The 72,089-nt window shown below is 37.2% G+C and overlaps 1 protein-coding gene across 1 annotated transcript; it reads left to right on the top strand.

Annotated features, from left to right (window-relative positions):
• The first annotated feature begins 26,753 nt into the window (after positions 1–26,753).
• Positions 26,754–28,189, top strand: LOC131041679 (uncharacterized). Its single transcript, XM_057974833.2, has one exon. The coding sequence runs from the start codon at positions 27,053–27,055 to the stop codon at positions 27,914–27,916; it is 864 nt and encodes a 287-aa protein (XP_057830816.2). The 5' UTR covers positions 26,754–27,052; the 3' UTR covers positions 27,917–28,189.
• Positions 28,190–72,089: the final 43,900 nt, after the last annotated feature.

The raw sequence follows: 72,089 nt of genomic DNA, 5'->3' as shown, positions 1-72,089 counted from the left end.
ACTCGTGTCCGTTAGATGATGCAGGATATATTTGGCCAATGAGATCAAACGCCCATTGTTGAAAAAGCCAATGTGTAATGAAGGGTATGAGATCCCTTGTTGGAGCATGTATAAGGTTCCCATGTAGCTGACACTTCTCACAAGTTTTAGCAAATTTTATAGCCTCTTTCTCCATGTCTAGCCAGTAGTAGCCAACCCTTAGTAGTTTTCGTGCTAAAGTTAGACCGTTTGAATGGGATTCACAAATACCTTCATGGATTTTAGATAATGTGCATTGGAACTCTTCAGTTTCTAGACATCTAAGAAAAGTACTATCCAAACCTCACCTAAATAGGTCATTAGCGATGATGACGTACCATGAAGCATTTCAGATTAGGTTCCTTTTCTCATTACGGGAAAGATTAGTAGGGATAACTTGGTCGCACAGGTAAGAGTAGATGTGGCTGTAGCTAGATGAGTCATGTCCAATAATAGAATAGACCATCTGGGACTCGAGAGAATCATAGGAAGGATAATGTAACTCTTCCACCAGAAATTCAAAGAGAAAATTAGATTCTTGTAGCTATGGTATAGACGCCAAGGTGACCATTACATCCGCTGCTCTATTTACTGATCTAGGGATCTGCTGAAATGATACAAAGATAAAGTATTTCTTGAGATCATCCACCATTCTCTTATAAGGCATATGTTTCTCATCTCTAGTCTGATATATATCATTGATCTGGTTGATGATGAGTTGATAATCTCCATAGATGTAATTCAACAATCTTCCATTCGATGGCCAACTTGATCCCATTTACCAAAGCTTCATATTCTGCAATGTTGTTTGTGCAAGGGAAGAGAATCTTGTAAGCTTTTGGGATTGAATATTTTTGAGGAGTAATAAAAAGTATACCAGCACCAGAACCATGTTGAGTGAAAGACCCATCAAAGAACATCTTCCATGATTGTTGAGTAAGGTGCATGATTGATTCATCTGAAAATTATATGTGCAAAGGTTGACTGTCTTCAAGTGGAGCATCAACAAGTTGATCTGCAATAATCTGTCCTTTGATGGCTTTACGTTCTACATATTCAATATCAAATTCCATAAGAACCATGACCCATTTAGCCAATCTTCCTGTAAGTGTCGCTTTGCTGAGAAGATATTTGAGCAGATCAATCTTAGCCACCAGCTTAATAGAGTGTGCTAACATGTAGTGTCTTAATTTCTGTGATGCAAAGACTAATGCCAAACAAGCTTTATCTATGATAGTATAGTTCATTTCATAGGACACCAAGGTTCTGCTGATATAATATATAACTCTTTCTTTTTTATTTTCATCCTGTTGTGCCAGAAGTGCCCCCAGTGATGTATATGTAGCTAATATGTATAGAATCAATGGTTTACCTTGAATTGGTGGCATCAATATGGGTGGATTAGAAAGATAATCTTTGATTTGTTTTAGATGTTCACAATCTTCATCCCAGTTGTATTGGACTCCTTTCCTTAATACGTTTGTGAAGGGTTGAGCTTTGTCTGCTAGCTGAGATATAAAGCGCCTTATTGATTGGAGACATCCTTGTAAAATTCTCATTTGACTGATATTCTTGGGTAGAGGCATTTCTATTATGGCTTGGACCTTTTCAGGATCAACCTTAATTCCTTTCTTTGAAATTATGTAACCAAGCAACTTCCCTGATGTTACTCTGAATGCACACTTTTTAGGATTTAGTCGGAGCTTGAATCTTTCCATTCTATTCAATATGAGGCCTAGTTCTTGGATATGTGTGGATCTCTTCATGGTTTTTACTAGGGTGTCATCAACATAATCTTCCATGTTTTCGTGCATCATATCGTGGAAGATAGTGGTTACTGCTCTTTGGTAAGTCACTCCTACATTCTTTAGTCCAAATGGCATGACGTTCTAGTAGAAGGTTCCCCATGCACATGTGAAGGCTATCTTTTCTTGATCCTCAAGAGCTATCTTGATCTAATTATAACCAAAGAATCCATCCATTAATGAGTACATCTCATATCCAATAGTCATATCTACTATCATATCAATGTTGGGCAATGGAAAATCGTCTTTCGGACATGCTTTGTTGAGATCCCTGAAGTTTGTGCAAACCCTAATAGATTTGTCTACCTTTGATACAGGTACTATGTTTGATATCCATTCTGCATAGTCTAAGCTCTGATAAATCCAGCTTTTAGCAATTTTTTTAGCTCAGCTTTGACTAGCAGTGCCACATGAGGGTGCATCTTATGGAGTTTTTGCTTGACTGGTTTAGCTCCCAGTGTAATAGAGAGATGATGCATGATGAGATCAGGATCTAGTCCTGGCATATCAGAGTATGTCCATGCAAAGTTGATCTTCTTTTCTGAAAAGAGGTTGCTGAAATCTTTTAACTCTTCTGCTGATAGTGATTGAGCTCAATGAATGATATGTGGCATCTCTTGACTTCCAATATTGACTGGTTGAGCTGGTTCAATCAATATTGAAGACCTTTTTGGAAGTGACTTGGCAACATATCAAGTATCTCACCCTCAGGTGCCTTAGAGAGGTTTTCACCCTTAGGTACGTCCTTTATTTTTACTTTTCTTTGTTTTGACACCGCCACAGTGTGGTTTTTGTCATCAGAACTTTTATTTTTATTTTTATTTATTTTTGGGACTGAGATACTTGATGTCTATCTCAGTCATGTTCTCACTTTGCTCACTAGTTGAAGAGTTCATTGGTTCAACTGCATTAAGATAGCAGGATAATGTGTAATCATTGGCGAAGGTAGGTATATTTAAAGGTTGGTTGTAAAGAGTACAATCAATCAGTTCAGGATGTATCAAGGATAAAGTTTGAACATGTTCGAGGGAGTTCACGGTATTATCATCATAACTTCAGATCGACAAGTAAAGTTCTAGAAAACTACCTTGCGTAGGTGTCTCAAGACCAGGAAGAGTTACAACATGATTATCGAAGTGTATGTTAATATTTAGTGGACCTAACCCAACCAACCTACTCCTAGCATCGTCCCCTACTTCAGACTGGACTACATATCGTGGTGTGACAGTAACAGAGGCAACAGGCAACATCTCAACATTCATGACAAAGTAGTCATAATATTTTATCGAATAGTTGTTGTTATAAATAGAGCTTCTGTCAGAGTTATCAGAGTCATAAGATGAATTTTTTGACTCTTCTTCAAGTGATTTAGTAAAAGTGTGTATAGTATCAATACCTACATCTTTGATGTTGCAAGTTCCTTCGTGATTTGGTTCATCGATCACTTGTATTTGACATACTTGTTGACATAACCTTGATGGTTCTGTTAGTCCCTGTTGTCTTTTCCATTCAACTTCCTCTGAACTGATTAATGGTCCTGCTTCTGTAGCTTCTAATTCTACTTTTGTAGTTCCATATCTAATTTATTCTATCTCATTAGAGGGAGAATTTGCTTGTGCTCTTCCTTCTTTAGCTATTGTTCATAGTCTTCTTGTCTTTTTAGTCTGATTTCCTCTATTTCCTTTTGCAACTTTAAGAGGATTTCCTCTTGTGCTTCATCTATGATATCACTAGATTCTTTAGGAGTTTTTGTAGTAGGTGTATCTAAGAGATGATCTAGACCCCATTCATACTCATTCGAGTCAATTTCTGAATCATCTACTTGTTGTCTACCAGTGTATGTAACCGAAATATTCACTGGTGCAAACAATCCTTTAATTCTTTCTGCCTCTTCTCTCATATCCTCTATGACTTCTACTCCTTGTAGTGTTATTGCTGATACATTTGGAACTTGTATACCAACTGCTTCTTCTCTCCTAATTGTCGATTCTTCTTGTTCATTTTCATACTCTTCTTGAGTTTGTTGAGTATTGATTTCCTGTGATGTTGAAGGTAGTATCTTTTTCCTCCACTTAGGTTGATGGTGAGAAGTATGTTTATGATCTGATGACTTTCTTGGATTGTATCCAAGTCCAGCTTTATCATTTGTAGACTTAGTTTGTAGCTGAATAGGTTCAACAATACCTTCTTGACACTTGCCCAAAGGACCAGTACCTGAATATCCCATGCGTTGAATCATCTTATAGCCTGGACCATATTGTGTCAGGGAAATTTCACAATGTCGTATTTCTTTGTTTGTACTATCTTCTTTGAAAAGCCATTTGAGAACAACATCCTCTTCTATTTCATCTACAAGGGAAGTAGAGGATTTTATAAAGATATCATCATAAATAATATTTGTAGTTGAAGTTTGTTTCTTCATAACCTCTGATGGTTTTCCTGACTGTCTTGGTGACAAAGGAAGAGACATTAGTGAAAGTACAGGTTCTATTTTGTATCCATCCATGCCAGTATTTGTGATTTTCAATTTCTTTTCTAAATCTTTCAACAAAGTTTCTAAACTTTCAGTCGTAGAGGTTGATCTATTATGACGAACAAAAGCATCAACACTCTATGTTAATGCATTACAGGTATAGCTTGTATCAACAGGAACACTAACTTCAACTTCATTGTAAGGGAATTTCAAGCATCGGTGATATGTAGATGCTACTGCTTTCATTTCGTGAATCCATGGCCTACCCAGGAAGATGTTGTATGAAAGAGGAAGGTCGAGCACCTGAAAAATAACATCTCTTTCCACAGGTCCTACCCTGATTGGTAATAGTACCAGACCTTCAGAGGTTATTTCTTCTTCATCATAAGATTTGATCGTTATTTTCTTTGTTGGATCAATGACATTTTCAGAAAATCCCAACTGTGTCAGTAGCTTATAGGTATAAATATTCAACCCAGTGCCTCCATCTATCAAAACATGTTTAACTCGGTGTTTATGGATCATAGATTTGATGTGTAATGGCTGGTTATGTCGGTGATTTAGTTAGTTATCATCTTCTTCAGAGAAAGTGAGGTAATGAGGCGAAGTTAGGTGACCCACCATAGATTGAAAACAATCTATATCTAAATCTTTAGGGACATTAGTAGCGAGCAAAGCTTTGTCCAGGATCTCTTTATGAGCAAAAGAGATCTTAAGCAGTTCTAAAATGGAGATTTGAGCATTAGTTCTTTTGAATTGTTCGACGATGCTATAACCAGGAGAGGATGATGAAGCCAGCTGCTTAGATTTAGTTGTGATTGTATATGTTTGTCTATTTAAAGAAGTTGGTAGATTTGATGTTGTGTGAGCAGAAGTCGAGGAACTAGCTCCTTGGAGAGTAACCTTCTTTTGAGCGCGGGTCACAACATTGGCAGTTTGTTCTTGATTTTGTTTATCTTTGATTATGATCACATTGCAATATTCAGGTTGGGAAGATTCAATCATGTTGATCACGTTGTCATTGTTAGTGTAGGTGTAATTGACTTTAGCACCTCCCTTGGATTTTGAGGAATCACCTTGTTCATAAGAATGTAAAGGATATTTAAAAGCCTTGTGATCAACATTAGTTGTGTGATGTCCAACAACGATTTTGCCAGCATCGATGAGATCTTGAATTTCATGTCTGAGCTTCATGCAGTTGTTTGTGGTATGACCCTTGTTTTGATGGTATTCACAGTATTCGTTTTCTCTCCACCATTTGGGTTTATCTTCTAGATCATATGGTCTAGAATTGTTTAGCAATGTTAGCAGGTCATTTGCCACTAAAGTTTTAGAAGTTGATTCATATGATTCGTCTAGAGGAGTAAAATCACGTTTAGGCTTTGAAAGCCAAGGTTTCTCTTTAAACCATTCTTTTGATTTTTTTGGAGGATTTTCCGCTGCAGTTTCAACTGCTTTGAGTGCTTGTGTGTCACTAGCCAGGTTAAATATTGTGGATTTTGATTTTGCTTGAACAATGTTTACCACTCCATCATTAACAACGTTTTTGTTGTTATCTTTGTTGTATTTCCAGTATTTGTTCTTTTCTTTAGTACTATAACCTTGCGATGTTTCTTTCCAAAGTGATATATCTTCTTTCTTTATGAGCACATCTTCCATTTTGAGGGAACTATCTACCATTTTGTTGAATGAAGGATACACTTGCATTTGGATACTATATTTCAATTCAAGGATCAGGTTAATGACAAAGATATCCATCTTCTCAGAATCTGGAATAGGTCGTGAATATCTAGAGAACATCTTTCTCCAACGTTGAAGAAAGGTGAGAAAAGGTTCTCCTGTTTTCTGTTTAGTGTTGCAAAGCTCAATCATAGTGACTGGATGACGAATGTTATAGGAGTATTTTTGTAGAAACAATTGGATTAATTACTCAAAAGTTTTTATTCCCATAGGTAGGATTGAAAACCATTCCATAGCTTGTCCTCCTAAACTTCTCAGGAAGAGGCGCATGAGGTATGTTTGTTCGTGCATGAATTCCATACATAAAGCACAAAATTATCTGACATGGTCCTGAGGATTTCCATTCCCATCATATTTGTCAAACTTTGGAATCTCCACTCTTGAAGGAAATGGAGGCATGTAGAGGTTTTTGTCAAATGGAAATGGGCATATCATGTCCAGAGAATATTTCTTTGATGTTTTATCCTTGTTTTTTAGTTCTGTGATTTCTGTCTGTAACGCTTGTAATTCCAGAGAATATTGCTTTGATGTTTTATCCTTGTCTTTCAGTTCTGTGATTCTATCTGTAATGCTTGTAATTGTTTGTTTACCAGCACTAAAGGTGTCTCTTCCTCTTTAGTGATGAGGGTTTCAATGTCATAATTAATAGGAAGTTTAGTGCCTTGCTTTGCTATCTCTAGAAAATGCTCTTCCTTTTCTCTAGACATGATGATCTTCATCATTTTTCGAAAATGTTTATCATTTAGACATTTATTTATAATAGTTTCTGTAGGTTCAGAGACTACAGATTCGTCTGATGAGGAATCACTATCAGTAGCATGGTTGCCGAGGTTGTCATAAGTATCGCGTTTAGTAGCTTGTCTTTCTTGCCTTTCTCTGGACATGGTGGGAGATAGGGGTTGATAAAAAATTGGTAGTTGTGATGATGAAGGTTTATTTGGGATGATTTATTCTACAAAGAATGAATTGTCGTTTGATGAAAAGGATACTCCTTTACCTTTGTCAGCTTTCTTGTGAGAACTTCTGGTTTGAGCAGGCATTTACAATCGACGGGACTGAGAGCTAGATGTGATGCAAAAGTCAAGATCAAATTGAAGCTAGTCATTCGTTTAACGTAGTGATTTGAGAGAAGTAACTAAGATCTGGTCTGGTTTCAGGAACGATCTATCATGTGTAAGACGTTATCTAAGTTAACTTAGGTTTGATAAGATGTTGATTGAACTAGATGGAAGATGATCGACAAAATAGTGCAACACAATGGCAGGGGTACACTATCGAGATTGTTTATGCTCAGAATTATGATAACCAGTTTTATGCTTGTTGTAGATTGATCTGGGCAATTTTGATTGTTTTGACTGACAAGATCAAGAATTCGTACGATAGAGTTTTCAGACCCAGATGATAGTTTAGCTATTTATAGATGATAAAGACTGTTTTTCGTATGAGTTGCTGCCTAATTTCGTACGAAAATTGGGCAGACTCTAGATGATAATCTATTGACTGTGATGTATATTCATATGATAGACTATTAGAGACCAGACGATAGTTTTTCAGATTCGTATGACAGGTTTTACAGAGGCATACGACAAACAGTTTAGATCAATGAAGATTAGTACGACAAGAGGTATGTATCAGGACAAAAATTTAGAAGACTCATACAATAGAGGACTGGACAGAAATGAAATTTTGATAGGCAAAGTTTTTTAACGACTGACGAAGACCAGTTTTTGGACATAGACTGATGTTTCGATGACTGACAAAGACTAGTTTTGGACACAGACATAGTTTTATCACTGAGTTGTTGATTTGTTTTCTTCAGTTTCAATATTTCAGTTTTAGTTTCAGGGATGGAAACACAGAAAACATGCAAGATATATATAATAATTCCAAGCACAACACACTAACCCTACGAAAGTTGGCTTAGAGAAGAAAATCTTTGTTTGTTGACTTATGTACACACCGACTAGCTAATCAAAATACGATTGCTGAGTCTCACGCAATAGATTCTCAACACCGTATTAGTCGACTCCAAATGCTAATGGGGGCACAATATGGCAAGTGTCTTGGGAGAGTTACTATCTCTCTTGCACAAAGATTATCCCCCTTTCGGAGGTGAATCGGGTAGATTCTATCTTATAGTTCTTAGTTAGGAATTTTGTTCGAAATTACCCCTTGAAGTCATGCAAGCATGATTGAGGCCTATAGCCCAACAAGGTACTGAAACAAGTTGTAGTCACGTAAACGTGATTGAGACCGCGAGGCCCTACAAAATGCTCGATATGACTCAAAGAGAAAACTCAAATAATCTCGTCATCTGAGACTTTAATCACCAGAGGCCTATTTATTATAGTGAGTTGGAATGCTCAGGTTTAGCTATACTCACTTGGGTCGTTCTCACAGGGTGATTACTTTTTCCCACTGTGACAGGCCCGCTAAAGGTATACAAATCTCAAAATTTAGAAAAAGCTTCAAGGGTCTAGATTTCTGATTGTCTGTAAAAGACAAGAGCATACTCTCCTACCTCTCTAATTTTTTTGAAAACACAAAAGACAGATTTGTTCTTTAACCAGATAGTAATTTAAGTGCCTAAAAATTGAACTTTAAAGAATACACAAAGTTTGGTCGATTTTGTTTAGGCAACCTGCAAAACCAATGCATCAGTAATCATTTTGTTTTCGATTCTTTGATAGGCGTATGTTTGATTGATAAATTCTCTAACAAGCATTCTGCAAGAAAATCAGTTAGGCTGTAAAGATCTTTGGCAAATAGAAGACAGACCAAGGTTAGCGTCAGCATTAGCAAAATCAAAATTCAATTTATGAAAAACCTTGAAAAGTATACTGTTTTTGAAATGATAAAACATAAATTCGTACGATAGATTATACCTTTTCACACGAGTATTCTCATAGGCCCGAACGATAAAACACAGAGTCAAATAATCAGAGCAGAAACTCGTATGAGCTCCTTCTCTAATCCGCACAATAAAACACAGATCTCGATAGAACGTCATACAATGAAGGAAGTAAACTCGTACGATATTTAGCAGAGGTTGTACAGACGAGACCTGAAAGATTAAAAAAAAAAAAAGTGATTTTGAGGCCGAAGGATTGAATTCCGAGCCCCACGGTGGGCACCAAAAATGTGTGTGAAAAGTGGACATGTATCTATATCTGTATCTAAATGCACAACACTTCAATTAAGTCATTAGATGCATGGTTAGTAAATCAATAATCAATAATGAACAATAAACCATTACAAAGCGACCTATTGCCTTCTAGTAGATGCGAGTTTAGTCTTGTTCTCAGATTTTATATGCTATACCAGTGACCAGACAACACCTAAACGAAGGATTTAATCTATATGAGCATGAATTTGAGCTAAATGAATGCAATATTTATGCTAGATATGCATATTAATCTAACACGATTTAAGCAATATTAAGCTAGATGATTTAGTAAGGATGCAATAACTAATATGTAATATCTCAATGTGAAATCTTAGTGAACCTAGAGCAAAAACAACATAATAACAATATATTCTCCAGGATCCTTGAATGAGAGATGAGAGCCTAAATTTATAGAAAATTCAGAAAGAAACCAACGGCTGAGATCAAATGATGATGAGCGGTCAAGATTTTCCAAGAGGAAGCACAATCCAGGTGAATTGATGTGATTGGATGCTTTTCACAATTTTAAAGGAAATTGAACTAAAATTAAGATAAAATCTAAAAAAACTGATTTATTCTCTATTTCATTCAATTTTGATATTTAATTGTTTTAATTGCTTTCTTTGAGATTATTTTTCAATTTTTAATTTGATTTTCAGGATTATCTCCAATTGATTTCTTTTCTCAAATTTTAATTCTTTTTTGTCAATTAATTCCTTTTTTGATGATTTAATGGCAAATTGATTTATTTAATTAAACATGCTAGGATATTTAATAAAATAAATAGGATAATTGTTTAAAAATGATTTACTTGAAATGATTAATTAATTAAATAAATATTTAATTAATATTGGTTGATTAATTTGCCATGTGACATTGGTGATTTAAGAAATTAATTGTGTGTTCAAGATTAATTTAAATGCCTTTGGTTAGGACCTTGGTGACGTTGTCGAGATTAGGGGCTCATGGTTTAGATGACCATTTTTAGGGTATTACAATACATACTAATTTAAGACTGTTTTTTTGTCCTTTTAGTTATTTTAAATATTATATCATAATATGTTTTAATATCAATTTTGAAACTTATTTTTAAAATGATCCAACTTTAATATGGATATATAGATTCTTTTTATTAAAATTTAATAGTAAATTAAGATTTTTGTTTTGTTTTTGCAGTTTTTTTTATATCATTTTATCAGATTTATTATAAAAATACATACTAAATTACAATATTTTAAAGAAAGTTTATAATGTTTTTTTCTTTTATAATATTTTAAAGATTAGATCTTCAATATTTTTTGATGTCAATTTAGAATTTTATTGAAATGATCCAATGGCTTTAAACATTGCAATCATCTTGCAAGTCTCTCCATAAACATGGACCATCGATCACATAAGTTAGAAGATTTAGTTCATATAATTTGGAATTTTATTGAAATGATCCAATGGCTCTAAACATTGCAATTGTCTTGCAAGTCTCTCCATAAACATGGACCATCGATCACATAAGTTAGAGGATTTAGTTCATATAGGGAATGCCTTCGGCATACAAATCGCATCAACCCTCTAATAAGGGTGCATTAAAATATATCTAATCAACTTCGCCAAGTGGCTTAATCCCTAGATATAGTTGAGTCAAAATTACTCTTTCCTTCTATTTTTTGTTCTTTCTTTGCTGATATTAAAATCATCTAGTGTCTAACTCTTGTTTGTGCATATTTCTTTCTTTTTACTTCAGTCCAATCTTGCTTCGACTATGGAGAAGAACTAAAATAAACAAAAGGAATTGCCTTAGAATGTGAAACAAATGAAGATGCTCATGGCTTGGTGTGAATATTAGAGTTTGAAGAAATTGTGACCATAGGAGCAATGGGAACACCTCCAGTTGAGATGTCTATTGCAACCAAAAGACTAGACAACTGTGAACAATTCAAAGGGGGTAGATTTAGATATGAGCTATCCATTAGAGCTTTGTGAGTGTTATACAATGAAACCATATAATCTTGAGGGAAGTTCATCTTCTTTTGAGAGCAAGGTGGGATAACATAGTATTTGGGTTCTACCCAGTCCACCGGGTAGGCCAAGGTCCACCAGAATTGTGCTTAGGTGTGCATTGCTTTTGACAATGGAGAATGACGTGGTCATTGAGAATCACTTTTCATAATCCACGGGTTGCATCCAACAATGATCACCAATCGTCAATGCAATCTCAATTGGAAGAACATTAGAGTGGTCCATTTCCACACAAATGTATGCGCAAGTGAATCTTTGGTAATCCAAAGTTTTATCTAAATTGTAGTTCAACTTTACTAAACCATTGGCTATGACTTGTAAACAATCTAATTCCCATAATTGAAATGGAAGATGAGGTAGATGTAAATAGAAAAATCAAAGGAGAATGTCTTAGTTCGTGGATCAAATGTAGGATACCATGGTTTCATGCACATAAAGCCACATTGGAAAACCCAAGGACCATTCTTTAGCATCCATTATTTGTTGGCATAAGATTCAAATTCAATAATAAAAAGCCTCCAGCGAAATAAACAAATTTCTTCCTCGAATGAATTTTTCCTCCAATCTTAGGAAATCGCGAATGCAAATCACTCACTTATGGCCATACCTTAGTAAATCTGCAAATCAAGGCATTTTGTTGTAGAAAATATTCCCTATCTCTAACAATCCATCCATTTAGATCTTAGGAACAAAGGGTGAATGAGAGATCCAAATCACAAGTTGATTGTACACAAAGGCGATGGTCCCAACAACAACACTTGGTGGTGAAGAAAAAATGCCCATTCATCTCAAAGAAAACCCCAAAAATATTTGTGAGAGTCTTATCAAGATATCCTTGAGCATCTACACACTGCCTCGACAAAATGTTGCATGCTTGAACAAGGAACCTTGTAGGTGATGGCCTTTGAAAATTCTTCATCTGTTGAACCATCTTGCATACCAAAGAAGCCATCAACATTGGGAACATGGAGCGAATTAGTAGGCACATGAGCAAAATGAAGCATATCGAAAGAGAGAATTTTTGAACTATAACTTCTATTATTTTGTACACACACACACACACACAGGGAACATGGAGCAAATTCGTAGGTGTAGGAGCAAAACGAAGCATATCGAAAGAGATAATTTTAGAACTATAACTTCTATTCTTTTGTACACACACACACACACATGTATATTATGTTCAATTAACAAATGTTAATGATATACATGTTTTTAACTATTAGCATGTATATCTTTAGCATTGGCTCTAGTTGAGCATAATGATCATTATTTGCAACATCAAGTGATAAAACAAATAATCACTATCATTAAGAAAGAGATCACAAAGTACCTCAGTAAAAAATTACTAAGAAGTAAAGAGGAAACATCATTATCATTCGAAATCCATGGTGAATGATTTAGCAATAATGTACAAAGAAAGAAAGGTTGAAGGGTAGTGGTTCAAGAGGTAATGCAATGTGAAAGCCCAAACCCTAATTAATGCAAATTATATTTGAAAAAAAAAAAAAAAGTGATAAAAATATTAAATTTGAAACAAGGTTAAAGGATAAAGCCCTAAGGATAAACACTAGAGGGTGTCAGTTCAAATAGGTTCAACAAAATGAAAAGAAATAAAACACTTATTTTCAAGCTATCTAGCTTCGTTGATTATTTTATTACCAATGAATACAATGACTAACCTACATAAAAGATATAATTTTTAAATGTGTACTCTGACTATTTTTTAAACATGCCATAAAAATAAAAAATTGAAATGCATGCTTTGATATCAAAGATGACATTAGATTAAACTCATGATAGATGTTTAGCACCTAAAATTAAAGATTATGTATGGGTTGATCAAACTATGACAACTTTGCTTTGTAATATTTGGAATTGTGTGTGAACTTAGATCAATCTCACTCTCTAGCCTTGATTTGGGTGCAACTTCAACTTTGAACCAAAAATTACAACCCTAAATCTTTTGTATAGCCTTAAATCCAAGATTTTCAAAGCTTTAACATCTATTTGTTTACATATGCACTTGTAAATGAAAATATTGGTGGTGCTAAAAAAATATTGCTATAGCTTGCTTATCTAGAATGTAGAAGTGTATTAACTTGCACTAACTTCCTCATTCTTTATATATGCACTTGCAAGTGAAAAAACTAGCGATGCTTGTTGTCACAAAAGTTTGCACCCTTGTTGAACACTAATGTTCAACAACCTTTGTAATGTTCCCAGACTATTCAACAACTGGTCGTACAGTGGTGCACCAACAAGGTCGTACGGTGGTGTGAGGTTGAGTGATTGTATGGCGAAGGTGAGTCATACGGTGGTGTGGGGTGAAGGGTCATACGATGGAGAGGAAGGAGTGTTTGTATGGTGTATGTGTCATACGTGGGAGTGAGGGAGGGGCCGTACGATGAGGTCAAACACGCTGTACGGTGGAGCACAAGGAGGTCGTATGATGGTGGGGAAGGTGTACGGTGTGGCCAAAGGAGGCCGTATGGTGGTGACAATAAGGTCGTATGGTGGTGAGAAGAGGAGGGGTGGTAGTACGGTGTGTGACTGTAAAGATGCAATGGTACGGTGAGCTTTAGCGGTTGTGTGGTAATCTTCCGGAGTAATGGATTCTGAATAATTGGAGTCCTCCTTATGGATGTAAACTAGATTAATAGAGACACAACAAGGTAAACAATGATAAAATTCAAGATTTGCCAGATCCAGAATGAGTACAATGACAGAATAGGGTGAGGGGTGAACCTCACCAAAACTGCAAAATACCAAATAGGGAGGGTCTTTCACCTCCGAAATGGCGGATAACTGAACTCCAACAGGAATTCACACAATAGAGAAAAGATACCAAAAATTCGCATACCTACAAAAATGACTAACACGACCATATATATGGGCTCCAGGAAACTTCCCAAAGGGTTACAAATGGGCCAACACGACCAGCCAAAACTTGTCAAATCTAATTAAATAAAATGGCCCGAAAGATTTGTTATTGAATTTGGGGCCTTACAACAAAATAATTAGATTTATTATTTAATTATATCGGGGACATCACAGTCCTCCCTGGCCAAACAATTGCTTTCCCTCAAGCAATTGCAAACTTGGATATTCAAGAATTTGCTCGCCTTCCCAGGTGGCATCCTCGATGGGAAGATTCTTCCAGCATATGAGGAACTCTTTGACTGTGCATGTTCTCAACCTCTTTTCTCTGACATCGACGATCTCCGTAGGCTCCAGAATTAGTTTCCCTTCTTCGTCGATGGGTGGCAGATCCCTGGACACTATGACGCACTGTCTGACGACCTTCTTCAAACATGATACCTGAAAAACATTGTGAATCTGACTCCCCTCAGGAAGCTCCAATTCATAGGCAACTTCACCCACTCTTCGAACCACCCTGTAGGGTCCATAGAAATGCGGCTTCAACTTCTCCTTACCACTTGTCTTCAAGGAGGATTGTCTGTATAGTTGAAGTCGGAGGTAAACCAGATCACCAACCTCAAAATTCCGCTCAATCCCATGTCAGTCAGCATACATCTTTTGCTGGTTCTAAGCCCTCTGTAGGTTGTCTTTGAGAGACGTCAGGATGTCTAAACTCTCCTGAAGCCAATATTTGGCCATCGGTGCATGACTGTCGCCCAATGCCAGGTCAACAAATAAAGATGGTTCATAACCGTACAATGCTTTGAAAGGTGGCATACCTATCGACATGTGATAAGTGGTGTTGTAACAATGTTTACCCAAATGTAACTAGCGAACCCAAGCCTTCTATTGTGCTGAGACGTAGTTCCTGAGATAACCCTCCAACCATTTGTTCACAATCTCGGTCTGTTCGTCTATCTACGGATGGTAGCTCGTGCTAGGCGACAGCTCAGTTTCGGCCAACCGAAATAACTCCATCCAGAAGGTACTCAAAAAATGACTATCCCTGTCACTGACTATGTTTCGCGGTAAACCATCTAGGCGGAATACCTCACGGAAGAACAACTCGGCTACTTGGACTGCTCGATATCCTGTGGGGATGGCAAAAAAATGTGCATACTTGGTCAATCATTCAACTATGACAAAAATGCAATCCTTTCCTTGCACTATAGGTAGTCCCATAATGAAATCCATTGAGATGCTATCCCATTTTTTGTCGGAAATTGGCAGTGGTTGCAACAGTCCAGCGGGTAGGTTATGCTCAGATTTGTTCTGCTGACAGGTGGAGCATTCCTGTACATACTGCATGATGTCATCCTTAAGCCCCTTCTAGGAAAACCTTTCATGGATTTGTCTGTAGGCTTTCAAGTATCCCAGGTGTCCAGCCAAGGGAGAGTCATGCAAATCCTTCAGAACCTTTTCCTTCATTTTGGATTCGGGTACCAAATAAATTTTGTCATTGTAATAAATCATGTCATCAACCGCCTTGTATTGGTCATCCTGCACTTGACCATCCATCAATTCATAGGCAAAAGTGTTCTTAGAGTATTCAACCAACAGGTATTCCTTCTAGTCCGCTGAAATTTGAGATAAAGAACATATGGCAGGCCTTCTTGATAGTGCATCAGCGACCACGTTATTCTTTCCCTTCACATATTCAATATCAAAATCAAATGCCTGGACTTTGCTCACCCATTTTTGTTGTCATTCATTCAGATCCCTCTGCTCCAAGAAGTATCACAAGGTATTGTGGTCCGTTCGCACAACAAACTTTCCTTCGACGAGGTATTGCCGAAACTTCGTCAGTGCGTGTATGATGGCGAGCATCTCCTTGTCGTAAATGGAATATAACCACTCAACTCCCGAGAGCTTCCGACTCTCGAACACAATGGGGTGACGGTCTTGCATCAACACCACTCCAATGCCTTCACCTGAGGCATCACACTCGAGGATGAAAGGGCAAGTGAAGTCTAGTAGTGCCAGAACCGGACACCTACTCATAACTTCTTTTAATTTGTCAAAGGTCTGTTGTGCTTGCGCATCCCAATGGAAGGATACTTTCTTTGTCAGATCTGTCAGTGGTGCCCCAAGCTGTGAAAATCCTTTCACAAACCTTCTATAATAACTGCACAAACCAAAAAATCCATGCAGCTTCGAGAGAGTCTTGGGTGGAGGCCAATCCAAAATGGCCTGAATCTTCTCCTGGTGAACTTGTACCCCCTGGGCGTTGATGACGTGACCCAAGTACATGGCCTTGGTCATTCCAAATTCACATTTGGACCTTTTGGCATACAATGATTGTGATTCCATAATCTCCAATACTTCATCCAAATGCCCCATATGTTCCTTCCAAGTCTTGCTATAGATGAGTATGTCATCGAATAATACCAATAGGAACTTACGTAGTTGCTTGTTGAAGATGTGGTTCATGCAGGACTGAAAGGTGGCCGGAGCATTGGTTAATCCAAACGGCATGACCAAGAACTCATAGTGTCCCTAATGGCAACGAAAGGTCGTCTTTTCCACATCTTGCTCCCTCATTCAGATTTGATGGTAGCCGGAACGGAGATCAATCTTTGAGAAATAGATTGCACCATGTAGTTCATCCAATAGCTCATTGATCCTGGGAATGGGGTACCTATTTTTGATAGTTTTCTTATTGAGTGCACAATAATTGACACACATTATGAGAGTCCCATCCTTCTTCTTCACCAGTACCATCGAGGATGCAAATGGGCTAGAATTGGGCCGAATCCATCCCTTATCAAGGAGTTCCTGGATCGTTTTCACTATCTCATCTTTGAACTTCTTCGGGTGTTGATAGGGTGTGGTGATGACGGGTTTTGCTCCCTCCTCCAACTTAATGGTGCTCTCAAACCCTCGGTGTGGAGGTATACCAGGTGGAATATCAGCGAAGACCAAACTATGCTCATCCAGAAATGACTGAAGTTCCCCATCCTGATAGTACGTCGTTTGCCCTTTCACGGCTTTTGTTGAGATCAAGCAATGTGTTGCCTAAACTACTTCATCATGTCTGAAGATGGCTTCCATCCTTTTGGCAGAAATCTCCCTCAGGCCACCATTCGACATTCCCCTAAGAACTACCTTCCTGCCATCCACCTCAAATGAGAACTCCATCCTTTTGAAGCTCTGTGTGTACTGGTCGAGGGTCTCCATCCATTGAATGTCCAATATGACATTTGTGTCATCCAGATCCACAACAAAGAAATCATCGGTCACCGTGTAATTTCCCATGGTGATACTTAGTTGCAGAACCAGGTGAGTGCATGATAGGAGATTGCCTCTTGCCACCTTGACATCGAACCCTTCATGTTCCTTCGTACACAAGCTCCTACGGTTGACGAGTGACGAGTTTATGAAGTTGAGCGAAGCTCCACTGTCGAGCATAACAAGAACTCATTTCCCTTGGAGTGTACCATGTACTCTAAATACACTGCACCTTGGGGTACTCGCCAGTGTGGCAATGACTCCCCCCCTCCGTACCAATGTGGAGATTCTCTTCGCTAGGCTAGTTTCTTCAGCCGATTCTTCCCTTGGGGTTTCGCTTTCTTCATGCTCCTCTTCTCCATCGGACATCACTTCAATATAGTGAATCTTTCCTTTTCCCAAACATCAGTGTCCTAGTTCCCATGGTTCTTTGCAGGTGAAACACAACTTCTTCCTTCGCCTTTTTATTGCTTCCGTGAGCATGCTGGGGTTGAACCCTTTCACCCAACCTTTCAGTGGTTCCATCGATCCGTCTATGAACAAGACCACCAATCTTCGCTCTGAGATGTCAGTCACCAACACAGATAGTCTTTGGAATTCTGTGATGTAACTATCCACAGATCCCGACTGCTTTAGTCATGCCAACTCCTTGAAATTGAGTTTTGGATCCTTCCCGTTAAATCGATCTATGAGCTTCTTTGTGAATTCAACATAGGAAGTTATCTGGTCATGGCCATGAGTGATCATTCCATGATGCCACTATTCATGCGCGACCCCTTCTAGGTGGAGTGTTGCAAACTTGATAGCTTCATCTTCAGGCATCGGGTTAAGTTGGAAGTAAGTATCTTCTTTTTGAACCCAGGCATGTGCCGAGGTCGCTCTGGCCCCATCAAAGGATGACAGGTTGATCTTACCAACCTTCCTCTTGATGTCATTATTATAGTGTCCATAATGGCCCTGACTTTTGCCGCCCGAGTATTTCATCTGGAGCTCCACATAATCCTTGAAGGATATGTACCCCTCAAGATTTGCATCCCTCCAATCTTGACTCAGCTATTCTTGCATCTCCTGAAAGGTGGGTTCTATCTCCCCCCGTGATGCTTCTAATTTTTGAGGAAAAGTCGGCATCAACGGTCATGAATGTGAGCATTGGACGTTTGACCTTCCCGTGACCGAATCATCGCCCTGTCCATTCTATTCTCCATTCGTTTTTCCCAAGGCCAATTGTCGTAAGGTTTCCTCCATGCTTTGTTGTTGCTGCTGTCCTCTGGTTAGGGTGTCATTGAGTTGATCTTGGCTTTTGGTTAGCTCCCTTAATAGTGCCATGACTTCTCTTGTAGGATCTTGTGGTTCCCCCATTCGGTCGACTGAAAGGTACCTCCTCCTAGTGTACACTTGCATCCACAACACGATAGGCTGGCAAGATCACAAGCTCTGATACCATTGTAATGTTCCCAGACTATTCAACAACTGGTCGTACGGTGGTGCACCAGCAAGGTCGTACGAAGTGGAGTGGAGGGGTTGCCGTACGGTGAAGTGGTCGTACGGTGGTGTGAGGTTGAGTGATCATACGGTGGAGAGGAAGGAGTGTTTGTACGGTGGAGTGGGGTGAATGGTCGTACGGTGGAGAGGAAGGAGTGTTTATACGGTGTATGTGCCATATGAGGGAGTGAGGGAGGGGTCGTATGGTGAGGTCAAACAGGTCATACGGTGGAGCACAAGGAGGTCGTACAATGGTGGGGAAGGTGTACGGTGTGGCAAAAGGAGGTCGTACGATGGTGACAAGAAGGTCGTATGGTGGTGAGAAGAGGAGGGGTGGTAGTACAATGTGTGACTGTAAAGATGCAATGGTACGGTGAGCTTCAACAGTTGTGTGGTAATCTTCCAGAGTAATGGATTCTGAATAATTGGAGTCCTCCTTATGGATGTAAACTAGATTAATAGAGATGCAACAAGGTAAACAATGATAAAATTCAAGATTTGCCAGATCCGGAACGAGTACAATGACAGAATAAGGTGAGGGGTGAACCTCACCGAAACTGCAAATTACCAAATAGGGAGGGTCTTTCACCTCCGAAATGGCGGATAACTGAACTCCAACATGAATTCGCACAATAGAGAAAAGATACCAAAAATTTGCATACCTACAACAATGACTAACACAACCATATATATGGGCTCCAGGAAACTTTCTGAAGGGTTACAAACGGGCCGACACGACCAGCCAAAACTTGTCAAATCTAATTAAATAAAAGGGCCCGAAATATTTGTTATTAAATTTGGGGCCTTACAACAAAATAATTAGATTTATTATTTAATTATATTGGGGACATCACAACCTTGTGAAACATGGAAACAACCTCCAAGTGTGGGACCAATCAGGGTGTAGTGTTGGACCAACCCAACACTGGTAAAACCTACTTCTAAGCCTATTCTACCACTTGCAGAGGAAAAGGAAGAAGAAATGTTGAAAGGGAAATGAGAGGTGATACACCAAGATTGAAGTTTGATCCTTCCTGCCCATAATTGCACAAGGCACAAATAGAAACTACCCAAAGATATGCAAAAAATCATATTCTAATCAGCTCCCAAAGAACATGCAAAGGTTAGAATCCTATAAGATGAAGAGAGGAATGAAGGCAATTCACAGACAATGTTTATAGGGGTGTTAACACAATCACATAATCTGAGAACTAAAAAGAATGCATTCAAACAAAGAGGTAAGATACCTTACACAAAATGTTTGAATTGGAAAGAGGCAAAACAAACAATTTTATTGATGTAAAGGCAAGGCAAAGCTTATAGTTACAAAAAGTATGAATTTCCATAAGAGAAATAGGGAGAGGACCCCAAAAATATGTTACAAAATTGCCTTTACAAGTCTGGCATAACTCTAATTTACATTGAGTTCAAAAACCCCAATCAACTAGGGTTAGGTATAGAGAGAGACTGAGATCATGAATCAAATAGAAGATCTGATGTTGCACGCCTGAAAGTGTCTCACAGAACTGAGAAAGAACAACAATCCCCCCAAAATAGGGAGGCTCAACATTTGGATAGTGTTTTATGTTCTCTGTCAGACCAAAAGTCTCTTGCGAGAAATAAGTGCACATGGGAGGCCTTGAGAAATGTCTATAGAGTTTGGAAAGAGTAATGGTGAATGTTTTGCACCGACACCTATAATGCCCGCAAAATACCCTAGAGAAATAAAGCTAACTAACAACAAATAGAGATTTTTTTTTAAAACATCATCTAAAGCTACACATATAACCATTTACTCATATGCATTAAACATTCATTAACATAATATATACATAACCACATGAAAATTAAGCATAATCACATGAACTTTTACGCAAGTGTAACTAATCACAATATCACATCTATCTTCCCTAGGGTATCTCAACGTCATTACTTACACTATCAACATAAGCAATAACATCATAATCACTATCACAATTCAATACATTCTAACTCTATCCTTAATTACTCTCCCATGCAACATATGTAAAGCTACTTCTAATCGTTCTATCATGAATACATACATCAAGAATGCAACTCTAATCAGTTTCCCATTAGATTCATTTTAAGAACGTCAAATCCAAATGTTCAAGTACTCCCATTTATTAATTCCGTCTAACATATTTAATCTATTTCAAATGATACTAATCACTTTACTAATCCTTTCTTTATTATCTTAACATCCACATAATGCTAAGTACACATCATATAATCCAATACTATTATTTCTATTAATGAAACAAACCCAAGGTACATTAGGATACATCGTATGATCTCTTACAAATGGAAAAACCATATCCTAAAGCATCATCTATAAATACATATCCATTATCCAATTACATCAAGGATCATAGCTCTCAAGAACATATTACAATTACACTATTCTCATGATACCGACAATAACATATGTCATATGATCAATACATCCATTTTCTACAATATCCATCCATAAGCTGAAGATACAAGAATCCACATCCACGCGTGAAGCATCCAATGAAGAACATCCCAATGGAAGAAGGCATCAAACCACCCGACTATGTGGAACCACCCCCCGTGCTAGGAGATGACACAAGGTCCCACACACACTCTAGACCTAGGCTGACACCTAACCACCAAAGAGACTCAACAATACCAATATCGCAACAAGAGACAACTCAAGCATAAGCCATCACAACACATGGCTAAACATAACAGATAAAAACTCCTAGAGGCGTACCAACAATCAAGGCAAAAGATTATGAACCAAGGACCAGGGCCACACGTAGGAGTGGAGTGTCATCACATGCTATCCTCACAAATAAGGGAACCAACTTGATAGACATGTCTCTGCATGATATCATCACAAAGAAGGGCATCATCCTGATAGACATGTGGAGCCATCTCAACCTATGAGAGAACAATGGAGATTGACTTGCCATCATAATGACCTTGCCAAGCTTATCCTAAAACATCCTCCCTAGGACTAAGTCTCGGGGCTCACATTCATTATTATCTTGATTAGATGAATCCTAATTACCCAATCCATTTAATTAATTATTAATGTTATCACTTATTTAAATCAAGGAAAAATTTCAATGTGTCCTAGTGGTCTAGACTCTAAGCATCCTTACTAGTTACCTCCTAGTAGCCTATCTCCCATGACCCCGATCATTACATGAAAGCCCACTCCCCCTAATCATGTTCCAAGACCTCAAGGAAATACAATGTAGCAATAACAAGGAGGCTCAAGTGCAACATCAATAAAGAGTCCATATAACATGTACAATCAACAATGCAATCCAATTGCCAAAATGCCAACAATGCCAATATATAAACAAGAGGCTCAATAAGATCTCATATAACAAGTAGCTAAATATGGTGCATAAAACCATCCAAAACAGCCACATATAAAAATAAATGCTCAACAACGAGGCTCATCAACTCACTAGAGCAAATCATGTACATAACCCTCAACTTGCTGGAGTAGCCAAAATAACCTCTATGACAAGGCTAAATCAACTTGTCATAGCCATAATACAATAAAATAAATAATTCTGATCATAGACAACACCTAGAAATCTCAGAAAAGATCATCAGAAGCCTTTGGTACGAAAAATAAAACTGAGAAAATTAACCCAGACTGGCAAAAACCATCAAAAACATAGAAACAGGGCAGAATCACACATATGAGAAACAAAACAGTTCATCTGCATAACAATTTAGCGCTTATACCTAACGGTACAATGCTTTTGTTAATTTCTACAATGTTTTTATATCCTGTTTTAACGCCTTTACAAAACAATAGGCCTTCGTCATATAGAACATCCCTTCGTCATATAGAACATCGCTTTTAACATATAGGTTAGCGCTTCTATTAAATAAAATAGCACTTTCACTCAATAAATTAGCGCATATGATATAAACAATAGCACTTACACTAATTTAGCGCATTTACATGATAGACTCAGGAACAAAAAGTACAATTTACGACAAGGCTAAATAAATCACAAAGAGTATAAATGAAGTAAAAAACATAATCAAATGAGACGCCTCAATAAATAGAAACTTATGAGCTAATTAAAAAATCAAGAAGGGAATCGAATCATGAGATCAACCAAAAATTCTCAACAGAGACTCCTGACAGAGTAAAGTGATTAACCAAGTCACAAAGAACAATAATGAAGCTCTCCCAACAAACAGGTACTGGAAATTTCAATCCAAATTCTACACAACACAAAAGCCACTTCTCACAAGCAAGAGATACATGATACAAGAGATGGGCTTGACACATAGGGACGCATAATGTCATTCACAACAGGAATACAATCAAATAATAATATGAATAAATAAATCGTTCCCAAACCATAAAGTATAACTATATGATAATTTAATTCCAATAGTATTTTCCCAAATCTCCCAGATACAATCTTTATGTAGACACGGTGAAAACAAGCTCTCTGGAAAAATAAATTGCAGAGGGCAAAAAACTCCACCAACCTTGAAAAATCAAAGAATGGAAAAAGAAGCTAATGAAGCACAATCCACAACCCAAGTCCAAGCAAGCCAAGCAACCAAAATCTCCAGCGAAGAAATCAAAACGCAAAAGAAACTCCAGAAATGCTAACCTGACAAATGCACAAGCGTCCGACTAAATGAAAATTCATTCAAAAACTATAGCTTATAGTTGACCAATCAAAATATTCCAAAATACAATATAATCTACCTACCCTACCCAAATATGGCATTTTATTTTTCCAAGGCTTTTTAGCCAATAAGCATAAAGGGTAGGTACTCTATATAATATTTATTTACCAATATGTAGTAAAAAGAGATATAATATAATAATATAAAATCAAATGAATAAATAAACTAAAGCCCACCAATAAATAAACCAAGAGAAATTAATAAATAAAAAGCCGCTAATATAATATAAAGTCATAAGTATAAATAAAACCATAATAAAATAAAAGCCTTAAATAAATATAAAGTCAAATTAAATATAAACCATAAATAATAAAATAATTAATTAAACAATAAATAAATAACAATTAATTGATTAAACAATAAATCAATAAACCAAATAAATAAATAAATAAATAAATAATTACAAACTATTAAATCGACAAGGCATAAATCAAATTTAATAATAAATCACCCAATAATATTTAATTAACCAAACTATATAATAAATTAAATTAACATTAATAAACTATATTAATCATGCATTAATTAAATAAATAACTAAATACTCACAATACCAAAAAATGACCACAACTCAACATTCTAGCACGATAACTCGTGCCAAGACAACTGACTAACAAAGGATGACAACCTAAGCCTAGAGTGTGTAGAGGGAACCCATGCCATCTCCATCAACTTGCCATTGGGATTAAGACACGCTCAGACCTGCGAAGCCAGGTGGAGTCGATGTCTAGTACTTGCAATCCCGCAACCACCAATCCATGACACATGTACAATAATATATCATAAATAACCAAGCAAGTGATAGAGAATAGTAATGCCACGTCCTGCTCACAATTAGTGATATGACATCATCTCTATCACGAAGACACTAGAAAGCAATTACAATCACTTACTACCAACTCAATCATCATGATCTTAAAATAAGGTTAGCTTAACCACAACAACATCAAAACGTCATGATTAATATAATCCATCTAGATAACAAGTGCATATAGAGATCATCAAATATGAATCCATCATCCTAATAATCAAGAATAGATATCATCATCCACATGAGTCATCATATATCACATGTCTATGTAAAGTGTCTAACATCATCATAACATCTGAAATATAGATAGAGTCATAATCATAAATCAAAACATCATATAAGAGTTTAGATAAGTCCATCAATGCATAGATCAAAAGATAAGCCGAGGAGGGACACTACAACACCTGCAAGTGGTTGGAGTAAGGTTGAATTTGATTTGGGTCACCGACGAGGTCAAAAATTGATTTTTGACCAATTAAGTCAGCAACCACCTCAGGCACCTATTTGAATTCCAGCTATCACTGCCAAGTTTGAAATCTGGCCGTGCTGGATCTTCCCCTCAAGCGCGGATGAACAACTGAGATGTGCCCAGAAGACCCCCAAAATGGCTAGTTAAAACACCGCCATCGATTTCCCCATTAGTGAAATCAAACGACCATCATCTGCATGTGAAAACTTTATCGACCCCACCATCTGACCAAGCCCCTCAATCATAGGATCGCAACCTGAGATAACACTTGTCACTGACTGCTACGAACCTGCAACCTAACAACTAGCGACCACCACTAACCCCATCACAACATCGCAACTGAATCCTTGACCACCAACCCCAAGTTGCGAAGGTGTGGATTGACATGATGGTAGCCCCTAGCGGTCCATCACAACAACGCAAGGCTAACTGATAGTTAAGCCTAACCAATGCGAACTCACGATCTAACATCTCTTGGTAACTGCCAACAGTCCATCGCACCATCGCAGGGTCAAGCGACGATTAACCTTGACCGTTGCAAACCATGCGATCTGACATCTGACTTAACCTTTCTTGCCAGTAGCAGATAGAACGAGGCTAGTAAAAGTATGCATAAGTCCCCCTCCAAACGGTAGCACTTAAGTGACATGACCACCCAAGCCGGTCAATGGAGGAAAAGAACAAGGCTGAAAAAATGACTAAAGAAAGAAGCCTTAAGGGTTTAGGGTTTTAGGCCTTAGGGAAATATGTAGGGTTTAACCATTGATGATTTCTAAGATCAGTTATTTGCATGGCTAAGGTTGACATAGAAAATGTCAACAGTGCTCAAAAACATTATTGGAGCTTGCCAATTTAAAGTGTAGAAGTATACTAACTTTTTCCTTGCACCTTTGTTAAAGTCCATTAGATTGGTTAACAATACAATATAATGATAATAAGAACTTGTGACTAGATGAAATGAATAAAGTGCAATGAATGCTAGACTGATTTACTACAAAAACTATAATTTTGCTAATTGTTGTTGTTAGAGTTGATGAAATTAAAATGATTTGACATAAAACAAAGGTATGATAGGGATGTAAATGATAATAAATATTTCAATTCATGATGGAAGGTGATCTCCTCATGATAACGCAAAAGAATTCTTTATTGAAATGATTTATGATAGTTAATTAGAATTGAATTAGCATAGAGCCATAATTGATTTTAAATTAGATGAAATATATCAAATCTATATTCACGATCTTTGTTAAATTCACATATACAATTTTGATTCACATAAATACAAAAGATGAATGCAAATCTAAAATAATAAAAACATCAAATCAATTAATACTATCTTGTTATATAATTGGCTGCTTCAATGTAAAGTAGTTTTCTCTAATGATTTTACACCTACATAAGTGATTATGCATGACTTACTATCTAGTGTTATTTTGTTGCAGTCATCTCTTGCCAAAGCCTTGAAATAGAAAGCCAACTTCAATTTAGAGCTCAAGAATCAATTATCTTAAGTTCAATCCCAACTAATAGCTATTGCTAAAGACCACAATGGATTTCTTTTCACGACTATAAACATTATTGTGGAGGAGCATGTACTTGATATTTTTGGAGAAAAGTGATATCCACCTTTTTGTATGACACAATTTGATCTTGTATTGGTTCACTCAAAAATATTATGTTGATTTGCTCCTCCTTGTAATGCATTGTTACATATTGTTTTAAAATTTAAGTTGTTGCTTTCAAGATTCCTAATTATTTATTTATTAATATGTGTATTTTTTTAAAAATTATATGAGAAAGCAATAAGCTTAGGACACTCGTAGCAATTTCTAAGGGATACACCTTTTGAAAGAACAACAAAAAAACAGTACAAGGGGCAGATGATGGGATTGAATTTGATTTCAAGCGTAGTGTTTTTGCTAAAAGAAAAACCAAAAGTCTGCGAAGAAAATCGGGAATCTTCGAGCTTCACTAATTAGACTTTACTTTTTGGTCTGCAAACTGTTTGGACAAGAAATAAAGGCAACCTATGGCACGAGGTATGGTAGGCGGGCAGGCGGGCAACAATATATGTGTCACGATGCAGAACCTCTTGAGAATGAGTGGAAGCAGAAGAATGTAGCTTATATTTAAGATTCATTTAGACTAGTAGCATTCGCCATTCCACGATCTGCTCGTACACAGATGACAACACAAAACAATGCGGGAAGTGGGTCATGTCTCAGACAGATTAGCAAGCCTCGAACAATGGGCTCAAACTCACAAAACCCAACTGGGGTTTGTGCTCATAACTTCTGTGGCCATAGGGGTGGGAGCCCAAGTGCACAAAACCCAGAAACCCATGAAAACAGTGGCAACAAGTATAAAACTAGCAGACAGTGTTCTCAAAGGACTCAACACCATTCAGATTCTCCACTCCCCGACACCTTCCCACATAATTTTCTTGACCCTGGGGGCCTGTAAAGCCCTGGCCAAGGGAGCCAGCAAGGGCATCCTAATACAAGACAAAAATGGCAGCTTTAAGAAGCTCTCGAAGACCCTCAAGGCCTCAGAGGGCGCCCTTAATCTTGTCAGGTACAGCAGCGCATTGGGTGCAGCTGACCCATGGGATTATGTGATTAGAGGCTACAAATTGTCTAAGAGCGTTTTCAATGTAGTTGATGGTGTGAATGGGGTCCGGGCTGTAGCTGCCAGAGGATACGGTGTCATAAAGGGCGGGCTAGAGGGTGTGGGCGTCGTTATTAAGGCCCTTGTTTTATCCAAGAAAGTGTATGGGATTTTATTTCAGGGATTTGGGATTTCGCATGGTGCCTTTAGGATCATTTCAGAGGAATACATGAAAAAGGAGGAGGAGAACCAAGAGGAATGTGTATCGATGAAGAAAAGACAGAGAGTTTCTGGTTTGCAGGCTCATGGGCTTGCTGAAATTGGCTTTGATAAGGTTTCTCCTTCAACATATTTATTGGCCAGTGTGCTTGTCGCCCATCAAACCCCGGCGTACGATTTGGATTGTCTTCTCTCTCTTTCATTTCCTTGTCAATCAGAGCAATTTTGCTGCAGATGATCAGGTATCTTTGCTTTCAAATTCGTTCGAGTTTCTGTAAATTCCCCTTTTCCGGTTGGTGGGTGCGTATATGGCACTCGGCTGGGTGCCTTTTGGGTGTACAATTGTTTTGAGCTTCAGCTCTGTCGATTGGTTTTATGGATGACCTTTTTTTTTTTATGGGTCTGTACCTTTATCTGGGGTTAGATGTAAAAGGTGCCCTTTTCTTGATTTCTAATTCATCTACAGTGTAATTGAAAAATCGAGAGCAAGTTAAACGACTTGACATGGGCATTACTTTTGTTTTTTCCTTTTTTCAATATGAAGCAAAAAACTACCTGTTACGACAAATAAAATCAGTCAATGAGAATAATCTTGTTTGGAAGCGGGGTAGAGGTTAAACAGAATACATGGGATAAAGAGCATAGAGTCATATTCTAAAATGACTACCGGAAAATAAGTAATCACAAAGATAACTATGCATATTTCTTCCTTTGTTGTCTCGTGTGTGCAAAAAATTGCAGAAGAGGTCTCTACACAGTAGATTTTTTCTGCTGCAAAATGTAGTATAATGTTGTTATTGCAAAATGACAATTTTTTTTTTCTGGTTACGAAGAGACATATTATCAGCTGATTTGCACTATTATATCATCACTAAACTCAATACAGAAAGAAATAAAAAAATAAATTATAATTGTCTCAATGAGAAAAATATTTCATTAGGACATAAGCATGCAGAGTGTATAAATAGTCTGGGGAAGCTGAAAAAATACAAAGAACTCCAGGAGCAGGTTACAAGCGAAGACTAGGTTGAAAGCACAACAATTTAAGACCCCAGATATAAAGTAGGTCAGCCCAAAAATAGGTCCTCTTAATATGTTTTAAGGATGGATGTTGCATGACAGAGTAATTGGAAGGAAGCTCAGCCAGTATTACTATTCTGTGAGAAATATATGAGATATAGCTGGACGGCATGGCAGGATTATGACATTTCATTCAATAATGTTGAGGTAAAACACAGTGGCAAGGACACCACACACAGCTAGACATTTAATACCTAATATACCTACAAACACTTGTCTAAACACATCCTCACTCTAAAACCTACAGAGCCTGTGTATAACTATTTTCCTACTTCAGCTCTTGTGTTATGCATGTGGGATAAGTAACTAGATACAAGACTGTTAACTAACAGAATAGTACAATTGACCGAAATCCTTTTATTAAAAAAAAATATATGAATATTGAAGTCTCTAATGTTAACGCGTGATAGCTTCAGTAAGATAAATGATTGAATGAGAGATAAAATGAAGTCTCTCATTCAATCATTTATCATATCGAAAACTATGATAAAACCTTCAAGCAATTAATTCCTCTTTGGTAGCCATTCTACATTTGCATATAAACAACCTATTGATAATCATACTATGTATTTTGGTTATGTTCATCGATCTAATAAATCTTGTATTTAGATGTATATCAATTAACATAAATAATGATAAATAAATGATTAATGAAAACACCGATTAATATATATCGGGCTGCATATAATATATCGGGTTGCATAAAATATATCGCGTTGCATATGATATATCGGGTGGCAATATAACGAAGATCACCGATAGTTATCGGTGTGTTAGTCTACACCGATAGTTATCGGTTGTTAAGGCTAACACACCGATAACTATTGGCTGTTAGCATTAAGCCAACACCGATAGACATCGGTTGTAATACTACTCCCACACCGATTGGCATTAACGTTGAACATGCATTTGTTTAGTATAAACAAAGAGGCACGATCAAGTAATGTCTTGATCGGTCATGACCGATTAAGGCATTGCTTGACCGTGCCCCATTTGTTACATACTTATATTGAGTGGCATTCGTGAGATAGGATATAGAAAATATTAAATGCTCCTCTCACCTGCCACAAACAAGAAGATAGTCAGATATATGCATTTAAGGCAATTTTAAAATTAGTTAATAGAATATAACTTCCATATTGAATGTAAATTGAACATCATTTACATCTTAATGATACCCACAAGGTGCCAACAACTAATGCAGAAATAACTTGTATTAGATGTCATTGGTTGTGGAAACTTGTGAAGTTTCTTTTCCATATTCTGAAGTTTGAACTTCAATAAAAATCTGGCTTCTCACCATGGCCTCTGAAAGAAAGCTTTCTTCTATGCGATCATTTATTTTACATTCAACTTTGATTCAGAAGTGTAAGAATTATTATCCTGCTTCACAACCTCACAGATTTTAGAAGTCTCCACAAGAGCTGCATGGTGAAATTCAATATGCCAAGGTGTTAATTTAGAGCATGCAGTTCTAATTTAAGTTACATGAATACTTCTTGTACAGTAGCACACCTTCAGTAACTTCACTTTAACCTCCAACTGGGGCTAAGCATTAAAATTTTAAATGAATCTAAATAAGATTCTTTAAATTTATCAGAGGAGGTATGCATGGGATATTCAACACATAAATATTATCATAAAATGCAACCTAATAGAGTGAGCCCAACAAATAACAGAGTATTATTGGTACTATGTTGTACCTTAATTGCATCATACTCTTATGTCGAAGCATTATGATCCATCTCCCCTACTTGCATTTTCTCAGACCGTCATAGAGAGAGATCTATACCAACAATAATGCAGTAAAACAATAAAGACCTTGTGCGATTATAAAGAGAAGATCATGAGCTGTAGTCAAGAATAAACACAAGAAAGCCATAAAACAGTACTGTAAAAACTTCCTCCTATTAGACGTAGCAATTGAGCCCTTATTAAACAAAAAAATAAAGGAAGTAGTAAAATATAAAGCAAGCTAGACAAACTTCTTCAAGTTAAGCTTTGTATTGAGCTCGGAATAAAGATAAGGATCAACTTATCTTTAATTTACAATATAAAATTACAAGTGCATAAGTAAATAATTATTAGATACTAAAAGGTGAATAAATAATGGCACTACCAACTTAGATCTACTTTATAATTTAATATGTTATTATTTGTTCTGCTTGAAAATATTATAATCTAAATGATGAAATTTTTTAATGGCATGAAAGTACAATTTTTAAGAATATTTATTATGAAACTTACTTCGCATATCTCTGGAGATTGTTTTAAGTGTTGTTTATGAATAGTTGAGTTAAATTAAATTTAGAATAAGGGACATTTTTCACAATGATTGGTATGATAAAAAGGTTAACTATGGCTAAAGCCTTCTACTCTGTATTTTACTAAAGGCTTGTATTCCGTATGAAACAATTTAATTGTTTTACCATGAATACAAAAATTAGAAGTTTTGGCTGGAAATAATGAATTGAGGCTATAGTAAAAAAAACTTGTTTAAAGATTTCAGTATTTGAATCTGTTAAAGTAATTTGTAATTTAATTTGATAATTTTTTTGGTGCTTTCCTGGAAATGTTATTTTATTAATTTGTGGAGAACTGCCGCAAGCCACATGAACTCTGATGATATTATGATCAGATAGGAGCCTGATAGAAGTGGGATCCGATTTAATAACAAAACCCCCTGCATCATTGGTGTTGGGAGAACTCTGAGTTAGATTATGTCAACAAGCTTGTATATATGGACCATCTTCTCATCTGTGCTGGCTATCCTAGTTTTACATGGTTCAATTTCTTAGCCATCTTCTTGCCTGCGCTGGATATCCTGGCCTCACGTGTCCCAATCTTTCCATATCCTTTTCATCTGCAGTTGATGAATGCCAGAGTGCTAAACTGAGATGGAAACTCAGTATAAGGTTCAAGCAAAAATCTAATCTAAGAATTGATTGCCTGAATAAAACTAAGGATTTTCCAGACTGATGAGGAGGATATTGCAAACCGAGAAGGTTTTATTAGGTGATATTGTATGCAAGCTTGGGAACAGCACCAAAAGGACATATGTTATGAGGTACCATCAAGGTGAAGTTTTAAGTCCATTCCATGGTGCAGAATAAGCACTAGAATCGACAATTAGATCTGGACAATATATAGAATCCTTTTTATGGCTAAACTATGTGAACCTGAGGTAATGGAGGGTTTTCTCAATTGTTGGGACTCAGGAGACCTCTTGAATGCTTTGCAAATGTGAAAAAGTCTTAACAATTTTAAAGAGATAAGGACTGGTGCTGCTCGATGATGATTTGAGGAGTCCAATAATCATATATTTATTGGATTCTGCTGGAATTTGATTGTTTGCCCCCCTGGTATTGCTTGATGTACATATATACATAGTTTTTTTGTGTAACAATCCACTTGTCCTTTTTAAAATTCCTTTTGTAACAATCTTTGTTGAATTATTATGAGCAGTAATATGTATGCTTGTCTGCACATATTCTTTTGTGTTGGATCGCTTCACAATAATTTTATTATCTAGCCTTTGCATGATGTCCGCGGAATATTTTTGATGAATTTGTATCTTAAAATTACTCTTAATTAGGACCAGTGGCTGGTTCTTCACCAAGTGGAACAAATTGATATAGTTTTAGAGCAGCATGTCTCACAGGCAAATCAAATATAGAAGTTCAGTTGAATCTGATACATTGGTATGGTGGGTTATTTTTCCTGCTCTCAATCTGATATGTTATGGTAGTTTCCTCAAGAGATGCTGGGTGTGCTTCAACATGTATGTGTGCCAAGTAAACAGCATGATATCTAATTTAAGAAGTAAAAATAATACATCTAATTTACTGCCAACTGGGGTTCTGCGTGCGTAAGTGCTCAATGAGAGAGACCTGCGCACTAATGAATATGTTTGAAATGTAATCAAATATTGTGGTTAACATAAGACACAGCATATATGTTGGGGGAGGGCCAGAGTTTCTTTACTTTTGGACACACTACAATTTATTCTGCTATTTTTTGTTTTAAAGGGGTAAATGCCTTTGACCTGGAGCTATGAATCAATGAGGTCACAAACGGGGACCTTATCCTCGTTTAAACATTCAACAATAGCATCCGAACGGGATTTGAACTTTGATGGCAAGAACAACACCATCACACCATGCCAATACTGGCATTTTGCTAAATACCATATAACCAAGAGAAAGCTAAATTTAAACACTATGACAGATAAATTACATTAAACTTGCTATATATATCTGTGCAGAGTGTGCCTAAGGTCTCGTTTCTACAGTTTTTTTTTTTTTGAAAAAGATCAAATTTTAGATTGTATGAGTCACTTTACAAGATGATTAGTCAAATCAGTAAGTTAACTATGTAGTATGGCTGCAGCCCTCTATGCTCTGCTTAAAAATGATTTAGTTTTTACCCTTTCAAATGAATGCAAACTAAGCAACGTCAAGTACAAAACATTAAGTTCAGAAAAAGGTTTTGTGAAATTTACATTAACTGGCTCTTTATTTTAATTGCGATGCAATTTACTTCAAAAGATTTTATGTTCTTAATTCAAAAAAGGATTCGACGCCACTTTTCTATAAAATATTGTCAATTGTTATTTCATTTTATCCTTCAAAATTGCTGGGTGTCACATGAAATGTGAAAGTTTATATGATGAGATAGAAAAACCATGCAGTGCCATCTGATTTATATGACAAATATCTGTCTGTTAGTTCAGGGCCAAATTTGAGCCAAATTTGAATAACCATGGAGGTATAATAGGCTTGCATGCACGGTTCATTTTTAACAACCATGTTATTTATTCTGGCTTTGAAAAGGATTACTGAATTTATTTTAATTCCCATCAATATATTTCATGAGTGCATGAATTCTAAACCGACGAACACATCTATCAGGAGCCTCAGAAATATCTAGTTCTCTCGTTTATTACATGTAACAAATGAAGACTCCAAGTACAAGGTATACGAGCTCCTCTTGATTCCAGTTGATCAGGAAGATTATAGTAAGTGTTTTGCACTCATGGGAGCGATCAAGGTATGGTTAAAATTGGTTGGCTCACAAGAGTGACCTAGGTTCCATTCACTAGGTTCCATTTCATTGATGCCCAAAAGGGGCTTGGCCCAGTTATATGTGAGTGGATTCTACCTACTGATGAATAATGATGAACAGTAAATACTCAACAGATACTGAGAGGGGGTGAATCAGTATGGACAAAAACTTCTTAAACAACTTAAACTGCAAAGACTGCACTAACTGGTAAACAATATCACCAATCTAAATCAAGGCACCACCAATAAAACACAGTATGACTATAAAAGACATAAACTGGTAACATCTAGATCTTTTCAAAACCTAATATCTCATCTCAACTTCATCCATATGCTTAAGCAAGTAATATATCAGAAATACAATGACCATTGGACCAGCTTGCTTTACCGTTTAATAGAAAACACTAAAACATCACATGAAAAAGCATCACACATAACACACTGATTTTTCACGTGGAAACCCAACTGGGAAAAACCATGATGGGGATGAATACCCACAAGTTGTTTTTGAACTCTTCTGAAGTTCGCTTTGTTAGGAGCTTAGTCCGGTTAAAAACTTTACAACTGGTTCTGCTAGGAACCGATCCTACTAGGGATCACCCGATTAAGGGATGGCTAAATACCCGGTTAGAGGTTAAAACCTTGATAAAGGTTACCTTGTAAGAGGATTTGAAGAACTCAATGATTTGAGTCACCTTGTTAAAGGATTTACAAAAAGCCTGTTAAAGCTACCCGGTAAAGGGATTTTCCATTTGTTGAAATGGTTAGAAGTCAACAGGTAATACATTGATCTGATAACAACACTTAATGCCAAGGCAGATTCGCTTCAGTTTCTTTACATCTGCAATCACACTCTGCAGATCTCTGCTTACTCCTTAGGTCTGGCAAGAATCACTTCACATACATTTATTTGCCAACAACTTCAAATAAAAATCATCATCGACCTTATAGACAACAATTAGGTCGGTGGCCAAAACTTAAAACCCTAAGCATCTAGATTAACAATACAGTCGGTCCAATCCTGGCCGTTTAAACACATTACATAGGGTAAAACAATCTTGAACAAATCTCAAGACGTTCTCCATCGTCCGTTCTTCACCGCTTCTGGAAGTTGATAACCCATCACGTGCTCTCCACCGTTTACTAAGATTTTACACATTCCCGAGGTAGATAGAATCAATCTTCTTCATGCAAGATCCTCAAGGAGATCCTTCACGCGCACAAGGCTGACGTGGCATCGTGATCTAATCTTCATTTCAATGCTAACTCATCACAGGATGTCGTTGGTCGAATCACACAGACTTGGAATGCATCAACCGGAAACCCTGAAGCTGAGACTACCATCTGGTAGTCATATCAAATGAAACCTCGATACAAACTTTGCATATACCGGTTCACACTCCAACATACCGGTTCACTTTTTGCATATACCGGTTCATACCATCATACCGGTTCATTTGCCGGTTTGCTTACTTCAATATACCGGTTCATACTTCAGCATATTGACATCAATGACAACATACAATCCCATCATGTCATCAAACTCTGCACACATGCTAACAATCTCCCTCTTTGGCATTGATGGCAATACACAAAGATATCTCTACATCTTCTTCCATATAAAATGTCTTCAATACTGTAGGTATCTTCTCTGCTTCACATCTTCTCCCCCTTTGACAACAATGCCAAAGTGGAGGTACAAACATCCATGATCTACTATGCTGCTCCCTCTGAGGAGTAGCATCCTTCAACACATCAATCCTGAAAAGATTTGACAATGCAATACCTGACTGATGTAGAGCACATATCTTTAGTTCACCTCTTGGAGGGGTAGCACCCCTAATTCACCTCTTAAATAGGTAAATGTAGCCTTCGGTAGAGGCTTGGTGAATATATCTGCTAATTGCTTTTTACTGGAAACATGTTCCAATACAACCTCTTTGTTCTGAACTTTCTCCCTCAAGAAATGATATTCGAGCTCAAAGTGCTTGGTTCTAGCATGCAATACTGAAGTTTTGGAAATATTAATTGCACTTGTGTTATCACAAAATATACTCACTGGTTCAGATATAGGGACTTTGAAACCACTTAATACATGCTTCATCCGAATTGTCTAAGTGCAGTTTATAAATGCCGCTACATATTCTGCTTCTACTGTGGATTGAGAGATACAACTCTGCTTCTTGCTCATCCATGAGAGTAGTCTACCACCGAGAAAGAATGCACCACCGGTTGTGCTCTTCCGGTCGTCCACATTACTAGCCCAATTGACATCAGTAAACACTATGAGATTGAAATCATTATTGTATGGATACTACAATCCATAATCTATAGTTCCCTTCAGATATCTAAGAATCCGCTTGACTGCTACCAAGTGGGATTCTTTTGGACTTTTTTGGAAACATGCAGCAATGCCCATTGCATGTGCAATGTTCGGTCTGCTGTGTAGTACATAGTGCAACTTACCGATCATTGACCGATATTCCTTCTCATTCACCAACGCTGAGGCATCTTCTTTTGACAATTTACAACTGGTCATCATCAGTGTACCAACCAGTTTGTTGTCTTCCATGCCAAAGGTCTTCAACACTTCTTTGACATACTTGGACTGAGTGATAAAGATACCATCTTTCATTTGTTGAATCTGTAGTTCGATGAAGAACTTAATCTCTACGATTAGTGACATCTCAAATTCTTTCTTCATTTCATCTGCAAACGCATGGCTCATCTTGTCATCTCCACCAAAAATTATGTCATCAACAAACACTTCACAGATCAGAATCTGATCTCCTTCTGTTTTCAGATAGATATTGCTATCTTCACTTGTTCTTTCAAATCCAATCTTCACAAGATGAGAGTGTAAACGTTCATACCATGCTCTAGGTGCTTGCTTCAATCCATACAAGGCTTTATGTAGTCTACACACCATATCACTGTCTTCTGATAGGGCAAACTCATCTGGTTGCTTCTGATAGGGCAAACTCATCTGGTTGCTCTATATACACTTCCTCTTCAAGTATTCTATTCAAGATTGTAGATTTCACATCCGTCTGATACACTTTGAATCCCTTGAAGGTTGCATATGCAAGTAGCATTCGAACTCCTTCCAATCTAGCTATTGGAGCAAAGGTTTCTCCATAGTCTTTTCCTTCTTGAGCATATCCCTTACATACCTACCAATCTTGCTTTGTTTCTTACCACTGTGCCATCTTCATTCAACTTGTTTCTAAAAGCCCATTTGGTGCCAATAACATTTTTGTGCTCAGGTCTGGGTACCAAAGACCATGTACCATTCTTTTCTATCTGGTCAAGTTCCTATTCCATAGCCTTAATCTAGTTTTTATCTTTGTGTGCCTCTTTAAATGTTTTGGGCTCAAATTCAAAAATCATGCAAGAATTCTCTTTGACCTTTCTTCTTGTAAGTATTCCCACATCCTTATCCCCTATGATCTGCTTTGGATCATGATGCAACTTTACATACCTAGGAATGATCTTAATTGATTCCTCTTGCTTTTCCTCTTCATCCTCATCTTCATCAGCATCTACTGGTGTAGGAGCACTGTTACTTGTACTTGGTTGTTTTGCAACTGGTTCCTAGAAGGTTACATCCAGTTCATCTACCGCTCGCTCGCTACTGGTTTCCTCAGGTTTCTTAGAGGTTTCATCAACTCTAACATTGATACTTTCAACAATTCTCTGAGTCCTATTGTTAAAACACTTGAGAGCTTTGCTCTTGGTGGAATACCCTAGGAATATTCCATCATCACATTTTGCATCAAACTTGCTCTGGTATTCACTTCTCTTGATATAACACTTGCTACCAAACACTCTAAAGTAGCTTACTACTGGAGTCTTACCGGTCCAATACTCATAAGGTGTTTTATCCTTACCTTTCTTGATGAGTACCCGGTTCATAGTGTAGACTGCAGTGCTCACCGCTTCTCTCCAAAAAGTGTGAGCAACCTTCCCTTGAATCAACATCGTTCTGGCAACTTCAACTACAGTCCGGTTGTTCCTTTCTGCTAGACCATTATGCTGTGGAGTTCGAGGGGCGGACAATTACCTCTTGATGCCGTTCTCTTCACAATACTTATTAAATTCACCAGAAGTGAACTCACCTCCTTGGTCGGTTCTAAGGCATTTAATCCTCTTACCACTTTCCTTTTCAACTAGTGCTCTGAAGGCTTTAAACTTTCCAAAAGCTTCAGACTTGTCTTTCAAGAATGTGACCCACATAATTCTTGAGCAATCATCAGTAAGAATCATAAAGTACCTATCTATCTGAACACTCCTAGTTTTCATAGGACCACACAAATCAGTATGCACAAGATCAAGTAAATTATTTGTTGTGAAAGATTTACTTTTGAAGGTTGAAGACATTTTCCCCAGTTGACATTCTTTGCACAAAGGATTCTCCGGTTTGTTTAGCACAGACAATCCTTTAATTGCCTTGATCTTACTAACCTTCACAATATTATCAAAATTTACATTGCAGAGTCTCTTATGCCATATCCAACTGTCATCAAACTTAGCCTTTAGACATTGATTGATATTTGTATTTAACTGAAATAAGTTACCTTTGGTCTGCATACCGGTGGCCATCAGTTCACCACTCTTTCCTTTTATTTTGCACACTCCATCTTTGAATTCCAGAGTGAGTCCTTTATCATTCAGCTGGGCAACACTCAAAAGTTTATGCCTGAGACCTTCTACCCAATACACATTATCAACACTGCTTTTTCCATTTAGAGAGATGGACCCTTTGCCTTTTACCATACATGGTCCATCATTACCAAATCGGACTACACCTCCATCGTACTTTTCCAGAGACAAAAACTTCCTCCGGTCACCAGTCATGTGGTGAGAACATCCACTATCAATAATCCACTCATTAGAATTATCAAAGCGGGAGATAAGAGCCTTTTTGTCTGACACATCTTCTTTAACGGCTACAAACACTATGTTTTCGCTTTCTTCATCTTCTGATTCATCATCAGTGACACCTTCATCGACTGCAACAATACAGTTTCTCCTATTTCCTCCTTTGGACTTTTTAAACTTCTCTGGTTTGTCCTTATTGTCATTGTTGGGATAGTTGACAACAATGTGTCCTATCCTATTGCAAGAGAAACATTTCAAAGGGAGCTTACCTTTGTATTTTCCAGTTCCTTTAGGAAGTCTCTTAGGAAGAAGAGCTTCAAACTCCATCAGGATCTCCTCATCATCCATATCCCTGCTTTGTCTGGGTTCACAGCTGGTACCAACCTCTTTTCCCTTTCTAGATAGTGCAGCAAATGCTCTAAGGGCTGATTCAGTCTTCTGAACACTGCCATCATAACTGTTTAGCTCATATGCGATGAACTTAGCAATGATGGAGTCAAGGGATACCTTTGTCTTGTCAATAGATCTCAACTCCTGAATAGCGGCAACCCTTATTGCATAGACCGGTAATAAGGATCTCAAAACTTTGCTAACAACGGTGGGATCGTCTATTTTGCCTCCTGCACTCTTGATGTCTCCTACAACAGTTTTAATTCTTATCCCACATTGTTGAATGGTCTCTCCTTCAACCATCCGCATGTCTTCAAATTTTCCCCTAAGGCTCTCTTCCTTAGCTTGCTTTACATGCTCATCACCACCATAGATAGTCTCTAGGGTATCCCATACATTTTTGGGATTGTCTTTGTCTTGAACATCTATAAACTTAATATCAGATAGACTGCTGATAAGAGCTTCCATGACTTGCCCATTCTCCTGAATTTCTCTTCTTTGATCATCGGTGAGAGTACTAGTAGGGACAACATAAGTATTCTCAACATAGTTCCAGTGTTGAGCACCCATGCTTTTAATGTAGATATTCATTCTATCCTTCCATATCTTAAAGTTATCTCTGTTGAACTTAGGACCTTCCCTCTTCATCATTAGAATAAGATCTTTTCCTCAAGCTGTTAAACTTATAACACAAAGGACCAGGAGGATGCTCTGATACCAATTGATGAATAACGATGAACAATAAATACCCAACAGATACTGAGAGGGGGGGGGCGGGGTGAATCAGTATGGACAAAAACTTCTTAAACAACTTAAACAGCAAAGACTTCATTAACTGGTAAACAATATCACCAATCTAAATCAAGGCACCACCGGTAAAACACAATATGACTATAAAAGACATAAACCGGTAACATCTAGATCTTTTCAAAACCTAATATCTCATCTCAACTTCACCCACATACTTAAGCAAGTAATATATTAGAAATACAATGACCGTTGGATCAACTTGCATTACCGCTTAACAGAAAACACTAAAACATCACATGAAAAAGCATCACAGATAACACACTAATTTTTCACGTGGAAACCCAACTGGGAAAAACCACGGTGGGGATGAATACCCACAAGTTGTTCTTGAACTCTTTTGAAGTTCGCTCTGTTAGGAGCCTAGTCCGGTTAAAGATTTTACAACTAGTTCTGCTAGGAACCAATCCTGCGAGGGATCACCCGGTTAAGGGATGACTAAATACCCGGTTAGAGGTTAAAACTCTGTTAAAGGTCACCTTGTAAGAGGATTTGAAGAACTCAATGATTTTGAGTCACCCTGTTAAAGGATTTACAAAAAGCCCATTAAAGCTACCCGATAAAGGGATTTTCCATCTGCTGAAATGGTTAGAAGTCAACAGGTAATACACTGATATGATAACAACACTTAATGCCAAGACAAATCTGCTTCAGTTTCTTTTCATCTGCAATCACACTATGCAGATCTCTGCTTACTCTTTAGGTCTGACAAGAATCACCTCACATACATTCATTTGCCAACAACTTCAAATAAAAATTATCATCGACTTTATAGACAACAATTAGGTTGGTGGCCAAAACCTAAAACCCTAAGCATCTAGATTAACAATACAGTCGGTCCAATCCTGACCGTTTAAACACATTACATAAGGTAAAACCATCTTGAACAAGTCTCAAGACGTTCTCCATCGTCCGTTCTTCACCGCTTCTAGAAGTTGATAACCCATCACGCGCTTTCCACCGTTTATTAAGATTTTGCACATTCTCGAGGTAGATAGAATCAATTTTCTTCATGCAAGATCCTCAAGGAGATCCTTCACGCACACAACGCTGACGTGGCAACGTGATCTAATCTTCATTTCAATGCCAACTCATCACAGGATGTCGTTGGTTGAATCACATAGACTTGGAATGCATCAACTGGAAACCTTGAAGCTGAGACTACCAACCAGTAGTCATATCAAATGAAACCTCGATACAAACTTTGCATATGCCGGTTCACATTCCAACATACCGGTTCACTTTTTGCATATACCGGTTCACTTTTTGCATATACCGGTTCACATGCCAATTTGCTTACTTTAATATACCGGTTCATACTTCAACATATTGACATCAATGACAACATACAATCCTATTATGTCATCAAACTCTGCATATATGCCAACACCTACTACCCTTATACCCAAAAGAAGAGAAAAGAGGAGAGTAGGGCTATTACCTTTTCTTAGCCAAATGGTAATGTTAATGAAATCATGAAAGTGTAGTAAACTTTTTCTATTCTCATAAAGTTATAACATCTGCACTTGACTAGTAAGGCTAAAGTTTTGAAGGTGTTGTTGATATGATTTTATTTAAAAGATGTGATTGTGAGAGTGTAGTAAACTTCTTCTAGCCCAGATGGATGCATTCTCATAAAGTTATAACATCTCCTCTTGGCCGGTAAGGCTGAATTTTTGAAGGTATTGCTGATTTGATTTTACTTAAAAGATGTTGTGATTGTTGATTTCCTTCAGTTCTCAGTGGGGTTCTTTTTCCGTTCCCCATCTTTGGAATCTCTATAAGAATGGCCACCGAATAAATCTTACTGATATTCTTAAGTAAATGTAACAGGGGTATAAAATTATGCTAAACCAAGAAGTTGGAAAGCCACCTTTCTTAATTGGTTGGAGAATCATAGTGTGACAAGTCTTACAATATACAATATTGACAATATTGTATCGATACACAATCTACCACAAGTGCTTTATGCAGAATAGGTGGTTTTGCAACGATTGTTCGACATTGAATCTAATTGTGCACATGATCACTTTCCTTTAGCCGCAGCTCTAAGCTTGCACCTGTAAACAAAATCAAGGAAACCAAAAACAGGGAATTACGCTAGTATAAAGGTCGCCGCTTATCATACAATGCTTTAGCGAGATGAACTTTACCTAATCCAATTTTAGACCGTTGATAATAAACTGATCTCCTCCTTGGGCCTTCACTTCTTACCTTATACTCACCTATAATCCCTTCGTAATGTATGAATTATCGTTTGATTTTTATGTATAGTACTTACAATGTGGTGCAACACCTACAATCTTGTCGTAATGTATGAATTATCGTTTGATTTTTATGTATATTACTTACAATGTGGTGCAGGAGACTACTCATTGTTGTTCCAAACCTTTGATACCTAGCCTATTTATATAATATAGCTCTATCTAGGTTAAGGGGAGTGGAGTGGATAAGTCACAAGAAGGGTCACATGAATAAGTCACAATAAGGGTCACATATTTTTTTTTTATCATTTTGCATAAAGCCCTTGATATATTTGTGTTAGGATTCACGTTGACGTTTTATTTTACATGCAAGAAATTCATGTAGCACTTCAACCACATTTTTACAAACATGGTGTAGAAGAGAAGGCTTTAAGGTGTCGACTTTGCCATTAAAAGAATAAGCATTGACTTTGCTTTCACTTTGTAGCGATGTTCTAAAATCATATAAATTAGTGTTATGAGGTTTGTATTTGTGTATATCCCAACTAATGTGCATGTTGAGGGCTTAAATGTTTATTTAGGACAAATGCATTGTGAAGGGCCACCAAGCATGGAATTAATCTTTTCATTCGTGGTGGCCCTACATGGTGCATTGATCTTGAAAAGATATTTAGATAATCGATACTACTATGGTCCATTCTCACCTCATACATCATGTAAAGAAAACAAAAGATGATTACTCCCATATCTATGAGGCTTTCCATGCTTGATGGCTCTACACGGATGCATTTGTTGTGAACTAATATTTAGGTCATCAATAATACTATATGTTTGCCCTTGCTTCATACATAATGACTACAAAACAACATATAATTGAACCATTTATTTTTAGATTTGTATTATGGGCACTGATTGTTTTCCCACATGCCAAATCTAGTGTATGATGTGACATTGGAACATGTTCCTATGTTAAATAGATAGGATTGCCTTAATGGCATTATGTAACAAATCAAAGGGAAATGATCAAAGGAAAATGTGGGGAATACCCAATGGATTGGATCTTTGTTGTTACATCATCAATCATGAAAGCAGTAACTATATATACACAACGATAGGAAATACCAACATTTATTGCATAATGGTGAAATGAAATTGCCTATCTTGTTACTAATGTTACATGATTCCATTGATAGTGATTAAATTGTGTAAATGTTTGATCATTATTTCTAGTATCCAAGCTTTGAGTATGCTAAGCAAATGACATTTATTTGTTATCATTTGACATTTTGTCTTATAGATAGCTATGCATTTGTCTTGTCTCCACTTGTTTAGGCTCTTATTGTCATTTGTGGAACTAATACTTTTCATAGTGCAGTTCATTTAGGCTCTTGCCATCCTATATGCTATTGAGAGAGGTTGTGATTTTGGTTAGCAAAGGATTATTTGTGAATCAAATTCACAATTGGTGGAGAATATGTTGAATGAGTAGTGATTGGACGATGCTAATTGACATTTACCTATGGTTATTAGGCATATTCTACATTTGGCTAGGTCTTTAGAATTTGTTACCTTTTATCACATTCCCATGGAGCGGAATAGAGTAGTGGATTGCTATGTATGCAAGGCTGGAATGTTGTGTTGGAGTTATTTCATATGTTTGAGCAATTAGTTTGTGAGGATAGGCATGTATAATTGATTGTTCTTTGTTGTCCGACTAGCCTTACTTTGTAACTATAATGTTCCCTTCCCAAATAGCAATAATTTTACCTTAAAAAAACATAAATTACATACATTAAGGTTAGGGTTTGAACTTAGCAAACAACATCTTTCTTAATAAAACGAACTTCGATTTGTAGATCCTACACACAAGCCAAGAAAATCTATACATATACATATATATTTATCTCATTTATTAGGGTTAGGTGAAATGTATAATTAAACTACTATTAGTGCTACAACATATCAAATCTGGGGAAGGTGACCAGAAAGGCCTGCTTAGAGCCATTTCTACACCAATCCCAAGAGAGGTTGCCTCTTTCAATCCTCTCGCTCCACTTGGCGACTCATGTTAGCTTACCCCTCAAATCCTTTTCTCTCATGCTAACAAGTTTTGAGGTTGGGAAGAAATTGTTACTGGGTGACGTGCCTCCTCAAGGTAAGGGCCCTCAAGGTCCTAAACGCCACCTTGGCTCATTCTAGAATGACTTGCTTACGAGTCACTCAATTACCCCTCCATTACAACCTATAACCTTCCCCTCAACTAGCCATTTTATAAACATTCTTAGACAACTGGAAAATATATAACATACATTCATAATAAATGGAATATGTTCAAATGTATTAGACACATCTAAACCATATTCATTTGTCCTAATATATTCATTCATGCTTAATCATTATTGATTCCCAATGTGACAATTAATTTAAATATGATAAATATAATCCTTTCTCTAAACACGTCATACCATTAAATCTGCTATAAAAGGAATAGCATTGAATTCTGCGATAATGTAATTTAGATATGCAACAAAATTGAGTAGTAAGACGCATTGCCACGACACAACTTACTTGGTTGGTTGTTTCCTATTTGTAGTGATAAGATCTGCAGGTTCTCTGTTTTATTCTTCTTTACCTTTTGGTGGTTCAATGTTCTCTATCCTTCAGTTTGTTGATGATTGAGGATGCTTTATCCACATGATGTTGTGTATATTCCTCCTATGATTTGATATCCTCTTTCTCTATATGCTTATTCCTTTCTCTTCAATGACCCTCCTTGATGATCTTGGCAATGAATACCAATCCATATTAAATATCTTAGTCATTAAATAGTTGCATCCCTTTGCTTGGGAATTGACATATCTCTCCCTTGGTCGTGAACATTTGTTATTTGTCTAATCGTTGCCATAGAGGGGTGAATCAATGTTATACCGGAATAGAAGATTTTAGCCTCAACAAAACACTCATACACCAACCGGTATACCGATATAAACAAAATTGAAAGAAGTAATGCAACCAATAAGCCAAACACATAAATGAGAACCATAACACAAATTTATACGTGGAAAACCTTAATGAGGAAAAACCACGGTGGGATTTGTGACCCACAATATCAATTCCCTGGCCATATGAAGAGATATTACAATATATGATGGGCCCGCACTTGCAGGAAGGCTTGGGAATGGACATATCTCTCCCTTGTTCGTGAACATTTGTTATTTGTCTAATCGTTGCCATAGATATTATTGTTGGAAACCAATAACATTGAGAGGTGGGGGGGAGCGGGGGTGAATTAGTGTTATACTGGAATAGAAGATTTTAGCCTTAACAAAACATTCATACACCCACCAGTATACCAGTATAAACAGGATTTGAAAGAAGGAATGCAACCAATAAGACAAACACATAAATGAGAACCATAACACATATTTATACATGGAAAACCTCAATGAGGAAAAACCACGGTGGGATTTGTGACCCACAATATCAATTCACTGGCCATATGAAGAGATATTACAATATATGATGGGCCTGCATTTGCAGGAAGGCTTACAGCCTAGAGCACACTGCTCATCACAAAAGGAGTCCCACTGACTACATAACAATCCAGACAACAATCCAGAGAAGTGTGAACTGCTTAGTATAGCATCTCCTATGCTAGAATATAGTTCCAGTTTAATCTTTGTCTGTTCCGGTTAAAACCCTAAACCTCAGTACCAGAATAACCCTTACAATGAATTCCTCATATACATACTCTCTCTGATATATTTCACATTACATTACATCCATAACCTCATCCATCCATATCAAAAGTGATCTAATCAATCTCCCCTATATACCTTATACAAATTTATGCCTTATGTCGGCTTACAAGGATATATAAAATATCATATTACATGTAGGTCATATAACATAAATGAATAAGCATTAAACCAAGTTGCCGATGCTGGATCCAAGATGTGTCAGCCTCCAATACCTATATCCTTTACTATACCATGTCGGCCTGCATTGCCGGTGACTAAAGAAATCTTCTATCTTGCCGGTGCCGGTGCCGGTGCCGGTGTAGAGTTTATGAAGTGCTCATCAGTACACCACATGAAACCGAAACCCAAAATCATGTTGCCATCAATGACAACATAATGAAACCATCCAATAGAGTGTAATTGCCAACAATCTCCCCCTTTGATATTGATGGCAACACTCATGTGAAAAATGGTCATGGTTTCAATTGCCAGTTTCATCCTGCCCTGCTCCCCCTGAGTTGAATATGCAAAATTCTCCAATACTCCAAAAACTCTGTAACTCCCCCTAATGTATGCAACCCTTCATTCTTTTTCACATGTATAATACTCCCCCTTTGACATCAATGCCCCAAAAAATTGTAAAAAAAATGTCAAAGAATGATAACTGTACACCGAGTACCTCCAAAAATGTCTTACCGGAGCTTGATCAATTTCAAGATTTCCGGGTAAGCTTTCTCCAATAACTCCACATAAGTATCCCAACCGGTTTTGAATGTGCCGGAGATAGATACAAGTCCACTCAGTAAATATGCAAGTGATTCCTTCTCATTAACTTCTACCGGTGTGGGCTTACCAAGCATATCCATGTATTCCCTCTTATGAACACCAAGTGAATCCAATCTTGGACTCACCAAACCTCTGAGACTTTTGGCTATCCGAGTGATCTTATCTCTTTCTTTTTCAAGAGCAGAAATTTGATTCTCCAAAGTCAAAATTTGTCCATCAATAGATGTTGTCAGTGAAACTAGTCCATCAAAAGAGTTAGCAATATTAGCAATTTTGTCCTGTACCTCTTTTATCTTTTCATCTACTTTTGCTGTAAGAATCACTGTATTGCAACATACCCTGAATATGTTAGTACCTTGTTTCAAAGAATTTTCTATCAGAATTAACTTCTCCTCAACCTTTTTCTTCTCTCTGTCAATGATCTGATAAAAAGCGACTCTCTTAGCAAAAGTGAATTTTTCAAGTGCTAGCCGGTTAGAGATCTGCTGCAATGATTGAAAATCTTTAGAGATGTGCTCTGTTATAGCCTTAAGCTTGCCAGAAGGGCTTGCTTCATTCTCAATCTTACATTTTGGGACCAATTTGTGCAAAATAGTTATGGATGGATTGATCTATAATCCCTTTGTCTATGGTTCCCTCTTTCATCAGTTTCTGAGCTGCCATCATCATTGGTTTTGTGGGACTCATCTCTGTGATGTTTTACTTTTCCACTAGAGAAGTGTCAATTGTCAATAATGATGTGCTAGCAACTAGTTCTTTATCGGATTCCCCTGTTTTCTCTTATGATTTAACTTTTATTACCTCCTCACTTGTACTGGTGGCTTCGCCACTTGGTGCAGTTTGTGCAACTGGCGGTTCCTCCATAGGAACAATATCCTCAACCTGTACATTAGTATCCAGAGGACAAGTGTCCTCAATGTTAGTATCCTGTACAATGTTCTCTGCATTAACCGGTGTCTCTGTATTTGTCTGTGCATTTGTGTTAACCGGTGGTTCAATGTCCACTATCTTGATATTCTTCAAAAATGAGGGTGGAGTACCCATAATTCCTTGACCTTTCCCTTCAACCGATGTATCTACAGTAAGTCTTTGTCTCCGGTGAAGTGAAGAAACCTCTATGCTCTCCCAAAATTTTTATCCAACCCTTCTGTGTTTCCTTTATTATCTCGTTCATCCTTCCTAACATCAGGCTAGCTATTCTATGTTTGCTGTTGAATACCTTCCTATCTGCAACCTCAACTGTCTTCTTCGTCTCATCTGGAGTTATAGCAACACAAATAGCTAAAAGTTCTTGCATCTTAATGTGTTTATCTTCTTGCATTGCAGATAACCTTCTAGCATCTAACATGTTGTATAGCTTTGCCGGTATTTGATTTCTATTTCAATTAATGCTTTCTTATAGATATCTAAATATAGAAGAACTACTTCCTCTACCTCTCTCTGTTCATCATCTTCAAATGTATCATAATAAGACTTGACATTATTCAACATCCCATCCTTAGTTATTTCATCTACAATTTCAACACAAGTCTTAGGCGAAATAATTGTTACATTACCAGTCTCTAGTGCCAAATCAATGCCACTTTTCTTCCTCCTTTTGGTAGTACCGGATGTAGTTGATTGTGTAGCCTTGGGTGCCTTCTTCTGTGCCGGTAATTTGATGGTAACCTTCCTAACCGGTTGTTTCTTTGCTTCCACTTTAGGTTCTTCTGGGTTCTTCCTCACAACCCCTCTGAATGCTAATGGTGTCTCATCATCAGTCTCAAAATCTACAGTTACAAGTTCAATGTGAACTACCGAATCCTTCTTCTTTCTCCCTTTCTTCGGGACAACATCAATGAGTGCCTTAATGTCCTTAGAAACTTCTTGTACAAACTTGCTTACCTTACCTTCTTGTTTTTCCTTCTTCCGGTTGAACTCATTTTCAATCTTAAAAGTCTTTTGCTGTGTTGTTCCACAAGGTTTTTTTGCTTCATCTATTTCTGCATCTATCAAATTTTTTGCATATGCATTCAGAATTAATGCATCCACCTCATATCCCATTTCCTCTATCCAAATCTTTTGGGGTTTGATCGCCTCCATGAGGGTCACATCCTTCTTAACCATGAAACAAATGTCGGTAGAGTATTTCTCTACTATTTGCTCAGGTATCCTTATTCTAGACCTCATAGATTTTTGAAAAGCCTTGAAGTAACCCCATACCTTATCATCTCTAAGACTTCCCAATGCAACAATTGATTGCTTAAGCTGTCTTCCTACCGGGATGTCAAAATCCCATTGCTTCCTTCCAGAACCGGAGGTATTATTCAAAAAATATGACATTAAGCATACTAACAAATTTCAATACTGGAAGGTGCCCTTCTTCTCACCTTTAATCTTCCTTAAATTGATCAATAACTCATCAAGCATCCAGTCACAAAGATCAAACTTGATATTTTCTCTCATCATCCTATAAGCGGCCAAAATACATGAACTTGAAACTGAATTCAATTGGTTAGACTGAGTTACCTTGTAGCCTATAACCATGCTTCCAAATTTAATATCAGTGTCGGTGATGGTGCTCACCTTCATCGATCTCTTATCTGATGTGGCATCGATGATCTTCTTTACAAAGTCATTTGATACTTTCTTATCCGGATGTTGCCCTATCGATGGCAAACCAGTAATTGCCCGAATGGCTTCCTTAGTGATTTTGCAGGGTCGGTCTAGCCATATGAATTCCCCATGTACTCTTCTCAGTAAATATCTGATAATCTCATCCTCGAATTCCGGATTATCTAGAATATCAGTGAACCCTAGATCTTCGATGTGTTTATATGCCGGTTTGATTTTACCAGATTCTCCCATGAGTTCATTCATATACATCCCCTTGATCTCCGAAGTGCCTAAGTCCTCTATATGACAATGAATATAGGCCCTAACAGCTTCCACATATACCACTCCCTCCGAGACGCAAGAAAATGCTCCAACCGAATCTTCCTTGGTAGCTACATGTGGATACCGTTTGAAAATTGGCCTGGGGCGGTCCTTAACTTCTGTTGTCCTCATTTTTGGATTAAAAAAATGTGACAACCCCTACAAATTTTTGCCTAAAAAGTGTCATTTTTGTCTCCAAGGAACATTTTATGAGGTACAAAAATCACATTTGATAGTGTCAAATCATTGGGGGGTGTCTTTGCCATCATTGTCCAAGTTTTGGTGAGTTTTCGTCTTCCTTTTCCTAGCTTTTTGTGCAATTTTGGGTTTTAGACCAGTCATTGCAAGTTAAAAATCTCTATGACACGCTTCCCAAAGAAAAATTATTCTTCGCCCTTGGACTTTCTTAATCCTCAGTCCATCCTTGAATCATGTTTCAAATTTCATCGCATTCTGGGTTCGTTTGCTTTGTCTTTCCTTCAATTTTGAGTTTTTTCTCCCTAACTGCAGGTGGGAAATTTTCTTTAAGTTGCAAGTTTTAATATTTTCCTTTGTTTTAGTCTTTGTAGGGAAAATTTTAGTAAATTACAAGTGCACTTTATGAAATTAGAACTTGTAATTTACTTTTTATTTCCTCCTTGTTGCTTTTTGTCTTTTTAGTCACTGTGGGAACTTTTTGGGCATATTACAAGTGAACTTTAAATTATAAAGTTAAAATAAAACTTGTAATTCTTTTAAAAAGTTCCACTTAAGTGATTTTAAGTTATGGTAGGGGTTTTTCTCCTCCATTACAAGCTTTATAAAGTCACGTTAAGTTGTAATAGAGATTTTATTTCCCTATTATATATTTTATTTTTAAGTTGTTTTTGTGACTTGTAAAGGGAATTTTATTTTCCCTTTACTAGTCTTTTGTTGAGTTGTTTGAAAACTTTTAATGAGAGTTTTATTTCTCTATTACAAGTATTTTAAACTTGTTGTTTGCTCTCAAAAACCCGATTTCGCCTTATGAGGGGAAAAGTGAACATTTTAAACATGTAAAAAGGTTTAAGAAACCCAATTTTTCTTATTGCATGCATTTTAAACTTGTTGTTCTTTCCCAAAAACTAGACCAACATTGTTGAAGGATTTTGTTGACAATTTCCACCGATTTTTGTGGAGAAATCTTAGGAGGAGGAAGGCATTTTGGATTCCTTGCTATTTTCATGCATTTTCCAACTCTCTTCATGCCATTTGGAAGATGTTATTGCTGTTTTATGGTGTTTTAACATAAAAAACGTGTTTGTGAAATGCCACGATTTTCCTTATCTAAGTACCACAAATCTTGTCTTTCCTAAATTGTTTTGCCTTGTCTTGACTAGGTGTGGAGATTGGGTGCTTTAATTGACCGGTTCTTCATGCTTTTAATGGGCATTTTGATACATATGATGTTTTTTCAAAAACATGGCGAGGGTTTGAATCTTCTTCTTTTGTCTATAAGAGATTCTTTCTCTTCATGATAGTTATATGTTTTGTTTTGTTCTTGCCTAAAATCGGTTTTGTGAGAGTTTTTCCCCTTTGTTCCATGTTTGTAAAGCAATTTGTGAATTGCATTAATCTTCCCCATTTTCCCTCTTTACTTGTATTTAGAATTTTAAATCTCGATTACATGTAAGAGGAAAATAATTGATCTTCCCTTATGGTTGTAATATTTTAACCATCTTTTGGTGAAACTCCAAGCTTCTAAATTGGAAAATATTAATCCTTTCAAAATCAGGTTTTTAGAGTCGGATTACATGTTGAAGGTTCTTCCCATTTTCATAAAGATGATCTTCCCAAAATCTTTTCCCTGTTCATAAGCTTCATTCCCATCATTTCCCACATATCAAGATCCCCATTCCCACCATTTCATCCACTCATTTCACACCTTCATTCATTTTTCCCATTTAAAGTTTACCTACAGTCAGCCATCCAGAACCTGAAATTGGTCTAAAATGCACTCAAAAAACACTTGAAAATGAGTTTTAAAGGTCCAATTACAAGTGCAAACTTGTAGTTACCCAGTACAGTTGCATTTTTGCTCTCCACAATTGCAAGTTAATGCTCTTGTTTTTCCCACACATGTAATGCAACTTCTAGAACCCGAAATTCACCTATGAGCCCATTTTTGCATCAATTTATCCCTTCCCTTGTCAGTCCGGTTTGTACACATGACCTACCAAATCAATGAATTTAGGCATGGGCCTTATTTTGCAAGCAGGTTTCAAGATTGGAGGATGATACAAAGAAGAGATACAATAACAGTTCATGGTTGAGAGCATAAAATGCTTTCAAAATAAAGATGGTCATGACATGAAAAGAGGAAGGCAACCCTTTCCCTCTTGAAAATATATTACTACCCCAAGCAAGAAGATAAGGATGCAAGTTTCCGTTCCAGTTCAAGATGTCTTTACTAATCCATAATACTTCAAGTTCTAGCATCCTGAAGCGACATGAAGATCATCACAGACAAAAGATGATGCAGTTAGAGTCGTGTCTTTATACACATGGAATAGTTTTAGTTATGCATTTGTAATTTTGTTTTGACAAGTTACATGTAATTTTTTTTTTGTAATTGCAAGTTAACTCATTACTTGCACTTTTGTAATTACATGTAAAACAATTACAAGTTGTGTTCAATTAGGACAGTAGTTGGAATAAGTCATAGTTAGTTATTGAATAAGTTTTGGTGGTTGAAAATTTTTCTCAAGTTAGTTGGGATCCTCCCACCTTTTTCTCATGACTCCTCTCCTATAAATACTTGAGGGGGCTATTGTAATTTTTATCTTTTGACAATGCAACAAAATTCTGCCAGTTTGTATGTGCACTCTAAGACTTTGAGCTTAGATGTAAATCAAATTGCTTTCAATAAAAGAGGCAAGTTGTGTTGAAACTTTATGCCAATTCAAGTTGTTATGTGACGATATTTTCTGGAGTTGATTGTGAGTTTTGTTCTGTTGTGAAAGAGGGATTTAAATTCAATCTTGCAGACTTTGAGTTGCTAATTGTATTTAGAGTTATATGTTTGGTTTTCAGATTTGGTCTTGCAGACTTTGAGCTGCTTATCATATCTGAAACTAGTGTGGAAAGCTAAAGTGGGAAGATAGCTTGTAGACTTTGTGTTGCTTCTATTTTTAAGACTTGTGCATGTGAGTTGAAGTGCATCATGTAGTTAGACTTTGAGCTGCTACATATTGTGCTTAGTTAGCAAAAAAACATCTAAAAATGTTGATAGGAGAATAGATAGTTGAAGACTGAGCTTTCTTTTTGTTTTCTCGTCCCGAGGAAGTGACAGAGGTCTTTGTGCCTTCATGGAAACTTTGCTTCCCTTTATGTTCCAAAAGTCCTACAAAAAAGTCTCATTTCTATATTTGTTGTTATTTATTTCCAATTGCTATTATTTTTCTGTGAAGAGAAAAGAGTACAATTTTTCTTGAAAAAAAAAGAAAGACTGTTGTCCCACCCATATTAGATTAATTTAGTTTGTAGATAGGGGGAGCTTTCCCTAAATTAGGAGAGTATCATACTCACACACTGTGGCTGAAACCACAATTTTGCACATTCCCCAGGTGTACAAAATTTTCAACCAACAGTTTTTGGCGACTCTGCTGGGGACACGAACGCATTCGGAAGCCTCACGCTTTCGTTTGAAGTCTAGTGTCTTGTTTTTTTCAGAATAAATTTTCTTGGGTTTCTGCTGGGATGCGATATGCATTCAAAATCCTTACACTTTTGTTTGAAGTATACCGGTATCCTATTCATTGTAGTTCCTATTTTTGCAATTTCTCAATCTTTCACGAAGGATATGTTAAATGGCTGCTCAAGGTCCTTGAGGTAATGCTTTTGGTTCATTGAATTTGACTCCACCTAGGCATGCTCTTCTTGATGGTTCAAGGAAGAACTCTCCCAAGTTCTTTGGAGATGGACAACAACACCCTGACGAACATATTGCTGCTTTCTACATTTCATGTGGTGTTCATGGTGTTGAACACAGAGATGTATCTGTAAGGCTATTTGTGGAGACTCTCCAAGGTATTGCAGCTGATTGGTTTTATAACCTTTCTACCGGTTTGATTATATCTTGGGTCACACTTAAAGACAAGTTTGAAGAGAGGTTCAAGCCTGTAGAAAATGTGCATGCATTGTTAGCTCAGTTGGTTCAAATGAAAAAGGAGTCACATGAACCCATGCGAGAGTTTGTGGCTAAATTCAATAAGTTGTATAATAGAATTCTAGCTATTTCTCAACCTACCATTGCAAATTTGAAGTGCTTCTTCATCAATGCTCAAGTCCCAGAAGTATGTTTCTTGTTGAGAAGGGAAGTTCCAAGAGACCTTGTAGCAGTGCAAGCCTTGGCAATTGATATTGAAGATGATCTTTTCCTTGTTGGTAAGATAAAGATAGAGTCAAATGGGTCCAAAGAAATCTCTTCATTGGTATCATGGGCTACCAAGAGAACAAATCCCATGCTACAGAAGTTGGCTAATGAGTTGGTTGCCCTCAAAAGGCAAATAGCTTGAGGTGTATTCTCTTCCCCTTATGAAGACATTCCAAGGAGGCCATACCCAAATATTGCTCCTAGTTATGTAGGTGAAAATCAAGATAAGCTTCCTTCATCACCAAAAGGGCTTTCTCTTGAGGCACCACCAACAAATGCAACAATGGAGGATTTTGAATTTGAACAAAGTGATCTTGCTGGTCTCTTCCAAGAAGATGAGGAAGCAGACGTAGTTGGCGAGTCTCAAATCTGGTTTATGCAATTCTAGAAAGCTGATGAACAAAAATAATGGACCATGTCGAATACCATGGACAATGCACAACAAGAGGGTGAAGGCCACTCTTCCAAGGTGTCGGTAAAGGAGGATAATCATATCATGGGATGTGAAAAGATGGTTTATGAACATAAAGACAATTCTATTTTGAATTTTGGAAAGTTGGATGAGAGTTGTCATGAATCAAATTTCAGCTCTCCTATTCAAAAGAGCAAAGAAGATATTGAAGATGATACATTTTGGGATGAGATGGAATTGTTTTGTTCAAGCTTTGATGTCAAACCGGTATCCTATAAGTTAAAAGATCATGAGCAGTTTGAGAAAGATGAAAATCAAGAGTCTATTTTCCAAGATGGAGGTTTTGATATTTGTTCAAGTCCCCAAGAAAGTTCTATAGAAGAATCTTGTTCAAGTCTTGTTGATGATTCTCTCAAATCTGAAGTTTGTAAACAACATACCGAGGAATGCAATGCAGTCATGGTTTCATTTGAATCACATGAAAATATTTCCGTTTAGCATGCGGTTGTCATGGTTGAAAAACTAGTTGTTCAAGTTGCAGCTAGTAAGAAAGATTCAGTCTTTGTACGATCAAGGGGATGTCCAATCAAACATCTTGCTTGGTTGGAAGCCAATGGGAGGACAAAGGTTTCACTTGTTCTTGAGCCTGTAGATACACTTGAGAAAGAGGCCAAACATGCATTTTCAGCTGAGCAAGATCAGTTTGGTTTCAAAAATCTACTTTGGAGCAGCAGTACATGTGATTCATTTCAAGAGGAAGGTGAATTTGTTAATCTTTTCCAAGGAGTGTTGCATCAAGTTTTGGTACAATTGTTTGTGCTTCAATTGGCTGTGGTTGCTCATGATCATGCAAGGTAGTATAAGTTGTTGAAGAAAGACAATTACTTTGCTGAGCTAGTGAATGGTTTCCGTGCTATGCTCAAATTCATCATTGCTAAATAGGAAATAAGGAAAATCACGAATCTCTTAACTATCTAAGAAATCCAAACATAAAACCAATGAAATAGATGCAATATAGAATAAAATTAAACAATATAAAACTCCCTATTGTGCATCATGGCCTCCATTGCTCTTTTCCTCTCTGTGGTATGTGTTGACATTATGTTGTCATTGATGTCAACCGATATGGGATGTCTATTGGTAAAGGTAGATGTATGTGCAACACTGTGATGAAGGAATACATGATGTGATATCTTGGATATCACCTTGTGTTACTGAACACCGGTAGAGGAAATGAAGGTAACATCAGAAGTCATCTGTACACAAGCTAGTGCCTGGCTTGTGTGATGAGATGGAGAAGTGTTGTGAGCGGTTGCTTGTGATGAAGAAGTAGAGTGTTATCTGAATCACTTCACATTGAAAGAGAACAATGAATCGGTATGCTGTGAGGTTGCAGAACAACAAGACCCCACCAGAAGAAATTGCAGTCATCTTGAAAGAACGGTCAGAGGAAGTCTGAAGTAGTTGTCACTCTAACAAAATGGTAGGGGAAGGAGCATCCTTGATCAGGAAGAAAGGATGCATAGATGTAAGCAGAGGAATCTGACCTGACTAAATCAAGAGTGTGCCTTGAGAAGAATGATGACATGATGACATTAAGAGTGGTAATCGGTATGTAAGTCTACCGAATAATATAAGCAAGGTGCAGTCGTAGAAGGCCACTCTGTTATGGAAATAAGCACACTAAGGACTTATCAGTCAGGAGTATGGTTTGAGAGTTCCATCGATAGATCAGATGAAAATAGATATGACAAGGCAACCGGTAAAATGCTTGAGACTGGAAAGGTTGGCAAACCGACCGAAGTGAGGAACCGGTAAAGTGGGTTGGTCGGTGACTGTTCCTTGATTGACTGGTAGTGACAAGCTGATAGTTCGTTGACCTGAGTCAACATGGAAAACCCACAGTTGGATAAGGATAGAATGCACAACGAAGGGGTTGTTGTAGGGGTTGGTCAGCTTTAATGAAAAGTCACTCAAATCACGGGACGTGTTGCAGAAGGACAACAAAGGGTTGAGGCTTGAGGTATGGATGACAACTACGAGCCAACTAAGAGATTGAGAAGATTGAGGCGATGAAGGAAACAACCTGACAGATCTTTTGTGACCAACTGAAGGATTTGCTGAAGAAGTAAAAAGAAAATCACCAGGATTAAAGGGTGTGATTGAGGAAACACGACTATGGCGGAGGTATGCATCTCAGATGTCAAAAGGATTAGATCTTGGAAGATCTGATTGGATTTGGTTTACCTCGAAGATGGTGAAGAAACCCTAACCGCCTGAGTTTTGAATTTGCGTTTGGCGGGAAATCTGGGCTATAAGTAAAATGACTTAAGAGATTGTTTGCTGCTGTTGAATACAGGGAATATTGAGTTATTGTGAAGTAGTAGACTTCTGCAAGTAGAGACAAGATCAGTCGAGTGCTCAATGAGTAAGAGAGGGATAGTGAACCTGGTTGAAGCTTTCAACCGGTTGGAGAGAAGAACCGGTAGCGACCACACCAGAAGAGTGTGAAACCGGTCATGTGCAGAGAGCGAGGTACAAATCCAACAGAGAAGCAAACGGTGCAGTGCAGGAATAAGAGTGAGTCTGTAGAAGAGAAGAGTATTTCACTGACATAGTAAGATATACTTTAAGGTTGCAAGATTCACTTGTAACATGATAATAACTTATGTATTTGAAGTCTGCATTGTGAACATCGAGTTATAGCTCGGTGCAGGGGTTGGTGCTCCTTTGGGTTATAGCCCATAAATTTGTCAGGGGTTGTATCTTCTTGGGTTGGTGCCCTAAAGTCAGGGGTTATAGCTCCTTGGGTTAGTGCCCTAAACCGTGTAACCATGTTTTACTGTGAGGTTGGATTGGAGTAGTAGACTCCAACAACATTGCTCACCGAGGTTTTTCGCACATCAGGTTTTCCTCGTATATACTGGTGTTATTTGATGTTTCCTTGTATGTGTGTGCTTGAGTTGGTTTTTTGTACTAACCGGTAAGTCTTCCCTATGCTTGATTTACCTACCAGTGTCATTCACCGAAGAAAGTCTAGAAGAAAAGATTTGAGAACCATTGATTCACCCCCTCCCCCTCTCTGTGGTGCATTGTGTCTAATAGTATGGCGACTCTCAGATATTGCGCTGACAACCTGCAATTGACACAAGATTCAAAGTTCATGATTGTTGAAAATGAAGATCGAATGCTCAATTTATAGATTTTTGGAGAGGATTGATTGAAAGGTGGAACAAATTGATCAAAAGGTGGAACTCACATGAGCTCACATGAAAATTGATAGTTGAACTGCTGATTTGGAGGTGAAACATAATAGATTGAATAGATTAATTGAGTCAATTGATTGAGTAAAAGTTAATCGAAAGAAGAAAAAAAATGATTGGAGGAAATAAAGAGGATGACAAAGCTAACTAGAAGATGAAAATAGAGATTGGAGAGATAAATGATTTAATTAATTAATTGATTGAATTAATTAATTTAGCATGTGCTTGCACTTTAAATTAGATTTTCAATTTAATCTTTGCATGAAATTTATTCAAATATTGAATTTATTTTAAATTCAATTTAGCATTTGAGTATATTTAGAACTTGACTTTGATTTCCAATTTGATTTTTGAAATCATGCACATGTATTTGAATTTAGAAGAAATTAGAAGAATTAATTAAATGAAATTAGAATTTGAAGAACTAGAAGAATTAATTAGTTAATTAAATTATTTAAAGCAACTATTTAATTATTTAGAAATGGACTTTAATTAAATAATAAAGATTATTTAAATTAAAGGATTAAATCACAATTAATTAAATAATAAATATTTAATTAATATTTAGAAAAGGGTTAATGACTAGAAGATTAGAGATAGAAATTGAAAATAGAATTTATTTAAATAATATAAAGATTATTTAAATTAGGGAATTAATCAGAATTAATTAAATAATAAATATTTAATTAACATTAGAAAATGATTAAAATGATTAAATGATGAAAGAAACAGAAAATAGAATAATTAGTAAAATGATGAGGAAATATGAATTTAGAAGAATATGATTAATTAACTTAATTAGATAATTAAATAATTATTTAATGAATTAGACGAATAATTAGTACATGATCAATGAGACATTTTTAGGTGTCTACATTTGCTCCTCTTTGAGACAATGTCGAAACGACATTGTTTCAAAGAAAACAATTAAAATTCTGCCCCAGTATGCCTTGGTAACACTGTATAGTGTAAATATGCCCCCTTAGAAAAGGTGGTCGAAAAATTGAAAAATTGAGACCATGTTTTCGATATCAGTATAATGAGCAATTGTGTGAAGTTTCGTTCAATTTTGAGATTGTTTGAGTAGGCTACAAGTTGTTTGAAGTTGGCGGGGACCATGGGCGTCGAGGTGTCAAAAAACGCTAATTTTGAGATATAAATAGAGAATTTAGGTTTTCATTTGCTCATTTGTAATTTGGTAAATTCTTGGTTTTCTCTGTAAATTCTGTGCTTTCTTGCGAGTATTTGATCATCATGGCTGGCTATAGAGCTCGATTGCATATGTTTGACCGAGTACGTTCATATCAGAGACCTCCTGGGATTGGCAGCATGGTATTTTTCTTAATTTTTGCTTGTTTTTTTGTCTGTTTTTGCTATTTTTCCAATTTTTTTTTCAGTGTCCCATTTTTTCTTTCTGTCACGCAATAGCATGTTGTTTTTCACACATTCGCTTTTAACATACCGCATATGCTTTAAACATACCACATTCGCTTAAGATGCTACACATACGCTAATTTCTTTACGCATTTGTGATAAATGTTATGCATAAGCTGTTATTGTATCGCATTAGTAGTAAGTGTCACGCATTGGTTTAAAACATCACACATTCGTTGTAAGTGAAAGATTTTTTGTCATGGGTTTGATTATTTTTTATGTTCTCATGATCCGATATCTAATATTTTGAATATTTTCTCTATGTAGGAGAACGTTGGAGTTCTATACTGCCAACAGAGCAGACCCCGTGGACTTGATCTTCATGCCGATTTACTTGATGAGGAGATTGAGCATATCCGACATCTTGGTTTATATTACGTGTTACACTTGCTAGAGGTTACAACCAATAGAGCCATGATTACATCGTTGATAGAGCGGTGGCATTCCAAGACATGTTCTTTCCATCTTCCTACTGGGGAGGCATCCATTACCTTAGAGGATGTATGGCGTATAATGCATATTCCAATTCATGGTGAGAGAGTTGTGTATGACCATGACGATGGAATTGCTGGATTGTGTGCACTTTCTGAGTGTGAGATACAAGACTTGCAAATCAGTGGTCGATATGACATCCCTTGGCTCGCTTAGATTATGATGACATGACTATTGTACTATGCAGTATTGTCGGCGGTTTGTTGATACATGATAGACGAGGTCATGGATTTCCAGTTGGATGGGGTAGAGTGCTCCATGATATGATTGTGCATCGACGAGTATATGCTTGGGGTCCTTTCCTTCTAGCCATGTTATATTACCAGATACATGACATTGTATATCTTGGTTATCGGTCTATCAGTTGAGGGGTGACATTGCTCCAGACTTGGGCATGGGAGCATATTTCTATTTCGAGACCTGTCATTCATGTTGATTTGCAACCTGGTGAGCCTTATGCTTGTAGGTACCCAATGGGTATTAGACACAGAGGTTTAGGTAACACCTTGTATTGGAGGCATCAATTTGATATTCTACAACATTTTATTTGGAGGCCTTACTTAGATTGCCCCGGTTGGGCAGATGATGCAATGCACTTGCCTTTCTGCTGACATCAGAGATATCTGATTGGTAGGACATTCAAGACGCAGTGGATCATAGAGATGTCTCTTCTAGGATGGGTACTGAGATAGTTTGGAGAGGTATAGGTTACATCGGTGGTTACTACTTATTTTGCTTGTGTATCCCGAGAGGTATCTGATTGGGTGGTTTGTATACAACCACATGTTGCTTCTGTTGAGTTTGATGCTCTTCAGCCATTAATTTGGGATTGGGGTAGAGGCGCAACAGATCCAAGGACTACACCAAAGTATGATGCATGGTGGGTCAAACATAGGCCTATTTCACTTACTGATCCTACTGTTCCAATTACAGCACAACAAATTTGACATCCTAGACAGCGCCTGAGGATAGATAGGGAGGAGAGAGTCAGAGGAGGAGAGGAGGGTGGATTAGCTGAGGGAGAAGATGAGGGAGGAGAGGAGGGAGGTGGAGGAGACGATTATGTAAACATTGGTGGAGACACCGAGTCTACTAGCAGCGGAGATAACGATGATTCTTTAGGGTCATCGAGCAGTGAGGATGGTGATGATGATGATGAGATACCGGAACTGGAGGACGTGTCTGCTACAGAGGGTGGAGGAGGACAGGTGGGTGACATGGATGATGACCCATAGGTCCTTAGAGCGCAGATTTAGAGTCTAGAGGACGAGGTCACCAGACGCGATGTCGAGCAAGAGGCCTACCGTATAGACTACGATGCTTTAGAGGCTGAGAGGGATTGTCTCCAGAGGGAGAGAGATGAGGCAGTCTGGAGAGCTCAGATCACCATGGATGCATATGATCAGCTATTCGGACCAACGACAGAGGCACGTAGCCAGGAAGGTAGATATTTTGTTGTTGCCAGTAGGCTATTTATTATCGACAGGCTTATGAGAGGGCTATCACTGAGGGTCAGAGAGAGACTAGGTTTAGTGCCTTTATGGGGAGGAGATTGAGTCGATCTACTTCTCTACGGACTAGCAGTGGTGGTGTTATTGGACCACCTCGACATCCTGGGGCATAATCTAGTGGGCAGGACCCACCTGTTGACAAAGGCAGTGTCGGTTGAGACATTTTGATCATGTTATCTGAGCCTTCGGGCTTGTTTATTGTATTGATACACATTATCATTTTGAGTTATATATATGATATGTAGTTTTTTGGCAGCTATCTATTATGCTTTGTTTTCCATGTATGCTTATATGATGCTATGAGTTATATGATGTATGTTTATTTGATTCTTTATGATTCATGAATGCAATGGTTACTACATGATTTATCAATGATGCTTTATGAATGCGATGAGATCTATATGTATGCCTATGAGACTGATGTTTATGAATGGAATGGTATCTATATGCTTTATGCATAATGTATATATAATTTTTTTTTGTATGATAATGACATAATTTTTTTTTAAACTTAGATGTACCTTGAAGAATTGTTACTAAGATGAAAGAGAGAAAAGATTTAGAAAAGAAAATAATTTAGACAAAATATGGGAAATCAACAGACTATCAAGAAACAAGTGAGATGAGAATGAAATTGAATGAATCACGAACCCGTGTCATTTATTTTATTGCACAATATATATTCATCACTGAGCCTTATTATCGAACAATGAAGCTTAGCACATCATGGTATAAGGAAAGAAGATGTAAAGATATCTCATTGTAGAAACAAACACGTAGCAGAGAAGGAGTGAACCCTCCATTCTAGGAAATACACTAGGGGTCGAGGTATGTGTGGCATTCAATAGCTGAATGCTCCTATCATAGACACCCACTAGAGCAATTTCCCTAGAAATTCATCAGTTCACACCACAAACAACAAACAAAGAAAAAGATAATGCCCATCATGGCTCCTCTAGTCACCTGTGGACATCCTTGAGTAGCATAGGAACATAATCTGTCGCCAAATGATAAAATATAAAGGCTGACCCGAACAAAATTCAGCAGCTATACTAACCCTGTGCCTTCATTCTCAGTTACTTGATGTGATGGGTGATAATGTCTGATCTCAGAAAGTTGCAGACCTCGTTTAAGACTGACCTGTCTAATTTCGAGTGTATCCTCTTTTGTTTAAGACAAGATAATGATCACTTGATATGGATATGATACGATTGATAAGACAATTTGATAAGTTGATTGCAGATGCTTGACTGGATAGTCGTATCCTTTGTTAGCTTCGTGTGAAGTGTTTGTTGGGTATCTGCTAGGGTATTTGTTTCTTGCAAGACATTTTATTGCAAGTTTTTTTATTGATTTTTGATTTTTAGTTATTTTCCAAGAGCTTGTTTCAATGTTTTTGGATTATGTGGATCAATATTTGAATGTGTTTGGTATTTTTTTTAGGATCGTATTTCAATATTTTTGGATTGATTTTTTCAGGACATTTTGTAGATGTTTTTGATTTGATGAAACATGACCTGTCATTAATTGATAAAGATAAAACTAACTTGGACAAAATCCAACAGTCATACTGATCTATGTCGTTGTTTTGATTTGTGTGATTATTGATAGGAATGTTTGGTTTGAGAGAGTGAATATCCCGTCTGTGTAAGACCGATCTGTCTGGTTTCGAGTGTACCCTTATTTGTATAAGACATGTTGATGTTTGATAAAATTTGATCGATAGATTGATTAATAAGACATGTGATCAGTTTGATTGTAGACTTTGAGAGTTTTTCTGTTGTTGATTTGATTTGATGGATGGTATATGGTTTCTTTGCTTTGATTTTTTAGTTTTTGATTTTTTGATTTTTAAGGGTTTTTTCGAGACATTTTATGATTTAAAGGATTTTTTCATGACTTTATATGATTTTGTTTGGATTTTTTTAGTTATGACCCTAGTGTGCAGACCTGTATGACATGATGATCTGCGAAATGCATCCAGAGACTATGAATTTTTGACACAACCTATGTTAATGCAAGATGCATGATGAAGATGCCTTTCCTATTCGAACAAGGTCGACTGTGTTTGTTTGGCATTTTTTAATACACCAATTGAAAATGCAGGTACAAAACATTTCATAGATAAGAGGTCAATTGGTCCTTAAGGTCCCTTGGAACATCCAAATCAACACACTTACTGACTAGGATATACAAATGGAGATGCAAAAAACTTCCTCATTGGTTCTTGAAACTTTGATCTTCTTTTGCCCACGTGTGTGCAGATGAGTTAATTCCCTCTCTTGTATTCACTAAAGATCCTTAGCATCCTATATGACCGGCTACATGAATTATCCTAACTTCAAAAGCATCTCGAATAGAGCCTCGCTACCAGCAAGCTTTTAGAGCTCCGACAAGGTTATAGACTGTAACTTCTCAAATATTGCTCTGTTGCCAGCAAACGTTCATAGCCTCGATGGAGTTACTCACATGTTCCCATAGTCAAGATTTTTGTCACACTTTGTATGCGTGATATTTCAGTTGTATATCATGGTTCTTTTGCCTTGAGATGAATATTTGGCATAACTCTTTTTCTTTTTACTTTCTTGCCTTGACTTGTAAGTAATGAAACCTACTTGGGTGTGACAATTACAATGGCGCTGAAGTAGAATTTTTGATTTTTCACTAGTCATATGGTCAACTAGGTGTCTAGAATGAATTATAGATTTTATTAATATGTTTAAGGTATAAAAATTGATAGATTTTGGATTAACAAGTCTCAAATAGTGATATCATTACCCAACCATAAGTAAAGCGTCGTCACAAGGTAATGTTGAAAATGAATGACTTTAGGACCTCAAAGACTTCATGTCCGAATATCTAAGAAAGGAGACAACCCTTGCATCTCTTGAATGCAAACAAATGATAAACTTGAATATTTGCCTTGTTTTATTGATGCTGCTATATGAAAATGTGGAAACTTTGTGAATGCGATGCATTTGAAAAAGAAACTATATGTGATGCAGTGTTTTGAATAATATAATATGCAATGCGGAAAGTAAAACATAAACTAACCCAACCCTTAGGTATAATATTGTTTAAGGTGCATGTTGTTCATAGGGTCAGAGAGTGGATCTCCCTCCATTGTAGCCAAATTATATGCTCCATTGCCTATAACCCTTGTTATTGTAAAAGGACCTAGCCAGTTAGGTTCAAACTTCCCTTTCTTTTTTCATTCCGCTAGGTTCTCTTTAAGAAGTAGATCTCCCACTTCAAAAGTTTGTGGCCGGACTCGTTTATTATAACTCCATCTCAGTCTATTTTGATAACCTTGCAGATGGTTGAAAGCATTTTGTCTCTTTTCATCAAGCGTTTCTAGATCTTGCTACCCGATAGTTTTCCTTTGATATGATGTTTTTTAAAGAGACTCTTAGAGATGGTATTTCTATTTCAATGAGGAGTATTGCTTCTATACCATAGACCAAGGAATATGGTGTTGCTCTTGTAGGGGTGCGTACTCCTGTTCTGTAAGCCCAAAGAGCAGGATTTAACTGGAGATGCCAGTCCCGTCCTGTGTCAGTGACAACTTTCTTAAGGATTATCAATATGGTTTTATTTTTTTCCTCTACTTGTCCATTTTTTTGCGGATAATATGGCATGGCAAATCTCTGTTGTATTTGAAATTTATGACACAATTCTTTCACTTCTTGATTTTTAAATGGACACCCATTATCTGTTACGAAGCACATTGGAATCCCATATCTACAGATAATGTAATTGAGCATGAACTTTTCTATTTGCTTTCCAATGGTGTATGTAAGAGGAATTGCCTCTACCCATTTGGTAAAGTACTCAGTGGCTGTTAAGATGAACTTGTACCCATTAGAAGAAGTAGGATTGATTTTACCCACTAGATCTAATCCCCATTGTGAAAAAGGCCATGGTGATGTAATGGGTTGAAGATCTTGTGCTGGTGCATGAATGAGATCTCCATGCATTTGACATTGCCTACATTTCTGCACATATTTAGAGGCATCTTTTTCCATAGTTGTCCAGTAATAGCCCGTTCTTAGCAATTTATTTGACAATGGTGGACCACTTTGGTGCGCCCCACAAATTCCATCATGGACTTCCTTTAAGGCGAGTTGTGCTTCATTTTCATCAAGACATTGGAGAAGAGTTCCATCGAAGCCCTTTCTATACAATGTATCAGCTATAATAGTGTGTCTAGATGCTTGACGAATAAGAGCTTTAATAATGTGTTTTGATTTCTGGATAGGTCCGGTGACATGTACTGGGTGTGTAAATATGCGTATATCTCATTGTACCAAGGGGATTCTGGACCCACAATTGCACATACATATTCTGTTGAGGGAGTCTCATATGACAGTATCATCAACTGTTCTGTAACAAACTCAAATTGATTTTCATTATTAGGCATATTTATTAGAGACCCTATTGTAGCCATGGAATCAACTGCCTTGTTTTGTATCCTTGGAATCTGTTCAAAAGTGATTTTGCTGAAATGCTCTTTGTAATCTTCTACCATTTGCTTATAAGGTAGGAGTTTGTCATCTTTCGTATTGTAGTCATCGTTAACTTGGTTTACAATCAGTTGCGAGTCACCAAAGACTAGTAATTCTTTTATTCTCCACTATACAACTGTACGATGTCCTATGAGGAGAGCCTCATATTCGGCTATATTGTTCGTGCATGGAAAATTTATCCTAAATGACTTAGGGATAGAATCACCTTGAGGGGTGATGAAAATAATCCCTGCTCTAGATCCATGACTTGTATATGACCCATCAAAGTATAGTTTCCACATTATAGATGTTGTCAATGTAAATACTGATTCATCTGGAAAGTCTATGAGCAATGGGTGACTGTCTTGTAAAGGAGACTTTGCTAACTGATCTTCTATAATTTGTCCTTTGATGGCCTTCCTGTCTATGTACTCTATATAAAATTCACTCAGGATCATGACCCACTTAGCCAATCTCTCGGTGAATGTTTCTCTGCTCAATAGGTACTTGAGTGGATCAAAGCGTGCGATGAGTTGCACCTTATGACTCAACATGTAATGTCTAAGCTTTTGAGATGCGAAGATTATGGCTAATAATGATCACTCTATAGGAGTGTAATTAAGTTCATAACCGATCAAGGTTATACTTATATAGTAAACAACTCTTTCTTTTCCTTGTTCATCATGCTGTTCCAACAAAGCTCCTAGAGCTGAGTTTGTCACTGATATATATATAGCAACAAAGGTTTTCCTAGAGTAGGTGGTACTAACACTGGTGTGTTTAGAAGATAATCTTTTAGAGCTTGGAAAGCCTCTTGGCATTGTTCTATCCATTTGAAAGTAATTCCTTTCCTGAGTAAATGCTGGAACAAATGACATTTATCTACCAGCTGCGCTATGAATCTCCTTATGGATTGCAGTCTTCCTCGTAACCCTCTTAGTTGTTTAAGTGTTGATGAAGGTTGCATATCTATGATCGCTTTGACCTTGGCAGGGTGTACTTCAATTCCTCTGTTTGACACGATAAACCCTAACAGTTTACCTGCTGTTACACTAAACACACACTTCTTTGGGTTTAGCCTGACATTGTATTGCTCCAACCGATCAAATATCTGTGCAAGGACTGCAAGGTGACCTTCTCTTGTCTGTGATTTAGCTAGTAAGTCATCCACATAATCTTCAATTATGTTGTGGATCATGTCATGAAATAGCGTTGTCATGGCTCTTTGGTATGTTGCTTCTGCGTTTTTGAGACCAAATGACATCACATTCCAGCAGTATGTTCCCCATGGGTAGGTAAAGGTCGTTTTATGTTGATCTTCTGGTGCAATTTTAATCTGGTTGTATCCTGAGAAACCATCCATTAATGATAGCATTTCATTCCCAGCTATTAAGTCAACTATCATATCGATATTGGGTAGTGGGAAATCATCCTTAGGACGAGCTTTATTTAGATCCCGGAAATCAGTAGAGATTCTTATGCCTCATGTGGGCTTAGTCACAGGTACCAGGTTGGATATCCATTCCGTGTAGTCGATAGGTCAAATGAAACCTAAATCCAACAACTTTTGGAGTTCTATTTTAACTAGTAATGCAATACTTGGATGCATTTTTTTAAATTTTTGCCTGTAAGGTTTAACTCTTGGTAGCAAAGGTAAATGATGTAACATTAATTCAGGGTCTAAGCCTGGCATATCTGCATAGGATCAAGAAAAGTTGAGAGGTCGTTGCTTGAAGAAATGAATGAACCTGTCTTTTTCTTCTTTGTTTAGTGATTTTGCTAGGTGTATATTATGTACAACCTCTCCTTTTGCTATGTTTACCTCTTCAGTTTCTTCTATAAGCAATGCTGTATTTTGTCTTTCGATAGGGAGGTTACCTAAATCGCTCTTGCCATTATGGTTATTTTGATCTGTATCTTTTGTTGTAGAGGTACTTGCCTCTCCAAAGTATGCTGTCCTATCCAGATCTACAACAAATCCTGCTTTGTGGTCACCTTGTGGAAATCCCTCTCCGACTCTGAGGAATTCTGCAATTGCTTCATCATTTTCAAACCAATCCAAAGTTGGTTTGCCTTCTTTCCCCCAATCAATCAAGTGTGAGTGTATAAGGGGTAAGACATTACTCCCTTCTGTCATAAAATATTCTGATAACATGAAGACTTGATTGTTTAAGTGACTTGGTACATTTTCATCTTTTGTAGGCTTTATTTGATACCTTAGTATGACACTTGCTTATGGGCTGGAATCATGGAGCGATAAGAACTCATAGTCGTGAGAGTCAATGTCACTTTCAATGTATGTTTCATCGTCTGAGGTATTATCACTTATCTCCTCTTGTTCCTGCCTTTGATTCTATTATAGATTGACTGGTCTTTTTTGCATAGTAGTTACCCTTCTTAAGCCTGGTATAAGTCATTGCAATCTTTCTTCATCTGATTCATTAGGTTGAGCTTGAGTAGTTTCCCATGGCAGAAGTACTGATAATAACCAGGGGTTAGATTCATCTGCAGGTGGTAAACTTGCATCTATTGCAACATTTGCTTGTGCCGTTGTGTCAAGAACTGTATCATTTTGTCTCAGTGCTAGGCTCTTGCAGGAGTTGTCTCATGTCTTCCCCATTTGATTCCGCGCTAGGCGATGTGGGTACTTGATTACTTGTTTGAGATGAAGAGGGAAGCACACGCATGGACAGATCCCTTTGAGATATGTAGTCTGACGGTTTCATTGATCTATTTAGTATATCTAGGATACGTTGTCTTGCCTTCGTGATATGTAATACATGCTTATACCCTAACCCTTGATTCCCTAGATTGTCGTTAGGAGCAATAGGTTCTAGTCTTCCTTGTTTCTGTAACCCCAAGCCTATGGTACCATCATATCCATGTCTCTGGAGTATTTTGAATCCATTGCCATACTGATCTAGGGGTATTCTGGGTATTGTCATATGATCCTCTTCTCTATATATCCAATGGTTGACATCTTCATTTAGGGATTCTTCTTGTAAGTCACCCCATCTAATGAAAGAGCATGAGTTTGTGTATCTGACAATTTCTTTTCCTTTTTTTTGTTTTTGTACTGGATTTTGAGGTTTCCCAGAAGACTTAGGAGATAGAGACAATTGTTTTCCACTTGAAGCATTTGCAATAGATTACTCTCCACAACCAATATATTTTATCTGTAAAGAAGATGTTGTAGGCATATTCTTCTTTGTTTCTGTAATTGTTAATACATCCAGTTGTGTAGTGAGAGGTGCTGCTTGATTAATAGGTACCTGATTATCCACACTTTCTTTCAAGTAATTGCAATGTTGGAAGGGATTTGGATCACCCTTTATGGTGATTTCAATACCATTATATGGGAATTTGAAACACTGATGAAATGTGGATGGTACTGCTTGCATGGTGTGAATCCATGGGCGGTCAAATAACATGTTATATCACAGTTCTCTGTCCAAGACTTGAAAAATGACCTCTGTTGTTATAGGTCCCACTTGTATGGGTAGTGTTACAATGCCTTTTGAGGGATGTTCTTCATCATCATATGCCTTGATATTTATCCTCTTGGATGAATCAATGTGAAGTTCAGAATATCCTAGCACCTTAACCAATTTTAAAGTACAGATGTTGAGATCGGCCCCTACGTCTATGAGTACTCTTCTGATTCTTCTCTTATGTATGTAAGCTTCTAGATGTAGCGGGTCATTATGGAGCAATCTATCACTAGGAATGTCTTGTTTTGTGAATGCAATACGAGTGCCTTGTGCCAAATTCCCTACCATGGATTGGAAGGTATTTTCATCTATATCTCTGTCCACTACTGAATTTTGAAGCACTTTGTCTAGAATGGCTTTATGAGTGGGTGAAATACGCAAGAGTTCAACAAGTGATATCTGTGCCGGGGTTTTCTTGAGTTGCTCCACAAAATTATAGGTCCCTATTGCTGGTGGTAGGTTTGGTGGTACTCCTTGTAAAGTTACCTTTTATCTGTGAGTAACTACTGCATAGTCTCTATCTCTAGGAGTTATTGTGATCGTAGCCACTATATCATCTCTTTTGCAGGTATTGTCGGTATCATATGCTGTGTTATCAAGGTTTATGTTAAATCCCGCTTCATAGTCTTCATGTGTATGTTTGACATCCATGATTTGTTCTATGAGTTCATCTTCAAACCATCCTGAATGAGATGGTTCATCATGCCCCCAGTCTTTGAGACAAAGATTTTTATCATCATCGTATTCTGGTGCCTCTAACAGCATGCAAATTTGGTTATCATCTGTGTGAGTATCTAGATATTTCTCATCTTGATCAAGTGTTTCTTATGAATCATTGTTTACTACATCTCCTGAGCTAATGACATGAATAGTGTAGTCATATGAGACCTTCGCATAGTTAGCTATATTATCTTGAGTTCCTGATGTAGTAGCCTTCCCTTTGCCATGCTTAACAGATGTATCCTTAAAGATTGTGTGATTTGTGTTTGCTGAGGTTTTATCGGTATCGATTGTGATGTCACCTTGGTCTATCATATCTTGGACCAACTTTTTTAATTTATAACAACTCGCCATTTTATGACCTTTAGTCCGATGATAATCACAGAAATCATTATCATTCCACCATGTGGGTTTGAAAGGACCTGGTTCATATACTCTTATTTCTGGTAAAGTGATCATGTTTGTTTGTATTAAATTTTTGAGCGCTGAATCAATAGGTTCTCCTAGAGGTGTGTAATTCCATCTTGGAGAATTTACCCTAGGGTACTTTGTGTTCATGTCTTGTGTATCATTTACATTTGTTGAGGCATTGTTATTCTCCATATGTGGATTTGATGATTGACTTGTGCCTAGAGATAAAACTGGTTGAGTTCTATTTACTATTCAAGTGTGTACAACACCATCATTGGTCACATTCTTGTTTTTTGACCAAAACTTGGATTTGTCATTATTGTTGGTGTTGGCATACTTAATAAGACCTTGTTCCACTAGCCCTTTCTCACACTTTAGAGCTTTTTCCGTGATTTGTTTAAACATGGTTAAACATTGCATTTGTATTAGATATTTAATCTTAGGGATCAAGTTTTTCGTGAACATATTCACTTGCTCCATTTTTGGAATAATTGTTTTACACCTCCTATAGAGATCCCTCCATCGTTGTATGAAGGATGCAAATGTTTCATTCTCGTATTGTTTCGCGGCACACAAGTCCATTAAAGTGACTGAGGTTTCAATGTTATGTGAAAAGTTTACAATAAAGTGTTCAACTAATTCTCCCCATGTTGTGATGGTTGGTGGTAAATATGAAAACCACTCTAAGGCTGAGCCTCCTAGATTTTTAGGGAACAAGCTCATTAGGTAAGTGTCTTCTGTTGCAACCTCTATACATGCCATAAAAAACTCTCTGATGTGGTCTCTAGGATCACCTTTCCCTCGATATCTGTTGAATTTCGACGTTTCAAAATGTGGTGGGAAAGGCGACATGTATAATGTGTGATAAAAAGGATAAGCACGTAAGTCCTGCATTGTGTAGCTCTTTTTATCATTACCGGTCTTCATAGTCGTCACTTGTTGTTGCAAATTCTGTAACTGTTGTGTCAGAATATCTGTTTGGGTCAAAGGTACACCTTGTGTCTATGTATGTCCCACAAAAGGATTCGTGGTTGCATAACTAGGGGGTTGTTGGAAGGTACCATGATTATAATTTTGTGTGTTGTACGTTCCACTAAGTACCGTGAAATAAGTGATATGCAAACCCATATTTGGCTGAGTTGTACTTGTTGTATTGGTAAGACCTAGATTTGCATTTTGAGGACTATATGTTAATCCTATAGAATGGGAAACTGGAGGTTGGGTTGCACTTGTTGTATGAGGAATCTGTGTTTGAATAGGTGCTGAGACACTTGATATTATCGGTATGGTCTGCGTTGGTGCACTAACATTTATTGTTGAAGATGATGCACTTGACTGAGTCTTCACGTTTGAACTGACATTTGTTTGTATAGGTGCATTTTGAGGAAAACTGGAGGTCGTTGTTTGCATTTGTGCTATATGGGGTATTTGACTATTATATTGACCTAGAGTATTTCCTAGTGGTAAAATTTTTGTGACATCAAAATCTTCAGGTAGCTTTGCCCCATTTTATAATAACAAGAGATATTTGTGCCTATCACCATGTACAAGTGCATCTAAGATCATAAGGACATGTGGGTCTTGTTGAGCTGATTCAATCTCTTCGCATGTTAAATATTGTTGTAGTTCATGTATTGTGGGCATTGCCTGAGAATTTGACTGTTGACTAGTTGATATGTCCATATTCCAGGTTGGGTTTACAGGGTGGTCATTGTTTGGGTCCATTATACCTTTTGCCTTTTGTGACCTTGTGATGGGCATTTAAGAGTTCTATCTGAGGGTGGTTTTGGAACTTTATGCAAGATGACAATTAATACTAGACTCTAGACCTAAGTATGAGGTATGCAAAACTAGACTAGACTCTCTATTGGGGATTTTGACGTGAGACTTGTTGAGTATTTTGGGATTTCTA

The sequence above is a fragment of the Cryptomeria japonica genome, chromosome 4 (assembly GCF_030272615.1).
Source record: "Cryptomeria japonica chromosome 4, Sugi_1.0, whole genome shotgun sequence".
Lineage (NCBI taxonomy): Eukaryota > Viridiplantae > Streptophyta > Pinopsida > Cupressales > Cupressaceae > Cryptomeria > Cryptomeria japonica.
The sequence above is the reverse complement of the archived record's forward strand: the minus strand, read 5'-3'. Positions and strand labels throughout refer to the sequence as shown.

What these genes read in the sequence shown, in the direction of transcription:
- LOC131041679 (XM_057974833.2), top strand. Translation starts at nt 27,053, where the DNA reads ATGCGGGAAGTGGGTCATGTCTCAGACAGATTAGCAAGCCTCGAACAA.